General features: G+C 42.9%; 1 pseudogene across 1 annotated transcript; it reads left to right on the top strand.

The window, feature by feature from the left end:
• The first annotated feature begins 23,184 nt into the window (after nucleotides 1-23,184).
• LOC148146659 (NACHT, LRR and PYD domains-containing protein 3-like) lies at nucleotides 23,185-51,968 on the top strand (annotated as a pseudogene). Its single transcript, XR_015760522.1, has 7 exons — nucleotides 23,185-23,364; nucleotides 32,709-32,880; nucleotides 35,151-35,606; nucleotides 37,383-38,837; nucleotides 40,496-40,582; nucleotides 44,276-44,594; nucleotides 45,385-51,968. The product of XR_015760522.1 is annotated as an NACHT, LRR and PYD domains-containing protein 3-like (transcript).
• Nucleotides 51,969-72,089: the final 20,121 nt, after the last annotated feature.

The raw sequence follows: 72,089 nt of genomic DNA, 5'->3' as shown, positions 1-72,089 counted from the left end.
GAGGCAGCCGCAGTGTTCCCAGTTAGAAGTTGCATATCTACAGCCAGGATTCCATCAGCACATTTACATAGATCTGTTTATAACACCCACGGTTGGATGGGGTGGTGTAACAGGATGGTTCACTATTAACTACGCTCAGGAATACGTTGCTATCCCTGATTGACTGACGATTGACACACACGGGGACACACAGACAATGCAAGAGGCCATTCATCCCTTTGTGTCTGATCCTCTTGCCAGCCCAGAAGTTCAAGGGTAATCCAACTGCAAAGTCTTCCTGCATTTCCATGAGCTCCTGAGCACACCCTCCAACCACATTTTCCTCCAAAACTTTGACAAGAACCTATCGCCCTCCACCTTAAGGAACATTGAAGGCTGTGACAAATGTACAGCAGGTAAAAGGGAATGAGGTTACTGTCAGGTGTAGGGTCGGATGGAGAGAGGCTGGAGGAGCGATTCAAAGTGACGGACTGGCTGTGAGTGATGGGTTCAGCTGGAACTTCGGGTCTTCAGGGACTGCACTGTGGATTAGTGTTAAAGACCGGCAGGAGGAGGTGGAGGAACAGAAACAGTCCTTCCTGCACCATGATGATTATCAGAATCTCTCTGTTCAGCTCACAATAAATACTTACTTATAACAAGAGAAAGACTCCGCGTGCTGGTGATCCCCTCATCTGAATGGTTTATTGTTACATGCCCATTTGTTTTTGAGTCCACTTTCTGTCTGTTCCATTCACAGGGATATTGCTTTCTTTCTCGCTCTTCCTTTTTCTGTCTGTGTTTGTCTTTTTCTCTCTTTCTTTCTCGTGCTGTTCTCCCATCCCACAGCTTCTTGCTCAGTCTCTCTCTCTCTTTCTGTCTCACTCTTTGTGTCTCCCTGCCTGCCTCGCTCTGTCTCTGTCTCTCCCTACCTATCTGTCAATCTCGTTGTCTTCCTCTATGTCTATCCTTCTTTGTCTCTCTGCCTATCTCTTTCTGTATCTCTCAGTCTCTCTCGTGCACCATGATGATTATCTTTTTGTCACATTGGCCATGTCAGATAGTTGCTGTCTCAGTTTAATACATGCTCACTTGCACTGACCCAAATCCCTTCCTGATCCCTTCATTCACTAATCCTTCCTCAGGCAGTTGTTTTGCAAATTACAGTGTACAGATACAGCCAGCTATACCTTGACACATTACTACAATGAGGTCTGCTGGAATTTGATCGTCACCCTTTCCTCTGTCTGTGGCTGGGTAGGATGTGTGTTCATACGTTTCCCTTTCAGTGTGTGAGAGAATCTGTGTGCCGCTGTGTGGGGGGTGGGATTCATACTTTTGTGGGGATCTCACTCTCTGTGTTTATGTCTCTCGGTTTTTGTCGTTAGATATGTCTCTTGAGTGTGTCACATTCTGTGTGTGTTTATGCATCTGAGTTTGGTTTTCCATTTGTGTATGTTGGGAAGTATTTTGGTGACAAGACAATCGTGTGCTTATGTGTTTGGGAATGATATTCAACCTCAATTAGTGCTTCTGTGAAGATGAGTGTTTTTATGTGGGTGTATATTACAGGGCCTGTGTGAATGCGTATCTGTGTTTGTTTTGCCCATACGCATTTGTTGTGTTTGCGCCTCTGTGTGTGCTGTTTGTAGGGTTACAGTCCTATGACTTTGCGTGTGCGTGTTTGTGTGTGTGTTATTGGCAGCATGTCATGATGGTTCAATGACTCCATGTGTGAGCGTCTCTGAATATCATTGTATTATTGTGGGAGTGCGTCATATGTCTCTGTCTGGCTGTGTTCTTGTTTATGCAGGTGAGTGTGCTGTTCAAACTGTTGCATTCTGTGTGCGTGTCAATATCTTTCTGTGCCTCCAGCAGGATCCCACTGTGCCTCTTTTTGGGTGGTCTCTGTTTATTTCTGAGTGTCGCTCACTGTCCAGTAACTGTTTGAATGTGCCTTTGTATATGTAAACGACGTTTCTGTCAATTCTTGCAGGTTGGTGTGCAATATCTCTTACTTCAGTTCGTTTATATGTGTCCCTGGCGGTGTGGGTGTGAATCTGTGTCTGTGTGGAGATGTGTTCCCATACCTCAGTATGATTGTATTTATGAGAGTGCGGATATGTATGCATTTGATGTGTACATGGAAGTGCTCCGTTCTCTGTCAGTATGTCGATGCGTGTGTGTGTATGCGTGTGAATCTGTTCTGATATTGTGGTGTGTCTTTGTGTATGGATACATGTGCATTCTGTCCGTTCATGTGTGTTCATATATGTCTCGGTATGTCTGTTTTCATATGTGTGTGTGCGAGTGGGCGTGTCCCCTTCTGCCCTCTGGTTCTATTCCTGCGTGTGTTGTGAGGGTGTGGGAATGGTTCTCTAGTCTTTGTGCAGGTGTGTTCCCACATTTCAGTATGCTTGCGTTATTGTGCGTTCGTGCATGTTTGTGAGTTGCATGTGTATGTGTTTTTGTTTGTCAGTATCTTCCTATATCTCACTTTGGCTGTATTTCTGTTTGTGAAGTTGAGTTTCTGCGTTTATATGTGTGTGTGTGAGAGAGAGAGAGGGTGACAGAGAGAGAGAAAGAGAGACGGTGTTGGTGTGTTTCTCTATCCCTCTGGGTGTGGTTCTGTCTCTGACTGATCATGAGACTACCTCTCCTGAAAAGGGACAACTGAACCCTTTAGCAGGTCACAGTGCACAGATTGATGTCAATGGCATATTTTTGCAACTGGGGAAATATCTAAATATCATTTCTGTGCCTCCTGCACCCTAAGAGCTGAACTATTACTTCAGTTCAAGGAGCTAATTCTCATGAACGAAACAAAACAGCGGAATATTTAAAGAAGGGCAGAATTCCAATTGTTTCGTCCATGCTTGGACCAAGGATGCAATAGGTAGGATTTGTTTCTCAATTCTATTCTCCTGCCTTCTCCCCATAACCTTTGAATCACTTACCAATAAGGAGCCCGTATATCTCTAATTTTAATACATTTATTGTGGATCAGGGAAGACCCTCTCAAAACATTCAAAAATGGTAGCCCAGCCCCTATCTTTTGTACTTGTTTGGAGCAGGTGCAACATGGATATTCCAGGAGTGATGGAGCCAGTCATCATTCTTTGGTTTCAAATCAAACAGAATTTTCTGACAGAGTACCAAATGAAACACGAATAAAGGAGAACAGAATACAGATTAACTTCATTAATCCAAAAACCCAACAGACGATCCCAACTTAAATATTGCTTTAAGTTCCTGCAACAATCCCCATAAATACCACATTGCAAAACGGGTAAAATCAACCACATGGTATTACAGGAGATAAGTCAGAGAGAGATTCAACATGGAACAACTTCTGCCATGTAACTGTTCCTTTTACGAACTGTCTGAAAAACTGACTGCTTCCAAACACCAAACCAAACGAAACCAAACCAGAGAAAAGCTGAGCAAGAACAATTGTCCACTCCGCTTGCATTGTACATGCCTTTAAATTTGAAAGCCTTTTTCCTGAGGCAGTGTCTGTTAGCTATTAAGGATTTGGCCCGAGAACTCATCCAAACGAGACACCCCGGAACTGCTGCATTTACAAACACTCTGAGATATATAGAAAAAGGACAGCACAACCTTGGTAAAGAAGCAGCATTATCACACACTCAATGTCCTGGCGGCCAAAACCCTCTGTGACAATGATTTCCTGAGATTACCGACGGGAAGAAATTCATTCCCGTCTCAGATGCAAATTTCGTCCCTTTTCTCTGAGGCTGTGCCCTCAGGTCCTAGTCTCTCCTACATGTGGAAACAGCTTCCAAGCAGAAGCTTAAATGGGAGGAGCCTTCACAAAAGGAAATACAACGCTCGTCTAAGGTTGTGAATGACTGTCTCTGCAACTGTTTGGAACTGGTGGATTGGACTATGTTCAAGCAGTGAATGGAAAACCTGGATGAATGCACTGCCGTCATCATGGACATCATGGGTAAATGCAAGGAGGACTGTGTATTAAAGAAATAATTCCGAGTGTTCCCCAAGCATAAACCTTGAGTGAATCAGCAAATCTTCTCCCTAATGAAGGACAGAGTAGCAACATTCAAGTGGGAATAGCCAGACCTTTACAGGCAATCCAGATATCACCTCTGCGGGACCATCAGGGTTGCCACTGGGGGGTACCAGACCACATTAGAGGTCAAGCTCTACAAAACAGACTCCTGCCGCCTATGGCAATGCCTAATGAAAATTGCAGGATGAAAAATGAAGCAGAGTAAGCTAGCAAAGACACATCCCTCCTTAAGGCGCTCAAAGATTTCTCTGTTCCGTTTGATCTCAATGCCAGGGGCGCAGTGACGCCTGCCCCAACAGCCCCAGACACACCTGTTTAGTTGTTCATTGCTGAACATGTTAAAATGATCTTGCGGACAGTAATCCCAAGGAAAACGACAGGTCTGCATGGAGTCCCTGGCCATGCACTTAGATCCTGTACCAACTGGCAAAGATATTCACCGACACCTTCAACCTCTTCCTCCAACAAGATGACGTCCTCATCTTCTTCAAGAAGACCACCACCATCTTCTACCTAAGTAAGCACATGCAATGTCCCAATCTGCTTTGCCACGTATTTTTTTGCGCCATCTGCAAATTTGGCAGTAGTACCTTCACTTATTTTCTATAGGTAGTTTATATACACATTATTTCCTGTTTTATGTGTCTACTGTATTGTTATATGGAGCTGTTTGTGTCTCTTCAAATATTATTGTACATTAGAGCTGATGGAATATTATTGTGCATTGGAAATTAAATCTTGCTTTTGTTGGAGTTTATATCTATATATTGTTGTATATTATAACTGTCTATGTTTGTATGTAAACACTTTTGTGCATGCAGCTGTTCCTATGGATACATCAATACTTTACTAGTTCAGTAGTTTATCTTCTTCACATCATTAATACAGGGTCTGAACATGTGGGGGTGCTGCAGAGCTGCTCCAGCACTTTGAGACGGTCCTGCAATCCCAACGCTGGCCAGAGGGCTGGCAGCACAGATCAGCGGAGGTCACGTAATAACTGATAACAGTACAGAACATGTAGCCTGTGCGAATCCAACAGGAAAGGTATCATCACACTCAGCCACAATTAGAAGTGGGGCAGGGAGGACTGATGACCGGTATCACAACTTAATGCAGTTTACAGAATCCTGCCTGAGATCATCGCCAACGAGATCAGGTCTGCTGTGGGAGCAGTGATTGACCCCGACCAAACATGTGCTGTACTGGGCATGATGCTCTCGGAGAGCCTCGCGCTCCTTAGCGATATAATTGTCTGCGTGTGATATATTCAGTTTGGAAACCTGCCTTATCAGCCTGGACCAGGAGAAGGCCTTTGACAGGAAATTGCAACCAACACGTGGGACATACTCTCCAAAATTGGATTTGGGGATGACACCTGCAATTGGATTGGCCTGATGCGCATCAATTGCATTTCCTGTCCACTGAGAACTCCATGTATTTTTGCCCAGTTATGCGTCAATTCCTTGTTGTTCTCTTTACTTGGATTCAGGGCTCCGAGTTCCAAATTCAATTTCCTCATTCTCCATCTTATTAAACAATTTGAGCAGTTTATGACCATTTTTCCCAAATGCATTAATATTATTATGTAATGCTGTTTCACTTTGTTCGGAATTGTTTGAGAAAATGATAATAAATTACTGAATGTTTACTTCTGCTCTCTTGTGTCAATTCAATTTTGCGAGATGAAATAAATTAATCCTTCTACTTGTGCAATGTTACTTAAGTATTTAGGTGTTTGTAGACAGTACAAAATAATGATGGGCTCTTCTAATCTGATTCCACTTAAATGCCTCACGCACCATCACAAAAAGTGGTGAGATTTTGACAGTAACTATGTCATCTAATCCTCACATTATTGAACATCTCCTGAACATCACAAATTAGTGCTCCGGAGGAGCCCTGCCCCTGAATCTGTTCGGTATGTGAGGGAGTTGCTTTCTCCTGAAGACTCGTATACTGAAGCACACCATTATTGTGGATTCAGAGCTGTTTCTGTTGCTTTTCTCTTTCACTTACAGTCTTTCAACTTCACGTGGCCAGCATCATTTTCATCTTAACGGAGTTTGATCACAGATTCACAGACTCTGACTGATTTGATTAAATATTCCGCAACAACAGTACCCTGTTTCCCGAGATAGGTAGCAACTTCCATGCCGTTGACATCAAACCCATCTTTACAATCCCTACAGCCCAGAAATCACAGAAAAAGTTAAAACATCCAAAGCCCTTCCTCCTGCCACCACATATTTCCATTTGCACGTTCATCAGCTTAATCAGCTTCTCACTTTCTTGCCCGACTACATCAATCCTACTTTCAAGAACTCACCACTGTTCCTATCTGCACTGATTGTCATGAGGTCAGCCACCTGGACCTCATAGGATACGATTTCTCTGATTGGAGCTGTCAATCTGATCCAATCAGACAGATTTAGCTAACACAGCAGGGTGAATGTCAGGGATATTGTTATGCTGAGTGCCAGACTCATTGTGAGCTATTATTAAAGACTATGCATTTGTAAATAAACGGTGATTGCTAATTACTTTCTGTTGGTGCCAATGTGGGCCAGCACCGCTGTGTCCTCACTTTGCACAGCTCTCGCTCCCACTCTTGTTCCCATCCCACCTAATCCTCCCACAAAATGTCCTGGAGCTTTTCTGGGGTATTCTTGAACGGGTACACGATTGAGTCAACCTATCATTCTGAACTGTGTCGTCAGCACTGATGATCCTGAAGGGGTCCGTCAGTCAGCTGTTTTAGGTTTGTCCACTGACGAAATTTCATGTTAATGCAGCATCGAAATTGACTTCGTTAACAGGGAAAAGCAAGAAAGATGGAGGCTTTGGAGTCCATGTCCATTTGAGTGCAGCCAAGTATCAAGAGAATTAAAGCTGGGTAACAACGGTTCAATGGCGAGGGCGTGAAATCACACAAACCCAGGATTGTATTATTGAACTTTGGAAAGATCTGAGAGGAGTAAAACTTCCCAGAGAAAAATGGAAATTGGTGGCATGACTGCACAGAAAGGCTTATTGCTCTTTGTTCGAGATTTAGGAACGTCATCTTCAAATCTAAGAGTAGTCTGAAATCCTTTCAAGATTGAAATTAACGAACAATGCCTTAGTATTTTCCTAGCTTACGTTGCAGAGACTATTTATTTGTCACTCATACACTGAACCTGCACTTCCCCTTTTCAAGTGTCCTCCTTCTATGTTACTGTTTCACCTAAGCAAGTATTCTCCGGAAATAAAACACATGACCATATCATTTCAGTCATTGACACAGAGTATTAATAGCTTTGTATTGATTAATATTCCTTGTGGAACTCAAGAACTCAGTCCTGACAAGCTGAAACAGACATGTGTATTCACATTCTCTGTTTTCTGTCGTTTATCTTTCCTGACACGAAGTCCCGTTTCCTCAAGACTACTTGAGCTCGCTGACACTTTTGACACCAGCTTAAACAATACTGGTTTTTGACATTTCTACAGACTTTTCACTGCAAATTCCTCCCTGCGCTCAATTCTCCATTTCACTGCAAACGACTCCATCACTTTTTCTGTCAGCCGTTTTAGGTTTCTTCACTGAGCATGTCCAGTACACTGGGGGAATCGAGAAATATTAACTTTCATCTGCTGTTGTATAGCTTGCCTGTGACTAGGAGGCAGCGCAGAAACATTCCCAGAACAGTTTCAACTTCTCGGAGAGTTTGTATTGATTGAAGCTTGTGTCACCGTTAAGGATTTCTTCCAGTGAGTTATTTGACATGTTAAAGTTGTGTTTTAATTTGCGAAGTTATAGTGGAATGAGATGCTACTGTGCACTTCGAGAGATTCTATTGTGATGCTGGATTTATTGACACCTACAACACATCATCTCCATTAAGCAATTACCATCCCTTTAAGGAACAGCCATTGTTAATCAGGGAAAACATGCCGCAGTGTTCTGGAGAACAGTTCTCAGAGAGACAAGTAACAACTGAAATTTGATTACGAAATTGTCAAATTCAAGTGAAGTATGACATTGAAATCAAAGGAGATTCCAAAGTGGAACGGTTAGTGTTTGGTATCATGGATGCAATTTCCAATGTTTAATATTGACCGATTGAGATTGCATCATCCATTAGACCTCAGTTTGAAAAAATGTTCGGTCACAACTTGGGTCTAATTAACTATCATCACCTGTTTGCTCAAATTGTTCAATAATACAATTGAATGGTGCAGTAAGTTTACTGTCCCCCAGGCGACGCCATCAGATAAAAATGAAAGGCTTAGGGAATATATTGCCTCAGTGCTCAGCACGGAGAGATTTCCTACACAAAAGGATTCGCGCAGAAAATGTATCAAACAATTTTTCAGGCAAGGAAAATATGTTACGTGATCCTTCCAATTGTAACAATTCCGGGTAAGTGCCTTGCACCGTTGACTTTGTGTGAATCTTGTCTGAGGATAGCCTCCGGTTTCACTCTCCCGTTGACAATGATGTTGTGCCCATCTTCACACAGGTGTAGACAATAGGTGATTTAGATTCAGACCACAGGTTCCTTGCAGAATCCCCAGCATCGCAGACTCAGCAGGCATTGCTTGACAATTGCATTTCCCAGGAGATAATTCAGCTCCTCCTGGAACCTTCTGGTTCTCTCCATTTTAATCAGAGATTTCGGAGCATTTCAATGGAACTTTAGACACTTTGGAATAGTTAATTTGCAATAGTGTGATATAAACTGTGCAAATCCTGTGTAGCAAGTGCCAAATGACTTAGGGTGAATTTCGTTCTGGCTTTTTGAGTAATTAACTGGTGAACTTGTCAGTGTCTCTGAAGTTAATCGGTACATTAACAGCTGGAGTTTTGATCGTGGCATGTGTCTTAATGATGAAACAGACCTTTCTCAGTTCAGTTCTCGTTCTCCATCGTATAATTCCATGTTGTACAGTCCATCAACTCATATTGTTGTGATATGTTCACCAGAACTTGACCTGGTTAACTAAGCGTGCTCCCACAAATGTTTCAAAATTGATGAATGTTATTTATTTAATTCGCTTCTGGAAATGGGTATCTGTCCTAAACTGGCAATGGCATGGCTTTGTTGGTGTGTTAACGCTATTTTATACATTTGTGAATCTGTCCCTCTGAGAATCCCAAATGCATTGATTGCATTTGGGTCTTCTTTTCCAAGGAATGTTTGAAAATCAGCCTTCTGACCAAATTGTAGCACTGCGCGCTTGAAACTTGTAGATATTATATTTATTTGAATGTGCACTGTGGTGTTGTAAGGTCGGTTAGCTCAATTGGCTGGATAGCTACTTTGCAATGCAGCGTGATGCCAAAAGCGTGCGTCCATTTCTTGCACGGGTTGAGATTATCATTGAAGGATTCTCCTTCTTAATCTCTACCATTGGCTGAGGCACAAGACATTCAGATTGCACCACCACCAGTCATCCCTCTCTTACAGAGGGTAGTGCAAGAGTCTGTCCTAGTTTTCAAATGCATGTAGTACTCTATGTACTTTAATGTATTGCATTCTGTTCCCCTCCTTTCCAAAATAGAGTGAAGTTTACGCTCTGCTGAGACATGTCACAACTTTAGGGATGTTAACTTGAATGCACCCCACTTTTTCGACAGGTTTTGTTTCGAACTCTTTGAACAGCAGTATGGTGCAAGTGTTGGTTCCACGACCTTTTCATCACATACTTAAATGACTTGAATGTGAATATAGCAGCGATGTTTGCAAATTTGCAGATGACACCACTTTACCTGGCGTAGCGAACAGTAAAAAAGGTTACTTCAGTGTACAACAGCACCTTGATCAGCTGGGCAGTGGACCGAGAAGGTGAAGTTGAAGTTTAATTTAGATAAATGTAAGATGTTGAAATTTGGTCAGGCAAAGGAGGGCAGGACTTGTACATTTAATGGTCAGGACTGGGGATGTTGTGCCGAACAAAGAAGGATGAGTCGCAGGCAGACAGAATGGTGAAGATAGTGTATAGCAAGCTCACCTTCATTCGCACTGCATTGAGTGTAGGAGTTGGGACGTAATTCTCCTCACCTGCACAGGACATTAGTGAGGTGATTTATAGAGAGCTGCATTCAATTCTTATCTCCCTGCTAACTGAAAATGTTGCTAACTTGCAAAACTTCAGAAAAGATTGACAAGGCTGTGACCAGGATTGAAAGGTTTGAACTATGGTGAGAGGGTGAATAGACTGGAGCTTTTTTGTCTGGTGCAGTTGAGGCTGAGAGGTGACCTTATGGAGGTTTATAAATTCATGAAGTGCACGGATAGGGAGAAGAGCCAATGCTTGTTTATTCCCCATTGTAGGGGAGCCCAGATCTCGAGAACATCGGCTTAAGTTGATTGGGTAAATTATTAAAAGGAACACGAGGGGCAACGTTTCCATGCAGAGGGTGACCGGTTTATGGAAGAAGCTGCCATAGGAGTTGGTGAATGCAGGTACATAGAACATAGAACATAGAAAAATACAGCGCAGTACAGGCCCTTTGGCCCTCAATTTTGCGCCAATCCAAGCCCACCTAACCTACACTAGCCCACTATCCTCCATATGCCTATCCAATGCCCGCTTAAATGCCCATAATGAGGGAGAGTCCACCACTGCTACTGGCAGGCCATTCCATGAACTCACGACTCGCTGAGTAAAGAATCTACCCCTAACATCCGTCCTATACCTACCACCCCTTAATTTAAAGCTATGCCCCCTCGTAATAGCTGACTCCATACGTGGAAAAAGGTTCTCATGGTCAACCCTATCTAAACCTCTAATCATCTTGTACACCTCTATCAAGTCACCCCTAAACCTTCTTTTCTCCAATGAAATCAGCCCCAAGTGCCTCAGCCTTTCCTCATACGATCTTCCTACCATACCAGGCAACATCCTGGTAAACCTCCTCTGCATCCGTTCCAGTGCCTCCACATCCTTCCTATAGTATGGCGATCAAAACTGCACACAATACTCCAGATGCGGCCTCACCAGAGTCTTATACAACTGCAACATGACCTCAGGGCTCCGGAACTCAATTCCTCGACCAATAAAAGCCAGTACGCCATATGCCTTCTTCACCGCACTATTTACCTGGATGGCAACTTTCAGAGATACACTACCAAGGATCCGACCATTAGCCCAGCACCCCATCTTCTTGTTATTTTTACCAAAGTGAATCACCTCACACTTACCTACATTGAACTGCATTTGCCACCTTTCTGCCCCGCACTGCAACTTATCTATATCCCGCTGTAACCTGACACATCCTTCTTCACTGTCAACAACTCCACCGACTTTCGTATCATCCGCAAACTTGCTCACCCAACCTTCTAGCCCCTCCTCCAGGTCATTTATAAAAATGACAACAGCAATGGTCCCAAAACAGATCCTTTGTACGATTACAAAGACATCTATTTGGGCAGATGAATAGCGTATAGATGAAATGCTGACAAATGAACTTGCTCAATTTAGGATGCCTGGTCGCTTTGGAATGTCTGTTTCTGTGCTGTATGACCCCAATGACTATGACATTAGGTGCAGTCCTAAATGGATTGTGCAAGGAGAATGCGCTTTTGCAGACCACACTGGCAAAATGCTATGTTAGACATTGCTGGCTATGTTAGACTCCTGGCAACAGAGTTAATGTGAGACTGTGGACGGTGTTAGCGGGCAGAAAACTGAAAGTCAGCAAAACCGAGTCTTGGGATGAGACTCCAGTTTAATGATCCTCAGGTTGATTCATTACCTAATTGTCATGTGATGGAGGAAGAGATATTTCCCCCAGTCTCCACCATCCCATCTCTCTCCCTCAAATTCTGAGTTTGTTTTCTGTGTTGTAAGAAAGGTGCATTCTGTGATTTTAAGGACATCAAGGGGAATGGACAGAAAGTATGCACTGCTGTTGGGCATCTGCTACCACAATGTCAAATGGCAGTGCAGGTTTAAAGGACTGAATGGAGTACACCTTCTACGAATTCTGGAACCCTGGACAGTCAGAACTAAACTTAAGAAGCAGATTACTTCAAAGATTTACAGAATTAATGAAACATTTCAAGTAAAACCAAAAACAACTGCCGGTGAAAGCTGGCTGGACTGGTAGCATCTGTGGGGAGAAAGCATTGAGTCCAGCCATCTTTCTTCTGTTGAAGATGTCCTGAAGAGTGACGCTGAATGCTCAGCCAAGGACTTGTTAAATTTGTTAGTTACTCTCCATCAACTACCTTCCCAAGCAGTGCATTCCAGAAATTCACTATTTTCCAGTGAAAGCCAAAAGCTCAAATACTCTTGAAAACTCAGGCCTGTCACCTTACAACAATGCGCCCTTGTCATCTGTCAATTCGCTAAACGTCCCCTAACCGCCAACCCCACCCCCCAACCCCTCCGTTCAACTTGGAAGTATGTATTTTTAATGTCAAGCTCGGAGCTGTCATTTTTAGATTTGACCTCAGACCTGTCCGAACTAACCCATTTTGGTGCTAAGGTCATCCATTGCTTTCTGGACATATGTAGATAGTGTTGTATCAATAATTTCCGATCTGAACTTTACCCTATGTCTCTTTCAGTTACTTTCCTGTTGAGTTTGGCGCTCACACGCAGAAAGTGTGGGCTCTCTAAATCCGCAACTCATGCCAAATGGATGGCAATGTCAGGTTTACTGTTCATTCTCGTGCGCGTCATACTATTGCAACTCGATCATCTTTACTTCCCAAAATGTTGCCTGGACATTACCCCTGTGTGCTGTCTTTGTTCTGATACATGCAACCACAGACTGTTCTATCTGATTCACTGTCCTTTTCTCATTTGATCATTTTGTGGCCATTTGCTGCCTGAAAATGAAGAGGAAATGTTGGACAGAGAAAGCTTTGGCTGCGGTTTTGGCAGCCACTGGTATTCTGCTCTGTTCAAAAAACATTCCCTTCAATTTTCGGTATCAACCTGGGAGGCTAATTGACAATGTTCAATGGAACTGTTGAAGTAAGTAAATTTGTTTTACTGATTCCAGGTGGCTGAGGTTTTAACCCCTTTCATCCATTCGTGTTAATTCTGTTTATGAACACTCTGACTGTCAGGTACATTTCAGTGGTCAGTCGAGTCAGCAAGAGCCTGAGGGGTCAGAGGAAGGGAGAGAGTCACAAAGATGCAGAGATGGAGAGCCGGAGGAAGTCTGTGATTTCCCTCTTCACCATGTCCGTCAGCTTTGTAATTATGTGGGTCGTGTATGGTGCAAATTTCTTATATTACACCATGAACAGAACAACTGTAAACAAGTACAGACGTTCTCAGAAGAGTTTTCTGTTCGTCAGAGAACTTCTGAAGGATTTCAGCTGTAAATGAACACATTATTTTACGCAGCAACGTTGACGAATTTCAGAGCGAAGATCAGGAATGCTGTGCAACAATTGGTCACATAAATTCTTCATTTAATGAATCAGCAAAACAACCGAGAGAGCTCCAGATGCAGCCGCAGCATTCCCAGTGCAGGATTCCATCAGCTCAATGACATGGATCTGAGCATAACACCCAGCGGTGTATGGGTTGGGCAGGTAACAGGATGGGTCACCATTCACCACGCTGAGAAACACGCTAGTTTCCCTGATTTCGTTACAGATTTTCACTCACGGGGACACACAATCAATGAGCAGCAAGCAGTTGGCCATTCAGTCCTTTGATTCCGATCCTGCCACCATTCAAAGAGATCTGAGTATAATGTCAAACCCGCATTCACTTCTGCCCCAGAGGATCACCCACTCCTCCCTGTCCAAATGTTAACAATAATCTATCCATCTCTGCATTGAAATTATTGAAGGACATGCCAACGGGACAGCAGGTATGGAGGCAAGAGGAGACTGTCAGGAGCAGGGTAGTGTGGAAAGAGAATGCAGGGGTGATTGGCTGTGAGTGACGGGTTCAGCTGGAACATTGGGCCTTCATGAACTGCCATGTGGAAGAGTGTTAAAGACCTGCAGGAGGGGTCTCTGCATTCTCCTGCAGGAGAGGAGAGTGAGGGGCAGAAACAGGCCCTCCTGCACTATGATAATTGTCAGACTATCTCTGTACAACTCACAATAAAAACTTCATTACAGCAAGATAAAGACTCGTTGTGCTGTTGATCCTCCCATCTACATTTTAAATTATTTTCTGCTGTTCTGTTTATTTTTGGAAGAGTTGCTTGAGCCCAACTCTCTTTCTCTCTGTCATTGTCTCACACCCTGTATCCCTGTCCTTCTCTCTCTCTTTCTCTGTCTCTATTTCTTTACCTCAATATCTATCCCTATCGCTCAGTTTCTCGCTATCAGCCTCTTCCTCTGTCACTCTGACTGTCTTTCTATCTCACTTGGTCTTTGTTTCTCTTCTCTCTCCGTTTCTCTGTCTCAGTTTCTCTCGGTTTCTCTCTGTCTCTCCCACTTTGTCTCTCAGTCTAATTCTTTCTCTCTCTCTCTCTCTCTATTTGCATCCCCCCACCCGCCTCTCTCTCTCTCTGTCTCTCTCTCACTCTCTCTTCGTCTCTTTCTCTCATTGACTGAGTCAGATACTTGACTCCGTTTAGCACATGTTCACATACATTGGCTCAAATCCCTTCCTCATCTCTTCAGTCGCTGATTTAACTGCAGGAAGAGATTTTGGAAAACACAACATGCATGGACACAACCAGCAATACCTTGGGACAGTATTAATTACAGTTATGTAACGTTCTGTGTCCCTTCATCCGCGGCACTCTGATTCTCTCTCTCTCTCTCTCTCTCTCTCTCTCTCCTCCCCTCCCCTCCCCCATCGCTTTCTCTCTGCCTCTGTCCATCCCATTGCCCCCTCTCTCTCCCACTGTCTCAGTGAGGGAGGTTATCTGCGTGTCTTTCCTTTTGGGTGTGTGAGGGTCGTGTATGAGTTATTTCTTTGCCTTTGTGGGAATGTCACTGTGTGTATGAGTGTCCCCCTTTTTTTCCCCTTGGGCGTTTCCCTGTGCTCCTCTTTACAAGTGTGTTTCTGCATCTCTGTGTTGTTTTTGTTTGTGTGTGTGTGTACGTTTTTCTGTGATTAGCTACAGCAGTTTGGGTATGTTATTAAGTCTCTGTGCTACTGTGACTGTGAATGTTTTTATCTATGTGTCTGTTACTGTGCTTTGTTGTAATGTGTGTATACATATTTTGCACAGGTGCATCTCGTGTTTATGACTATGTAAATGTTCTTTGCATATTTTCGTACATCACTGTGTGAGGTTACATTCCTACAAAATGTGTGTCTGTACTCTCTACCTCTGTGTGTGTGTGTGTGTGTGTGTGTGTGTGTGTGTGTGCGCATATGTGTGTTACTGTGAGCATCTCATGATGGTTCTGTGACTCTGAGTCTTGGTGCATTTTCCTGGGGGTCTGCGTTTGTCACTGCCTGGTTGTGTTCCTGTTCAAGTAGATGAGTCTATTGCTAGCCTATTCCTTGTGTTCAGAACTTGCTGTGCCCCAGGAGTATCTCTCTGCCCCTCTGTGCGTGTGTCTCTGGATTTGTTTATAATTGTCTCTCTATGAATGCATCTAATTGTGTGTATAGTTCTGTAAGTGTAGGTGAGTGTGGTCATGTGAATGTATAGCGCTATTTCTGTATGTCCTTGCATTTTAGTGTGTAATGTCTCTCAGTATGACCTCATTTCCCTACATTACATGCCGGTGTCTATACATATATGTAATCCTATATCTAAGGACAGCTGTATTTCTCTGTATGCGGATGAACATGTCTTCTCATTGTGTGTAGAAGTATATTTCTATAACTCCCATTATGACTAGATTTCTATCTGCGTGTGTGAAGTTTTGGGTGTACTGTACCTTTAAAGGGAGCTGAAAGGCTGGCAATGACTTAGCAAGCGCACAGAGTACTGGAAAATTTAAAATGTAACATTTGGTCAAACATCTAGCTGCAGCTGTGTTGTTATGAGACAAAAGCAAATTCAAATTTCGCCAATCAGTTTAAACTATGCCTGAAGATATCCATCTCCAATCAAGTTTGAATTTACTATTTTGATCATTTTAAAACCAATGAAACAATCCGATTTTTCACCGTATAAATGTCAGGTATTTTGAACAGTTATCCAGAGCGGCAAAGAGTAGCAAGCCAACTACTACAGACTGCCAGCAGAACTGCTCTCTAAAGGTTACCTTTATCTATCAAAGATCTGTGAAGCAGAATCACTGAGAAGCAAAAAAAAAGACAGAAAAATCTGCAGTAGAAACTCGTCAAAGCTAACTGGCTTTGAAACGTCATTTTTTTTGTAAATCGTAATCGGGAGTTTTTATCAGGCTAGTATCGTACAAAGGGTGTTAAGAGATCGGTTCAAAAGAAAGGCATTGTATACAGTTGCTAGTTAATATTCACTGATAGACATAAAGAATAAAGTTGTTAACTGCTATTTTAAATAGCGATTTTTGGGATAGTTCTTTGCCTCTCCAATTTTAACAGATTAAAACAAGGGGTGAATCTTTCCTATGACGCTGGTTTAAATTAGCAGAGGCGTTTGCCCCATGTCGAAACAGTTTGGGGGCTCATGGGGGATTGGTGGAAGTACTGAAGCTGGGGGATGGAATGCAGTTTCCTGTAAGGTGTTCACAGAAAGGTTTCCCCTGTCTGGGAATTTTTATTACTCCTATCTTCCGTCAGCTGAACAGAGCTAACTTTGTGCAATTGTTTGATAAGTTAAAGCAGGACTGGCAGCAGTGGGAGGACCTACCAGTATCATGGCTATGCCGTATAGCTCAGATTAAAATGAATATTCTTCCTCGGTTACGATACCCTGTGAGGATGTTCCTGTTGTTGTTACCCAGACAGCTGCTGTGGAGGTTTACCAATTGGCGTGGATCCTTTATTTTGTGCTGTATGCGCCCCCTAATAAAGTTTAACAAGCTGCAACTTACACAGGATTTGGGGGTGCGGGGGTGGGTGGGGGGGGGGGGGGGGGGGGTGCGGGATGGACTTCGGAGATCTGAAGAGATACCAAATAGACACCGTGCTGCCCTATGTGGGTGACTGGGTGCCTAAGGACTCGAGTTCGATATGGCATGATGTTGAGGACTTGCAGGTGAGATGTCCCCTCATCAACTTACTGTTTATGGACAAGATGTGGATCTGTGGCTGAGTACTTTGAGAGCCCGATTATCGTAAATATAGTGAAAGCATGGTGAGGGCAATTTGTTTAAGAATTCACTGTTCACTCCATTAGTGGTAACCTCCGGATTTAGACCCGGGTCAATGGACTCCGGCTTTAGAGCATGGGAGGGTAAGGGAATCTCCTGTTTGGGAGATTTATTCACGGGAGATGCCTTGATGACTTTCAACCAATTAAGTCAGAAATAGGGAATTCCTAATAGGGAACTTTTCTGATACATACAGGTTAGGGATTACACACAGAAGAAGTCCCCACTCTTGGCTCAGCCCCATAGTTGGATATAGAGAGAAGAGTGCTCTGATGTGGGGGTGCTGTCTCGGGTAGTACCATATACCATTTGCCGAGAGGGAGTGTCCTGGGGGTGTCATATAGCTAGTCCTTTTCTTTCCAAAAGCTGTTTCACTCTGTGCTTGATTGTTTCTGCAGGGGCAATTAACCAGGTCGGGCTCCGCTCAGTCTGGTTTGGTACAGAGGTGAAAAGGATTTTGAGAGGCTTGTTGTTTACATGTAAACAGGAGACTTCGGGACAAAGCGGTCATGCTTTATAAGTGCCCTGTATGAAGAAAGGGGTGTGGTCAGCTATTTAGCTGAGCTGAGCTGAGCTGAGCAGTTTTAGTTGAGTCCTGAACTGGGAAGTTCAACAGGGAGCTATGTGCAAGCTCTCTCTCTCTCTCTCTCTCTCTTCTGCCCTTCAACATTAACCTGTAAGCATGTGTTCCATTTAATCTGGGTTTTAAAGGGACTTTGCTTATCGGACTGTTGCGTGTATTCAGAATAGCATAATTCAGTCTAGTTTCATTAGGTTGAGTTCTGTAGTGGTTCTTTATTCTGTTCTTTGTGTTTCATTGTGTAATTTTGTGAATATATTTTTTTTGTCTGTTTTAAAATCTAGTAGTCAACCTAGCGAACTTAATCCAGGAAATTTTCACTGTACACTTACCAAAACAAATTGCAATTAAGTTTTGGGTTGCCTGCTTAAGAATATTTTGAGCGCTCTGGCTAGTCCTTAACAGGGGATATGGAAAGACTACATGGTATCTGGAATCAGGAGTGAGGGGAAGAAATCGCATCTGAAACATGGGAGGATATGTGGGGGAATGTAACGAAAGTTTTAATATGCAATAAAGCACAAGTTATGCAATTGAAGATCCTTCACAGGGTCCAGGGAGGTTAGCAAAGTTTAAGAAAGGATCTTCTCCGAAATGTCCAAAATGTACAATTTTCATAGGCGCCCTCACACATTGCTTTTGGTCCTGCTAGACGATTCGCAGATATTGGGGTGCCATAATGAACAAGCTGAAGAAGATTCCAGGAATTGAAGTTAAGGAGAATCCGGTATCTCTTCTGTTGGGATTACCGATACTGCCCTCTCTAGGTGAGCACGGGGCGAGGATATTTAACATTCTTACACACTGTGTGAGGAAGAACATTCTAATGAACTGATATCAGAAAAACCTCCAGCTTTTGCAGGGTAGCGCAGACTTGTGATGGAGCATGTCCCCCAAGATAATCTGACAAGTATGGTGCACCATGGAGCAGAGCGATTTTATAAGATCTGACGGCCATTACATAGACATGGACCAAACGGTGGTACTACATAGGGCCTTTATATAGCCGCGGGAGTTGTATACGGTGGTCCGGGGACCCCGGGGGGAGGAAGCTTTTAAATTCGGGTATAATAAGTGTTGCTCCCGTGGAAGGGAGCTTTGGTGGAGGTGTGGCGAGTGGAGGAATGTAATGTAGTGTAATGTAATATATTTTAATTTTATTGGAATGTAATTTAATGCAATACTATTTCATTTAATTTGAGCTTATTTTAACTTAGGTTCAGTTAAGGAAATACGAGACGATTTTATCCCGAAGAATAGTAGATACTTTATTGTTAACATTGCTGTAACATAATAATGTATTATTTCTACTATTCTGTACCTCTGTACGTTTATAACAATTGTGTTGTAAAAGAGTAAACGTTTTTTCAATAAATATATGTATTATAAAGTCTCTCTGTAAACTGTCTGTATCCCTCTCCCAACTTGCCTTACCACCTATTTTTTCCCTTCTGAAAATCCGGCAACAGTACGTTTGCTTCTTTACTCAGTCATTCACTTTCACAGTATTGCATGTTTTATACAGTATGTATAACATGTATTGTGCATTATTGTATAGAGCTGTTTGTGCATAAATTTTGTTTTTGCATTGGAGCTGATCACGTTTACATGTAAATGTTATTATTCATTGGAACTCTCTGCGTTTATTAATAAATATTGTTGTGTACGGGAACCGTTCATGTTTATATTTAAATCCTGTTTTATTTTGGAAGTGTTTATGTTTGTATAAATATTGTTATATTTTGGAAGTGTTTGTATTTATGTGTTTTGTTCTGTAATGGCACAGTTCGTGCTTGTGAATATATATATATATATAGTTGTGCATTGGAGCTGTTCCAGTTGATATATAAATAAAAATGCGCGTTTAAGTTGTACCTGTCTCCTACTCATCAGCAACACTGGGTCTGACCATGTGGTGTGAATGCCGAGCTCCTACTGTGCTTTGGGATGTATCTGCAGACTCAGTGCCTGCCGGAGAGACAGCAACGTACAGCAGCATCAGTCAGATTTTGCAGTTAAGGGGAATACATAGGCAGAGACACCTGATCTCATTATATATTCAGGGAAGTATAATTGAAGAGCGCTGATATAGAGAGGGGGTTAAATACAGATAGAGAGGAGGTTGAAGATTGCAATAGGGAGAAAATTCAATACAGAATAATAGTGAGAGGATTAAATAAGCAATAATAAGGAGAGGGCTAAATAGAGACTAACAGGAAGATGATTAAATACAGGGGGAATAAGGACATGGTTAACTACAGCAGAAGAGGATGGGATTTAATATAAAGGTAATAGGGAGAGGCGCAAATGGAGAGTTACAGAAAGAAGATCGAATACAGTGGAGCAGGGAAAGGGTTAACTACAGACAAAAAGGAGAGGGTTAAATATAGAGGGAGGGGATTCAATAGAGAGTAATGGTAACACGGCTACTGAGAAAAAAGAGGGAGAAAGTCAAATACAGATGGAGGGACGGTTCAAGTTTATCACGGATGCGGTTTAAAGGATGTCAATGCCTCGGAAAGGCTCTGGGAGGAGGTTAGTCGTCAGGGGAACATCGCAATAGGCCTTTCAGCCCCTCAAGCCTGTTCTGCCATTTTAAGGGCTGGTCTGTAGCCTGACCCCATATTCCTGTCTATCAACCTTATCTCAGATTTGAATTTAACCAATGGTCCAGCATCCACTGCTGTTTGTGGAATAGACTTCCAAACATTCTTCACCCTTCCTGTGTGGACATTCTTCCTAATATCACCCCTGAATACTCTGGTTCTAATTCTCAGACTATGTCCTTTTGTTCTACAATTCCCAACTATTGGAAATATCTTATCTTTATCTCACTGTCTTCTAATTTCTATAGAACACGGGCCTAAATTGTGTAAATCTCTCCTCATACCTGAACCCCTAAAGTCCTGGTACCAATCTTGCAAATCTACATTGTACTTCTTCCAAGGCCAATACATCCATCCGTTGGTGTGTTCCCTGGATCTGCGTACGTACTCCAAGTGGAATCTAACAAAGATTTTGCACAGCTGCAGAATAACCTCTGTTGCCTTACATGGGACGAGAGGGTGGCTGGCAAGGCCAGCATTGGTTGGTCACCCCAGACGGCAGTTAACAGTCAACCACATTGCTCTGAGTCTGGAGTCACACATCAGTTAGCAGTTTCCTTCCCAAAAGACATCAGTGAAAATCTTCCTTGTTTTTCCTCCTGTAAATGCTGAGGTAAAATAATTAAACAACATGTTTGCCATTTCCCCATAGCCATTGACAATATCCCCTGTGAGCTTCATTTTCATATGATCTGATCTACTTTTTTATTTAGTGGGCCTTGTTTTACACTAATGAGATGCGGTTGACTACAAGACGTCATTTAAATTTCTGAAATTCAAAATGTACAACTTTACAAAACTGGCCTTTTTCTCTAATAACATGAGTTGCAGTTCTGAAATGTCTATAGCAGTTTAAAACTGCTTTGGGAGAAGATGATATTAAAATGTGTATACCACCCTGATTGCATCTCATCGAACTGGAGTTGGAGCTGTTCTTCCTACTCTGAAGGTTTCTGCTTCTTGGTCCCAATGTTCTCTGGAATGTGTGTGGGATCCCTCAGACTTAAATGGATGTTTTAGCTCGTTATCATGGTCATTTCTGAGTATGCAGGCTTAGCAGTAGTTTGATTTAACAACGTAATTAGCATATATTTAATGGAGTTTCTATTTCAGGAAGGGTGTTACACCAGACATTATTCGGTATTTTAATTTATTCCTTTAAATTGAGCCAACCGTTGGAGCTTATTTGTCTCAAGAACAATTCTACTGAAATTCTGGTATATACTTGCACACAAAGCCTTGTGGCAGTGTATCATCAAACCCCATTCAATATTAAATAAACGTTTGCATATCTCCCTGGCTTCATTTAATTTGCCAGTGAGCCCTGAAAGCTTCCTGACTTTGTATCTCCGATCCACTGTCTCATTAACACCAATTGAATGTAATCAATCAAAATAATTGGTTTGCGTATTTGGGCCTACTTGCTGCTGTTGCCAGGATTCCAATACTTGACCCACAATGCTGCCACCGCCGATGCCACAGATGCCGTGTTACTTCAGTGTCACCACCAAAAGGAAGAAAAGAACACGTCAAAAGAGAAAAGTAGAAAGAAGGATGCAATTGGCCTCGTGATTGAAAATAAACAAGTTCAGGGGCCCAAACGCTGCCTAACCTGCTGCCGCCGCCATCATTAAAAAAATTCACAAAGAATTTTCACAAGGAGACATAAATTTAAGGTGAAGGGTGGAAGGCATAGGGGAGATGTCAGGGGTGGGTTCTTTACCCAGAGAGTGGTGGGGGCATGGAATGCGCTGCCTGAGGGAGTGGTAGAGTCAGAATCTTTGGTGATCTTTAAGCGGCAATTGGATAGGTACATGGATGGGTGCTTAAGCTAGGACAAATGTTCGGCACAACATCGTGGGCCGAAGGGCCTGTTCTGTGCTGTATTGTTGTATGTTCTATGTTCTATGAAGGGGTCAAGGCAGATTGACGAGGGCTCGAGTGTTTCACCTCTGAAGTGATACTAGAGAGGCTTGGATTGTTTTAGATCAGAGAAGCTCAGGGGGACCTGGGTTGTTTTGGATCACAGAAGCTCAGGGGTACCTGACTGAGGTGTACAAAATTATGAGGGGTAGAGATAGCGCAGATAGAAATAAAACCTTTTCCTCTTTCAATTGAATGAATAACCAAGCGAATTCGATTAAAGTTACGGGGCAGAAGGTTTAGAGAAGTGAGAAAATTATTTTTCACCCAAAGCGTAGTTGGAATCTGAAACTGGCTGCCTATAAGGGTGGTAGAGGCAGAAATTCTTTTAACATTTATTAAATATTGAGATATGCACGTGTGATGCCAAGGGACACTAATGCCCATGGGCTAAGAGCTGGAAAATTGCACGAGAATAGGCAAGTGGTTGTTTTTGACACAATGGGCTGAAGGGCAGTTTTCTGTGCTGCAAATTTCCTTGACTCCAATTTCTAATTTCAAACTGAATTACTCTACTGAACGCCCTGCCTGTACTATGGACCATTCCTGTACCCTCCTCTGGTCTTCCTTCAAGCCACCCCAACATTGATTGCAATCCAAGTTTAAAACTGAAATCTCTCCAGAAAGAATTAGCCACTCAGCGCAGCAATGACAACATTCCCGGGTTAAAACACCCAGATAACGTGACGCTTAAAGTGATCCAATTGTCTACTGGTTGAACGGGACTAATTGGCGCTTGTGGAAACAAATCGGGGGAGACGCGCACTGAAACGTCACCCTAAGCATCGCGTGGGCTCGCCGTTCATCTGATTCTGCGCGAGCCACACCGCTCGCGAGAAAACAACAGGGATCTGTGAAGATTTGGAGGTGCCGGTGTTGGACTGGCGTGGACGAAGTTAAAACCAGTAAGGTGCGGATGTCCGCCAACGCACCCATGGTTGCGTGGGATGGTCAAAGGCCGGTTCTGGGACTGAGTGCGCGTGCGCTAAACCACTATCGAGCATGCGCAGTGACCAGAGAAGGAGAATTTCAGTGTTTTGTTCTTTGGTGACGGTGAGAAATTTACTTAATCTTCACAATTAGCGTGTCAGTGAATGGTTTATTGGATTAACAATGTGATGATTTATTGTATGAAAGTCCTATGTTTAACCCACGCACTGCGAAAGGAGGTCCGAGTGCGGCTTTGGAGCCAAATTATAAACATCCGAATTTATTACCCCTCCCCGCCTCTCCGAGATCAGACACTATGTGGCCCCCCCAGTGAGATCAGACAGTGAGTGACACCCCAGTGAGATCAGACAGTGAGTGACACCCCAGTGAGATCAGACAGTGTGTGACACCCCAGTGAGATCAGACAGTGAGTGACACCCCAGTGAGATCAGACAGTGTGTGACACCCCAGTGAGATCAGACAGTGTGTGACACCCCAGTGAGATCAGACAGTGTGTGACCCCTCAAGTGAGATCAGACAGTGTTGAGACCCCCCCCCCCCCCCCCAGTGGGATCCGACAGTGTGTGACCCACCAGTGAGATCAGACAGTGTTGAGACCCCCCCCCCCCAGTGAGATCAGACAGTGGGTAATCCCCCAGTGAAATCAGACTGTGTGTAACCCCCAGTATGTACCCCCTCCAGTGAGAGCAGACAGTATGTGACTCCTCCCAGTGTGATCAGACAGTGTGTAACCCCCAGTGAGATTGGCTGGTAACCCCTCCCCTCGTGTGATCAGAAAGTTTGTGACCCCCACAGTGTAATCAGACGGTGTGTGATGCCCACAGTGTGATCAGACAGTGTATGACTCCCCCAGTGAGATCAGTGTGTGACCCCTCCCCCAGTGAGATCAGATAGTGCGTGACCTCCCCAAGTGTGATCTGATAGTGTGTGATACCCCCAGTAAAATTAACCAGTATGTGACACCCCAGTGAGATCAGTGTCTTACCCGCCCATTCAGAAATAGAGTGTTGCTTTTAGCACCTCTGTAGTCATCGTGCATTTCAAGATGTCTGATCTGTTTGTGAGCTAGGCTTCGATATTAGGAATCTGCACTTTCTTTGTTCTAATGTTTTCCCTGTCTGTGATGAGTTTTGTTAGATGTTCAGGAATTATTATAAGTTGAATAAAAAGGATGCGTCGTTGGAAACTCTGGAATTTGTGTTTCAATGACAAAGTAGTCAACAGTTTGTGATGTAGGGGATGATCAGGGGATGGTGACACAGATAAGTCATGTTTGACAAATATGACCAATTTTGAAGTGTAGAAACAGGTAGATTGTACAGATTTGAAGACAGTGCTGATAATATGGTTCACACGTATATTCAGTTACTCAATATAAAAGGAATGATAACTGATTGGGTATAAAGTTTTATTTATGTTTGTGCTCACAGGTCCAGATTCCAAAATTACTAAGTTCTTGAGAGAGTATAAAAGCTACCAACTATTCCGGAAGGCGAAATTCTAGTAGGACAGATTTGAAGACGCGATTGAAGAGGGGGTGGATGGCCTCAGCTCATTGTTAACATTTGAGAGCATTTTCAGTGGAAAAGAACATTCAGTAAGTGGAAGGGACATAGAATAGTTCCAATTATATAACTACCACAAAACTGGCAGAATAGCAACAAAGGAAATGCTGGATGAAGAAAAAGACCAAAGTTTTCAAGCATCCCGATAGCCTCATGCTGTAATAATGTTGGAGTTACTAATCAATCACAATCATCACTTCATCCAGAAAAAACCCAGACCTGAAGTAAGAAAACACTAGTGACTCTGAACCAAATCTTCAAGGTCTGGGTGGTAACATATTGGCATGGATAGAAGCTTAGTTGGTCAACAGGGATCAATGCTTGGGTCTGTTATTGTTTGTGATATCTAAAGATAATGTAGATGAGAATGTTGGGGTATGATAAGTAAATTTGCAGATGATAAAACGAATGCCAGTTATTCAGAACAATGAAGAGCAAGGTGTTAGGTTCCATGAGGAGATATACAGCTTGATCAAATGCGCAGCTCAGTGGCAGATTGGAATGTAACACTGATCAAGGTGATGTGCTTTGGAAGAATTAAGAAGACTATAAAAGGAATGATAACTGTGAGTACTCTGTGAATGGAAAGAATCTTAAAATGTTCGTACACAGAAGAACGGAGGGCAGGTTGATCGGCTTGTTCAGAAGTCATATGAGAAACTTGACTTTATCAGTCAAGGAATAAATTCTCGGAGCAGGGAAACGCTATGGTTGGGCTATCGCTGGAGTACAGTCTGCCGTTCTGGTCACCACACTGTAGGAAGGATGTGATTGCACTAGAAGAGGAGTCCACCAGAATGTTGCCGAGTGCAGGAGATTTCAGTGATAAAGAGAACTTGGAGAAGCTCAGTTTTGTCTTTCCTTTAGAGCAGAGGGGAATCTGGTGGAGATGTTGAAGATTGTCAGGATTCTACAATAATAATCTCACAATGTGGAAACAGGCCTTTTGGCCCAAAAAGCCCACAGCGATCTTCCGAAGAGTGTACCACCCAGACTCATTCCCCATTATTTTGCTTTTATCCGCTGACTAATGGACCTAACCTATACATCCCTGAACTCTTTTGGAAATTTAGCATGGCCAATTCACCTAACCTGCACATCTTTGGAGTGTGGGAGGAAACCGGAGCACTCGCAAACACGGGGAGAACATGCAAACACCACACAGACTGTCGCCCAAGGTTGGAATCAAGCCCGGTTTCCTGGCGCTGTGGGGCAGCAGTACTAACCAGTGAGCCACCGTAACGCCTCCATTATGAGAGAACTTGAGGAAAGGTTTTTTCACTCAGAAGATGATGGGGCCTGTAACACATTGCTTGGAAGGGGGTTGAAGTGTGTAACCTTTGCAAAGGACTCTCATGAACATGTGAAATGTCATAACTTTCCGGGCTATGGTCCTAATGTGGGAAAGTGGGATTCAGGTAGTTGCTGGTGTGTGGTTTAGTGGTACAGATTATTTGGGCTGAAAGACCTCTTTTGTCGTTTATTATTCTTTGAACGAGAGAATAATGAGAGCGTAGGAATAATCAGAGGTAGAGTAGCTAAGTATGCTGATGAAATAAAAATGGGTAGGAAACTGAATTGTGGAGAGGACATGGGGAGCCTACAAAGAAATATAAGTAGGTTAAAAGAGTGAGCGAAGATGTGGTAAATGTATGATGTGGGAAAGTGTACAATTGCCTATTTTGGAAGGACGAATAAGGAAGTACACATTGTAAATGGTGAGACATTGACATGTAAACATGTTGGAAGCATTTCAGAGAAATGGACTGGTTGACAGAAAGGGTCTGTTCCTCTATTAGAATCATTGAGTTATGCAACTGTATGACATGGAAGCAGACAATTTAATCCAACTCGTCCATGCCGAACAGATATCATCACAGCACCACTTTCAAGTCTACCTCAGACAACTGTCTGTCTGGAGTTTGTGCATTCTCCATGTGTCTGCGTCGGTTTTCTCGAGGTGCACCAGTTTTCTCCCACAGTCCAAAGATATGAAGGTGAGGTGGATTGCCCATGCTAAGTTGTCCATAGAGTCCAAGAATATGCAGGATAGATGGATTAGCCATGGGAATTGCAGGGTTACGGAGTATATTGAGGGAGTGGATTTGTGTTTAATGTTGTTCAGAGGTCTGGTGTGGATTCGGTGGTACGAATGGCGTACTTCCACACTCGAGATTCTATGCCTTGTTAAGTATTGGTATAACCAATATCTTCAGCTTAGAAAAAAAAAATCCCTTCATCACTTCAATTAATTCTCCTCACCAACTTCAATCTGAAACTGCATTCAGCTTTAATATCTCTGTCTTCTCAGTTCTTGGACTGATCTTTTAATTATTTATCCTCTACACCACAAATATTGCTACTTTTCCCCCACAACATTATTCCAGTCTCTCTGATCTCAGTCCGTGAGCTGATGAATTACCCATCCATGCCTTCGACACACGAAGTGATAAGACTTTTTTTTACTCATTCACGGGATGAGGCATCGCCGGCTAAGCCATCATTTACTGCCCAGAGGGCAGTTCAGAATCAACGCATTGCTGTGGGTTTGGAGTCACATTTAGGCCAGACTAAGTAAGGATGACAGTTTCCTTCCCTGAAGGACATCAGTGAACCAGATAGGTTTTTCCAACAATCAAAAATAAAATCATGGTCATCATTAGACTCTTAATTCCAGGTTTTACTGAGTTTGAATGCCACCAGCCGCTGTGGTGGGATTCGATCCCGGGTCCCCAGAGCATTACCCACAGCTCTACATTAACAGTCTGGCGATATTACCACTTGCACAATGCCTCCCCAATAATTGCAGTGATACTGTGACAGACTTTTCTTTGAGCACATTAAACTTAAATTGTCCGAAGCTCTTTTGCATGAGCTCTATACCACCTGACTTCCACTCAGTTCTCATTCTTTTGCTAGTTTAACTTCAGTGCTCCTGGTGCTCAAATGGCTATCATTCAAATATCCTGCCTTCAGTTTAAGTCCATTCAAGGCCTCAATCCAGACTATTTCTGTGACCCTTCAGGATCATAGAGTCATAGAACATAGAACATTACAGCACAGAACAGGCCCTTCAGCCCACGATGTTGTGCCAATCATTGATCCTCATGTAAGGTAAACCTAATGAACGCACCCTCAAATTTCTGTGTCCATATGCATGTCCAGCAGTCTCTTAAACATCCCCAACGACGTCGCTTCCACAACTGCTGCTGGCAACGAATTCCATGCTCTCACAACTCTCTGCGTCAAGAACCCACCTCTGACATCCCATCTATACTTAACGCCAAACAGCTTAAAACTATGACCCCTCGTATTAACAATTTCCGCTCTGGGATAAAAAGTCTCTGGCTATCAACTCTATCTATGCCTCTCATTATCTTGTACACCTCAATTAGGTCCCCTGCCTTCCATCTTTTTTCCAATGAAAAACGTCGGAGCTCAGTCAACCTCTCTTCGTAAGATAAGCCCTCCATTCCAGGCAGCATCCTGGTAAATCTCCTCTGAACCCTCTCCAAAGCATCCACATTTTTCCTATAATAGGGCAACCAGAACTGGACACAGTATTCCAAGTGCGGTCTGACCAAAATTTTATAGAGCTCCAACATGATCTCACGGCTGTTAAACTCAATCCCCCTGTTAATGAAAGCCAAAACACCATAGGCTTTCCTAACAACCCTGTCCACTTGGGTGGCAATTTTAAGGGATCTATGTAACTGCACACCAAGATCCCGCTGTTCCTGCACACTGCCAAGAATCCTGTCTTTTATCCTGTAATCAACTTTCAAGTTCGACCTTCCAAAATGCATCACTTCGCATTTATCCAGGTTGAACTCCATCTGCCACCTCTCAGCCTATCTCTGCATTCTGTCAATGTCACGCTGCAGCCTACAACAGTCCTCTGTGGAGTCAACGACACCTCCAACCTTTGTGTCGTCTGCAAACTTGCTAACCCATTCTTCAATCTCCTCATCCGAACCATTAATAAAAATTACAAAGAGTACAGGCCAAAGAACAGAGCCCTTGGAACACCACTCACCACTGACTTCCAAGCAGAATACTTTCCTTCCACTAACTCGCTGTCTTCTGTCGACCAGCCAATTCCGTATCCAGACAGCTAAATATCCCTGTATCCCATTCCTCCTGACCTTCAGAACAAGTCGACCATGGGGAATCTGATCAAATGCCTTGCTGAAGTCCATATAAACCACATTCACCGCTGGACCTTCATCAACGTGTCCAGTAACGTCCTCAAAGAAATCAATAAGATTTGTGAGGCATGACGTGCCCCTCAAAAAGCCGTGCTGACTGCATTTAATCAAGCCATGCTCTTCCAGATGGTCACAAATGCTATCCTTCAGAATCGTTTCTAACACCTTGCAGAGGACAGATGTGAGACTGAATGGTCTGTAATTGCCGGGGATTTCCCTATTTTCTTTCTTGAAGAGAGGAATTACATTTGCCTCCCTTTAGATGTTTGGGTGTTTGGATGTTTGCATTTATTCAAAGTTGTTTTTGGTGACATTTGACAGGCAAGTGAATTAGAAAATGGATACAGACAGAAAAGTAAGTTTGCTAATGACACCAAAATTGGAGATGTCATGGACAGGGAAGAAGGTGACCTCATATTACAACGGAACCTTGATCATATGGGCCAATGGGCTGAGAAGTGGCAGATGAAGTTTAAATCAGACGAATGCGAGGTGCTGCGATTTGGGAATGCAAATCGTAGCAGGACTTATACACGTCATGGTAAGGTCCTAGGCAGCGTTGCTGAACAAAGGGACCTTGGAGTTCAGGTTCATAGCTCTTTGAAAGTAAGAGTCGCAGATAGATAGGATAGTGAAGAAGGCGTTTGGTATGCTTTCCTTTATTGGTCAGAGTATAGAGTAAAGGAGTTGAGAGGTCATGTTGCAGCTGGACAGGACATACAGAAAAGTGCTGCTGAGAACACAGTCACATCACCCATGATCTGAATGCGTGGTGGAGCGGTGAAAAAGTATCTAATGGCCCACACCTGCTGCTCAGTCCTGTGTTCCTATGTTCCATTCAAACCCTCACAGCTCCTGCAAGGAGCAGATGGAGACCACTTGGTCCAAATAGAGATCTACAGCACGGAAACAGATTCTTCGTCCAACTTGTTCATGCCAACCAGATATCCCAACCAAATCTAATCCAACTTGCCAGCACCTGGCCCATATCCCTCCAAACACGTTCTATTCACATATCCATCCAGCTGCCTTTTAAATGTAGTAAAAGGCTCCACCACTTCGTCTGGCAGCTCATTCCATACACATACCACCGTCTGAGTGAAAAAGTTGTCCCTAAGCTCTGTTATATATTTTTCGCCTCTCACCCTAAACCTATGCCCTATAGTTCTGGACTCCCCCACCCCAGGGAACAGACGTTGTCTACGTATCCTATCCATGCCCCTCATGATTTCATAAACCTCTATAAGGTCACTCCTCAGCCTCCAACTCTCCAGGGAAAACAGCCCTAGCTCATTCAACCTATCCCGATAACACTAATCCTCCAACCATGGCAAGATCCTTTTAAATGTTTTCTGAACTCTTTTAAGTTTCACTACATCTTTATGATAGGAAATAGACCAGAATTGTACACAATATTCCAACAGTGGCCGAACCAATGTCCTGTCCAGCTGCAACATGACCTCTCAACTCCTGTACTCTATACTCTGACCAATAAATGAAAGCATACCAAAGGCCTTCTTCACTATCCTATCTATCTGCGACTCCACTTTCAAGGAGCTATGAACCTGAACTCCCTGGTCCCTTTGTTCAGCAACGCTCCCTAGGACCTTACCATGACGTGTATAAGTCCTGCTAAGATTTGCTTTCACAAATCGCAGCACCTCGCATTCATCTGAATTAAACTCCATCTGCCACTTCTCAGCCCATTGGCCCATCTGATCAAGATTCCGTTGTAATATGAGGTCACCTTCTTCCCTGTCCATGACATCTCCAATTTTGGTGTCATTAGCAAACTTACTAACTATATCTCTTATGCTCACATCCAAATCATTTATATAAATGATGAAAAATGGTCGACCCAGCACCGATCCTTCTGGCACTCCACTGGTCAAAGTCCTCCAGTCTGAAAAACAACCCTTCACCACCACTCCCTGTCTTCTTCCTTTCAGCTCGTTCTCTAACCAAAAGGCGAGTTCTCCCTTTATTCCATGAGATCTTAACTTGCTCACCACTCTCCCTTGGGGAACCTTGTCAAACGCCTTACTGAAGTCCATATTGAACACATCTACTGCTCCGCCCTCATGAATCCTCTTCCACTTATCTTCTTCTGTGCTGTGACCTTTCCCCAGCAGGTTTCTTGAAATCTGTGTTCCCTCTAAGTCTATGTTCTTCTTCACGTCTCCCTACCTGTACCAGATCAGCAGTAACTGAGTTTGAATCAAGTTCAGAGTGATACTGAGACAGGGATGGTCATGCCTTTGAATGGGAAAGGATGGCAGCAAATCGGGTTCTTAATGCAGAAACTGATCACTTGATAATTCTGTGTCATGAACATCACTTCTCACTTGTCAACCCAATCCAGGGCTTCTGCACATGGTTGAACACAGTTGTTCTCAGGACACAGTGCTGAGATACTGTTACAGTCATTGACTGGAGCTGAAATAGTCGTTCTCGTAAACAATGACCGTGTGCCTTTGCACAAGATATGAGGCTAACAAGTGGAGAGTTTTGCAGAAAAACAATCGTTGACTTGACCCATGATTTTGAGTGATGAACAGATTAGGTTGGAGTGTTCTTCACTGTTTTGCCCTTGATCAGACTGGATCAATACGTTGCCCAGTAACTATCCTGAAAGGAACTCTGAGGTACAGTTAATGGAAAGGCCATGCTCGAGGACAAAATGGCGTATTTATGATCCCATCTTTCCAGAAGAGGTTTACAGTGTACTCACCATATTCACCATGGATCAGGAGAAAGTGAGGTCTGCAGATGCTGGAGATCAAAGTTGAAACTTTATTGCTGGAACAGCACAGCAGGTCAGGCAGCATCCAGGGAACAGGAGATTCGACGTTTCGGGCACAGGCCCTTCTTCAGGAATGAGCAGAGAGTGTTCAGCAGGAGAAGATAAAAGGTAGGGAGGAGGGACTTGGAGGAGGGGCGTTGGAAATGTGATAGGTGGAAAGAGGTCAAGGTGAGGGTGATAGGTCGGAGTAGGATGGAGGCGGAGAGGTCAAGAAGAAGACTGCAGGTCAGGAAGGCGGTGCCGGGCTGGAGGGATCCGGCTGAGACAAGGTGGGGGGAGGGGGGATGAAGAAACTGGTGAAGTCCAAGTTCACCCCCTGCGGTTGGAGGGTTCCCAGTCGGAAGATAAGACGCTCCTCCTCCGACCGTCAGGTTGTTGTGGTTTGGCGGTGGATGAGTCCAATGACCTGCATATCCTCGGTGGAGTGGGAGGGGGAGTTGAAATGCTGTGCTACAGGTTGGTTGGGTTGGTTCGTCCGGGTGGCCCAGAGGTGCTCTCTGAATCGCTCCGCAAGTAGGCGGCCTGTCTCCCCAATATAGAGGAGGCCACACCGGCTGCAGCGGATGCAGTAGATGATGTGGGTGGAGGTGCAGGTGAATCTGTGGCGGATATGGAATTCACCTGCACCTCCACCCACATCATTCCTGAAGAAGGGCCTGTGCCCGAAACGTCGAATCTCCTGTTCCCTGGATGCTGCCTGACCTGCTGTGCTGTTCCAGCAATAAAGTTTCACCATGGATCAGGATAAGTGACTACTTTCCAGGTTCAAAATAACTGGGGAATCCCATTGCTGAGTAGATTCCTTCCTTATCATGCACAATATTTATGTTTAACTCCAATACTCAGTCTATTAATCATTATTCTTTTCAGACAAACACTGAACCTCGTGGAAAAGGGAAATTGCACAGACAGTTCCAGACTTCTGCTAAATGTTGTGATGGAGGAAGGCTCTCAGACCCAAACGTGATGTGGATATCCTTTGTGAAAATGCACCACAGGATCCCAAAGTTGGATAAAATGCTGAAAGAAATAGAGGAACATGGTACAGTAGAGTCTCACACTATTTCTTCCAGTTTGAAACACTTCACATTTTGCCACAGATTAACACAGATCCGAATTAATGAAATCTAAATAATCTGAACAGTTCCTGATCTGTTTCATTATATGGATATGGTACGAAATATATCCGAAATACCCAGTGATCTGAAAGGTTCTTAACAATATGGAAATCTTAAATCATTATATTTCATTTCTGTGCATCAGTGTGTTGGACTTTAGCCATTTGTTTTATGATTCAAAATTTGAGAATTAATGTTCACAGCTGGGAAACATAATTCCAGTTGGTTTGGCAGTTCACCTATTTTGCATAAATTCAACTTCTAACTCATACGGTCTCTCTTGTATTCAGCAAATGTGTGGAAGTTGTATTATTTCGTCAAATGAACGTGCTGATCACTGTTAGGTATCAGTTTTACATGGAGGATCCTGGTACATTGTGAAACCCTGCATACACCTGGCTGGATCCTGATGCACTAAAAAGTGTATTTGAATACTCCTGAAATATTGCACTTTGAGTCTGACATATTTGGTTGTTGCCTGCTGATCGAGTGCAGAGATTAAAAACTAAGTGACTTTAAACACCTTGAGTCTGTAATATGGACGCAGGCCATTCAGCTCAGAAGTTGTGTGTCCGTCCTCTCTTCCCTGTATTTCCATAACCATTCTGTTTGTTTAGTCAGCTTTCATCCATGTTTCCTTCTTAACCAGTCCTTTGGTTGTGAACCTAATGTACTTAACCAAATTCAAAACCTCTCTGGAGTAAAGACGTTTCACCTGAATTACCTTCATAATTTATTGGTGACGATTTTCATTTCCATATAGATGCCTCCACTCTCCATATACTGTGTCAACCATCAATCATATTCATAATATGACATACTTTTATGATGTGAACCTTACCCTTATCTCTTCTGCGGTGGGATGAGTCCTGGCCTATTTAGTCTCCCTAGCTAAACACAACCTGCCACGCACAGGTATTTTGGAAAGTGGTGAATTGCCAAGCTCTCGTTACCTTCTTGAACTGCTGCACAATTGTGGGGCACAGAAAGGGAATACCAGGATTTAGATACAGCGACTGTGAATCAATTTGTGGTCGTAGTGTCTCATTTGGAATGAAAATTTCAAGTGATGTTGGTCCCATTCATCTGTTGCCCTAGACCTTTCAAATTGCAGGTTATGAATGTGCGGTCTAAGGACCAGGTGAATTGTGGCAATGCATCTTCGAGAAGTTGCACACTGCTGCCATTTTGTGTTCATGATGGATGGAGCGAATATTGAAGGTCATATAAGTGGTCCCCAATCCAGCAGGATACTTTGTTCTGGAAGGTGGCTGAGGATGACGTTTTGGTCTCCCTGTTATTGAAAGGATATTATTATAGCTGGAGAAGTTTCAGAAAAGTTTTAGCAGTATGTTGCCAGGTTTGGAAGATTTGATTTATAAAAAAAGGCTAGATAGGCTAGGGCTTTTTTCACTGGAGTGTGGGAGGGTGAGAGACGAACTTATAGAACTTAATAAAATAATGAGAGGTGTAGATAGGATGAATGGTAGTTGTCTTTTGCCTAGGATAGGATTTCAACATGAGGGGTCACATTTTTAAGGTGAGTGGAGAGAGATTTAAAAACGACATTTCGGACTTTTTTTTTATCCAGAGGGTGACACGCGTCTAGAATGAACTCCCTGAGGAAGTGATGAACATGGCTACAATTACAATGTTTAAAAACATTGTGATAAGTACATGAATACTAAGAGCTTGTGGGGATACGGGCTAGGGAAAGCAGGTGGCAATAGTTTCTTTCGGGATTATGTATGACATGGACTGGTTGGACAGAGGGGTCTGTTTCCGTACTGTATGACTCTTTGACTCTATAAATCCAAGAAAATGAGAACATTCCATTCACACAACTGAGCTTGTATGAAGGTGGCTGGAGATAGGAAGTGAGTTACTTGCGAGAATCTGTAAGATAATGTCTGTTATACGCTTCTGTATAAACCTTGCAGGGAATATGTCAGCTTTGTAGAAATCGCCATGAGCAAAACTAAAAGAATTTGAATTCATCCTTTATTTACAAGTGATGTGTTCATGGATGGCAGTTTAACTTCTACACAAATCTGCATTGAATCTGTGCACGTATTGCAGCATTTTGCTTTCAGGTTTGCATATAACTCAATTACACAAGTAATAGATTTCAATGTATAAAGTTGCATCAGTGTTAATTTATCTAAATTGGAGAACTGTTTTCTCTTTTTTGAAGATGTTCAACAGAAACGCAAGGAGACATTGCGGGTCCAAACTGAAAAACTGATAGTGAGCAGTAACCTAAAAAAGGAGAAGTTGAAGATTTTCCCACTGGTTGATCCATACACTGAGCTAACGATTATTTCTAACGTTCGAGGTCGGACACTTGTAGAAGACGAACCGTTTGCGCGAGTCCGGGACAATGGAAAGTGGAAAGAGAAACTTCTCCGAACAGAACAGGAAAAAAAAATAATTGATCAGTTGGCCTATCTCAAGATGAGACGTGAAGGTTCAATTGGGGCGATTGAGAGTTATAGGGTAGCCAGGAAGGACCTGAAGAGAGAGCTAAAAGCAGCAAGGAGGGGACATGAAAGGTCCTTAGTCGATAGGATTAGGGAAAACCCTAAGGCTTTCTATAGGTATGTTAGGAATAAAAGAATGACTAGGGTAGGAATAGGTCCAGTCAAGGATAGTAGGGGGAAGTTGCGTGTGGAGGCGGAAGAGATTGGGGAGACACTGAATGAATACTTTTCTTCAGTATTTACTCAGGAACAGGGCATTGTTGTCGATGAGAATACTGAGTCACAAATAAGTAGAATGGATGGCTTTGAGGTATGTAGAGAAGAGGTGTTGGAAATCCTGGAAAAGGTGAAAATAGATAAGTCCCCTGGGCCTGATGGCATTTATCCTAGGATTCTCTGGGAAGCAAGGGAGGAGATTGCAGAGCCATTGGCCTTGATTTTTATGTCCTCTTTGTCTACAGGAGTAGTCCCAGAAGACTGGAGGATAGCAAATGTGGTTCCCTTGTTCAAAAAGGGGAGTAGGGATAGCCCTAGTAACTATAGGCCGGTGAGTCTCACTTCTGTTGTGGGCAAAGTCTTAGAGAGAATTGTAAGGGATAGGATTTATGCACATCTGGATAGGAATAATGTGATCAAGGATAGTCAGCATGGTTTTGTGAAGGGCAAGTCGTGCCTCACAAACCTTATTGAATTCTTTGAAAAGGTGACGAAGGAAGTTGATGAGGGGAAAGCGGTAGATGTGGTATATATGGATTTTAGTAAGCCGTTTGATAAGGTTCCCCATGGTAGGCTACTGCAGAAAATACGGAGATATGGCATTGAGGGTGAGTTGGAGGTTTGGATTAGGAATTGGCTGGATGGAAGAAGACAGAGGGTAGTAGTTGATGGCAAAGTTTCTTCATGGAGTGCCGTCACTAGCGGTGTTCCGCAAGGATCTGTTTTGGGACCATTGCTGTTTGTCATTTTTATAAATGACCTGGAAGAGAGGTTAGAAGGTTGGGTGAGCAAGTTTGCGGATGATACGAAAGTCGGAGGAGTTGTTGACAGTGAGGAAGCATGTGGCAGGTTACAGCAGGATATAGAGAAGCTGCAGAGCTGGGCAGAAAGGTGGCAGATGGAATTCAATGTAGCTAAGTGCGAGGTGATTCACTTTGGGAAGAATAACAGAAAGATGGGGTACTGGGCTAATGGTCGGATACTTGGTAGTGTGGATGAGCAGAGGGATCTTGGTGTCCATGTACACAGATCTCTGAAAGTTGCCACCCAGGTAAATAGTGCGGTGAGGAAGGCATATGGCGTACTGGCTTTTATTGGTAGAGGAATTGAGTTCCGGAGTCCTGAGGTCATGATGCAGTTGTATAAGACTCTGGTACGGCCGCATCTGGAATATTGTGTGCAGTTTTGGTCGCCATACTATAGGAAGGATGTGGAGGCATTGGAACAGGTGCAGAGGAGGTTTACCAGGATGGTGCCTGGTATGGAAGGAAAATCGTATGAGGAAAGACTGAGGCACTTGGGGCTGTTTTCACTAGAGAAAAGAAGGTTTAGGGGTGACTTGATTGAGGTGTACAAGATGATTAGGGGGTTAGATAGGGTCGACAGTATGAACCTTTTCCCGCGTATTGAGTCGGGTATTACAAGGGGGCATAGCTTTAAATTAAGGGGGGGTAGATATAGGACTGATGTTAGGGGTAGGTTCTTCACTCAGCGAGTCGTTAGTTCATGGAATGCCCTGCCAGTAACAGTGGTGGACTCTCCCTCTTTATGGGCATTTAAGAGGGCATTGGATAGGTATATGGAGGATAGTGGGTTAGTGTAGTTTAGGTGGGCTTGGATCGGCGCAACATCGAGGGCCCAAGGGCCTGTACTGCGCTGTATTCTTCTATGTTCTATGTTCTATGTTCCAATGCAACATTTCTGGGGAAAGTCCGAACCTGGGATTTGAGCAATAATAAATGGAGTCCCAGGAATTGGAAAGGCAACAATGGTACAAAAGATGGTTTATGGCTTGGCCACTGGAAAAATGTACCCACGGTTGTAATTTGCATTCATTTTTAAATTCCAGGATTTGAAGGATCTTAATTGATGATTAAACATGAGGAATATGATATTGGTTCATTATCCTCACTTTAGGAAACTTCTGAGAGATCTCTGCAAATCCTAGAGGGATTGCTGTTTATATATGATGGTTTGGATGAATTCAAGGACAGTACTGATTTTTATTCTGCCAGTCGGAGAGATACAGAACCTCAGTTCATGTGCACTGATTACTGAATGCTGGTGTGAAGTGTCTGACGTTTTGTAAAGTTTAATCCAGCACAGGCTGCTCCCTGGATGTTCCATGGATGTTCAGTGCTAGTAACCAGCTGTCTCACTACATTGTATTTATTGGAAAATGCTGAGGTCAGTATCTGGGCTGAAATCCTGGGATATGTTGGTGATGAACGGAAGGAATGTTTCAGCAGGTTTTTTTTTTGAAGATCCGATAGTATCAGCAGCTTTTTTTCAAGATGTAGAGATGAATGAGATCCTGCACTCCATCTGCTGCAACCCTTGGTACTGCTGGACCCTCAGTCTATCACTGGGTCCATTCTTCACAAAAAAGGATAGGAAGCAGAAGCAGGTTCCAAAGACCATCCCCCAACTTTATTCCTTCTACATTTAAAACATTCTGAAAACCATGGCCATCAGATTGAAAACCCCGGTGAGGTGTTTCTGCAGCTTGGTGAGATGGCCTTTACTGGTGCCTGTGAGTAGAAAAAGATTGTGTTTAGAAATGGAGGTTTAATCCAGTACAATCTGCAACCTTCCCAGTTATTGCCTGGATTCTTGATTGATAGAGATTATTCTGCACGGATTGTGGGCTACACATTCCCACACATCGCCATCCAAGCATTTGTAGCGGCCCTTGCCGAATTCCTGACTCCTGATCGCAGGAACATTCAGAAATTGCTCACTGAATCACATAGAAAAGAAGATGGGTGATTTGCAATAATCATCCATTTTTTTTGTTGGTCTCTCCTCCCTGCAGTCAACTCGTCCTCTGGAAGAGTTTCTATATTCATTTCTTCGTCAGACAGCCTGTCAGGTCATTGATTGGGTGCAGGACATTTTTAAAGGACACACTGCAAACACTAAGACTATAACTAGTAAAAGGAACCTCCTGAATACATTGCACTACCTGTTTGAGTCTCAGAATAAATCACTTACACAGAACTCACTGAAAGTGTTTAAACATTTTCGTATCGTGACTTGCAACTGACCACAATAGACTGTGTCATCCTCTATTTTGTCATTGAATTCTGTGATTTATTAAAATAACTTGATCTTGAGAACTGCTACATTCAGTATGAAGGAATACAGAGATTGGGTCCCATATTTCACAAATGCCGAGAGCTGAGGTAACTATCTGTCTCTAATTTCGTCAAATTGTTGAGCAGTCATGTATTGTACCGTTTTCTCCATAAGGAAAGAAGACTAATAATTCAGTTGAACCAGAGAGAATCAATTTCAGCATAGAATTTGTTAATAATAAACATTTATGACAAATTTCATGAGGACTGAAGAATCTTAAAATGGATTCTTGTCAAACGGATGTGATTTTAGTGTATTTTCCTATTGAACTAATACAAGTCATTGTATTTTGATCAATAAGTCATCAGATTCATAACTGATAAGACTAGAAAGCCGAATGCAACACATCTCATGTTCTGAATTATATCTAATACAGCAGCAAGATCAATGCTGTTTTCCTGTTATCTACAAATTTCTCTTCAGTGTGGCTTAATCTCATTATAGATCAGCACCAAATGTTTATCTATTTAGTACAAAAGGAGACTTGAATACATTGCAGTGCATTCTATCTGGAAATGTTGAATTTTTTTGCCGAAATATTTCAGCAGCCATTCCTCAGTAATTCCTCCTTGGTATTTTTAACTTCGTGTCTCCTGAGACACTAAGAAATTTTAATGGTGATTCCTGTTATTCTGTTTTAATCATTGCTCTGCTCGCGTATTCCTAAGTCCTATTTATCTGCCTTTATCTATGTCCCAATTTTGTTCTTTTCTATTTTATCTTTTCACGATTCGTTTATATTTAAACTGATTTAATTTCCTTTTCTGCCTGTATTTATTAATTTTACATTTTCTCTGCCTCCCTATTTGCTCTTTCCAGGAGAACACAAACCTTATCCGGGTTCAGCTCGAGTCTGGAGCCTCAGTGTAGCTACTTTCTGTTCCACGACTGATGCCAGCGTCCTTTGAAGTGACACTATGTTATCCCACATTAGCGCTTTAGCCATGTGTTAATTTTTCGATCTAACTGCCTCAAAGCAAATTTGCATGAAGTCAGGGAGTTACTGAGAGATTATTAATTGTGAGGTCCCTGTTTAATTTAGCTTTTAACTGATATTTCTGCAGATGCCTCCCGTCTCCTTCACCCTGACATGATCTGCCATCATTGGATTATCCCACTTCCTTTCCATTTCCTCCTCAGATGCCATGAGACCTTCTTTAGCCTGATACTTCGTAAGTAGCATACCGTGCCAAAGTTTCATTTGTGGCTACAAAGAACGCTACCTATGTCCCTAATTAGGAAAACCTTCTCTATGGCTACATTCTATTCTGCTCTACTTTGTGTTTGACACCTGGTAGCATTGTCTGCATTGCAACTGTCGTTCCCACAGTCTTCCTCCTTGTCCTCAGACAACCAGTTCATCATACCTGTTGGCCAGGATCAATATCTGAGTGATTGGCTCCTCACTCTACTCAGTCCACATCATACATTTATTTTTGAAGCTGTGCTAACAACTCCAGTTTATGAAGATTATAAGCACTCTCGTGCTCTGTGATGAGTCACCAACCTGCTCTCCAGTAAGGTTCATCCTTGATTTTACCGGCATTCACTGGGGATTTGAGCAGAATAACTCTGGTTGCTAGTATCAAGAAAATCTGGTTGTTTTCTGGTGATTTTCAGTGTCCTTGTGTACATGCAAGTAGCAAAACAAATATTCAATCCAGCATTTCATTCACTTTGTTTCTCACTCTCTGTTTTGCTTTAGGCTGGGAAGCAACAAAGTGGGAGATTTAGGAGTGAAGCTATTGTCTGAGTTTCTGAAGAATCTGAACTGTAAAATACAGCAACTCAGGTGAGTATTCGGCTATGTGTGATTGTGTTTCTAATAGCTATTGGGAGGGAGAATATCCTGACGTCTTGACATTGTAAGTATCAATGTCATTGGTAGAAGGAGGAAAGAGGGTAAGCAACGAGAATACAAGGAGCTAGGCAGCAAATATTTTGTTAAAAAAACGCAAAGTTTATAATAGAATTCTCACTGATCCAAAAAACTGTAGAATGCTATCCAAGCCATATGGAAGTTGACATCAGATGCATAAAATTGAAAAAATGTAGAATATGTAGCTCAACAACTGGTGTTGGAAAAGTGGATTCTGGTTCATAGGGCACTGGGAAAGTGGGAGTAGTACAGTTGGAATGGCCTGTAACTGTACCATGCTGGGAACTATGTTCTTTCAAACTGAAGAACTTGGGAATGAGAGAGGCTTTTACACTCAATATTGGGTGCAAGGGATCCAAGGTCGTAAACTGTGGTATAAACAAGTTCATAAGAAAAATAATGAGATATGAAATGAGAGTCAGAGAATTGAAGAAAGAGACAGAGAGGCCAAAAGAAACTAACAATACATCAAACATGAAAATTAACATTACGAAGAAAACAAAGTGAAAAGTAAAAGCTCCATACCTGAATGTGGACACCTTTCAGAACAAAGTGAACAAATCCAGAGCACACAATGAAGGGAATGATTATGGCACAATGATTCTTGGAGGAAAGCGGTCACCTGTGGGAGTGGTCTACAGGCCCCCAAGGGGGACCACAGTGCAGGACAAGGTCGACTTGAAAAAAATATTGGGTGCTTGTGATAATGAAATGGCGATAATTGTTACTGATTGGAATCTACATAGAGACTGTACAAATCAATTTGGAAATAATAGCCTGCATGAGACGTTACGGATTACTTTGGAGAGAATTTCTTTGAGCTGCATGTTCCAGAACAATCAGGCTTCAGATTATGCGTTTATCATATTATGGGAATTGGGTGATGTGACAGGATTTGTGATACAGTCTCTGAAGAAAGACACTCCTATGTAGCAGCCATCGCAATATGATACAAATTCCCATCCCATTCAAAAGAGAGAGGGTTGCGTCTAAGACAAGTATTTTAACTTTAAATAAGGGTCACTGTGTGGGTATGAAAGCTAAGGTAACTGAAGTGAATGGCATAATCAGTTAGGTGATTGATCAATGGAGGTAGTGGTGACAGATATTTAAGAGATATTTCAGAATATTCACGATAAGTTTATTCTGACTGAAGCAAAAGGGAGAACATATCATCTGAGGTTAGCTAAAGAAACCAATCATTTTGAGGCAGTTGTGAAATGGATAGTAGGGCAGAGGATTGATCTGAAAGTAAAGAACGGCAGAGAATGACTAAAGGTTAATCAAGAGGAGGGAATTAGAATATGAGAAGAAGCAAGCTCGAAATCTGAAAGTCACAAAGCATGAGTTTGCACAGGTACTTAAAAACAAAATGTGTACATACAGTGAGTGTTATTCCTCTGGGGAGTAAGAATGTAGCAAAGAAATGACAGATGAACTGAACAAGTATTTTGCTTTTCTCTTCACTGCAGCAGATACAAAAAATCTTGAGTACTTGCTGTAAATCAGGAGGTGGGAGAGTGGGAGAAACAAAGTGAGATTGAAGTCACTCAGGAAGCTTTACTCAGTAACCTGATGAAATGACGGTCTGACAAGTCTCCGGCTCCACACGTACTTCATTGCATGGCCTGAAAGGCGATTGCTACTGAAGTCGTAGATGTATTGGCATGAATTCTCCAAAATTCCCCAGATTTAGGAGAGCTTCATTTGCCTTGAAAGGTGTAAATATAAACCCTCGATTCAAGAATGAAGGAAGGCAGGAAACGATAGATACATCAAACACTATTACAGTAAATTCGCAGATTACCATTATCCATAGCAGATGATAATTCTTTGATGAAGTCTGATATATTGGTTAAACATGGATTTCCTTGAAAGGCAGATTGTCTGAGGAACTCTGAAGTTTTGAGGGATCTTGGTGTTCCAGTAAGAGTTACAAAAAGTTTATGCAGCTGCAGCACCTTTCTTAAGGCGAAGAGAAACAATCCTTTATTACAAGTGGAAGTGAATGTGTAAGTAAGGATATGATGCTTTAGTTATACAAGACATGGGAAATCACATCTCACATACTGTGTGTAGTTCTGATCTCTGTTGTATAAACTTGTAATAATTGATCACTGGAGACTGAGTACAGAATTTTAGTCATTTTATTCAAGCGATGCATGGAGAGCATCTCTCATGAAACCAGAGTTGTTGTAGTATCGCGACAGACTTACCAGACCATAGGGGCAGCTCTCTTCATTAGAAGTAACCAACTGGTGGCGATTTAACTTGAGGACCACCAGAAATGAGCCAAGGGAACAGGTTGAGAAGGAAAGTCGTTCATGGTAACCTCAAAACTGTGATGGAAATTGAAGCCACGCTGTTCGCATCACATTGCTCTGACAACCAATAATCAACTAATTGAGGTAAACTAGTTCCCTTACACCTGAGTAAGACTCTGGAGAATACAGAAAACGTAAGCGCCTTTATACCAGAAGCATCTCATTATACTAATTCTAATCTTACTTCAAAAAAGCAAAAGAAAACAGATTCCGTTTCCAGGTCACGTGTTAATGATATTAGAGACTCCTTCACTCAGTCACAAATCATTTAGTCTGTGATGTTTTTCCCCATTCTTTATCAGTTTCTGTCATCTCCCTGTCTCTGAACCTCTTCCGGCCCGAAGGACTCCTTGGAATGATTTGATGGGACAAACTGTCATTTGTGAATTCCTGCTGACACTAAACTCTAGGATGCAACAGGTTCATTTGGCATAAGGCTCATTAATTGAAGCCTGATCTGTAATTTCACTGTACTCATCTCTATTGCATCCTTGCGTCTCAGTTCACTCTGACCTCAATCCCCTTAAATAGAAAAGGATGTAAATGCATTAGAGGCGGTTCAGAGGAGGTTTACAAGATAAATACTTTGAACGATTAGCTTGTCTTATGAAGATGCATGGACGGACTTAGCTTGTTTCCACTGGAGTTTAGACAAGTTCAGGGCGAATTGGTCAAAATATATAAAAGCCCTCAGAGTCTTGATAAGTTGGATCTGGAATGGATGGTGTTTCATGTGGGTCAGTTCAGAACAAGGGGGCACTGTTTTAAAATTAGGGGTTATCTTTTGAGGGGAATTTCTTCTTGAGGGCTATTTTAATTTGGAACGCTGTGTTCAGAAAGTTATGGAGGTAGGGTCATTGAATAATTTAAAGTCACAGGTAGATATTTCCCTTTGTGTAACAAGAATCTACGTTCCTAGTGAGAGATGAGAATGCAGAGCTCAAAGCACAAGCTGATTAGCCACAATCTTGTTAAAGTGTGAAGCAAGCCAAGGGAGCAAATGGTCTACTTCTGCTCCAGGTAGGTATGTCTATATGTGATATTGGAATTTTTGTTATTATAAGTAATAGTGTTAATACTAAACACTGTTTTCTTTCTCTTTTGTTCTCTGAAATTTGTGTGCAATCTCACTCTGGTTCTCTCACGTGCTCTCTCTCTTTCTCTCTCTGTCTCTCTCTCTCTCTCTCTCTCTCTACCACCACCCCGCCCCCGACTCTCTTATGCATGCCCTCTTTCTGTCTGGTTCCCACATGCATGTTGTCTCTCTCTGGCTCTCTTGCAGCCTCTGTCTTCTCTATGGCTCTCTCGTGCACACTGATTCTATGTCCATCTCTCTCTCGCTCCCTCATGCAGCCTCGGACAATGCAAGCACAATGTCTCTTTCCGTCTATCACTGTCTTTCTCCCTCCTCCTATCTCTCTGATCACCAGTCTCAACAATAACATACTCACAGGTTTATGTGCCGACGATCTCAGCTCCATTCGAAGTACAAACCGCTGACTGGATGTTGTGAATCTGAATGGTAATAAATTGGGAGATTCAGGAGTGACACTGCTGTCAGGAGCTCTGAGGAATCGGAACTTTAAAATACAGAAACTGGAGTAAGTACCCACATAGTTTAAATTGTTTTTCTAATAACTAGATGCTCAACACTTTATTGTTAACACAAACATGAATAAAACTGGGTATATCCTTTGATTCTTTTTCACATTTTCAATTCCCCAGTTTTTGTGAAAACTCTCTCAGAATCTTGTGCTGAGAGTCTCACATCCATATTCAATACAAACCAGTCACTGACAGAACTAAAACCTCGGAAATAATAAGCTGAAACATTTCGGAGTGAAATTACTGTCATTTGATCTGATGAATCCTCAATGCAAAATACAAAAGTTGTTGTAAGCACCAAACTCTGTGAGACTGTTTATGATTAAGTTGTTGTTTGGATAAGTAGTGACCAATTCTGGGGTTTTACTCTGATTCCTGTTACTTCATTCTCTCCCATCCGATATAAATATAAATAGTCTGCCAAAATCTTGTGTTCAACATCTCAGCTCTGCTCTCAATACAAACCAGTCTTTAATGGAACTGAACATGAATAATAACAATTTCGGAGATTCAGAGTTGAAACTTAAGTGTGCAGTTCTGGGGAACTCGGAATGTAAATACAGAAACTGCAGTATGTACAGATTCAGTGAGATTGTGTTTCTGTGAATTGATGTCACACTGTACATGGCTATTCCTATCAATAATTGCTTTAAATAGATGCTTTAAAATATCAGTATCTGCTGTACGATCGAAAATGCACACTCTTACTATCATCAATGTTAGTGATTTTTATTAAACAGTGGAGGTTTACTTTGATTTTTTCATTTCTGTTTCCATTCTGCATAGCTTGTATGACCGTTGCTCTCGTAGATTTTTGTGTTAAGGAGCTTTCCACTGCTGTCAATACAAATCAGCCATTGAAAGTTCTGAATCTGAGATCAAATTCCTTCACAGCCGAGTTCGTTCCCACTGCTCATATTGACCTGCAGAGGTTTGGAGTTGATTGGGTGAGTGTATGTTTTCACTGTTCTGGGTAATATTTGTCAATGATTATTGAACTATTATCTTCCTTCCTCTTCAAGCTGAAATAGACACACAAATAATACAGACCAGATCAACAAATTCGACAAAATGATGGAAAATGGAGGCATAAAGGAAAAAGATTCTATGTATCAAGAGTCCAGACCACAAAAGTCAATGCAGTAAATTTCTCAAATTATTGGGAAAAAACCACAAGAAATATCATGTTGTTATTGACTGCAGTGAAACAGTACATCGTCAACTGAGTAGTTGGTCAGTTGGATCTAGGGTATTGTACGAGTCTTAGATATAGACATTCGGAATACCACTAAATGTAAAGAGAAAATATTTCGAGAAGAATTTCCAAACTTTCTCCCATTTGCAACATGTTGAAGACCAGTGTGTTACAATTGCAAGCTGATGATCGAACTGATCCATGTAATTAAATCCTTTGTTTCTGTCACTCTGCAAACCCACAAAGGATTGAAAGTGGGAAGAGTGAAAGAAAGGCAAGTTGCCAGGGTAAAGAAGGGTCAACTGCCAATGCCTCACGATGAATTCTATGTGTCAGACAAGAAGGTGCTGAGACGGGAATGAAAATCAAAAGCTTGTATTTCTGTTGTAAAAAAAATGAGTATCTTTGTTGATGACGTTGTGGGGTAGCCCATGGAACTAACTGTGTCCACAAATGTAAGTCCAAAAGAGAATGCTCCAGGAAACTGCTGCTCAAATTATAATGTTAGTTACACCTGGGTGACTAAAGTAAACACTGCTGTTCTTCATTCAAATAGTACATTAAAATCCAAGGTGATAAACAAGAAAAGTAATGAAGAGTGCACATCTGCCTTGTTGGGCAAAGTGCATTAAAAGCATGAATTGTTGTCCGGAGCAGTGGTGGTAGAAGTTGTTCAGCAATTCTTAGGAGAAACAGTTGACTTATCAATACATTTGATTGGATTCGTTTGGTAATGAGTCACTGATATGGGATTTATGACCTTTAAATGTCTTAGTTTTGTGTCCATGAAATTTACAGCAGGAATCAGTCCCCACATATGTTGATTGAAACAGACATCATTAGATCTTACACGAGAGGGTGAGCAGAGGACATTCACCAAGATGTTATCTGGAATGCAGAATTTTAGCTATGAGACAGACTGGACAGCGTTGGCTTGTTTTCTTAGATCATAGGATCAAAACAACAGGAGTAGGGGCTTGTTCTGCCATTCAAGAAGATCATGGCTGACTTGTGGAGTAACTGTCTTTCGCCCATATCCCTTAATACCTTTGATAAACAAAAATGTATTTATCTTACATTTAAAGATAACAATTGATCTGACAGTTCCAAATACTTACTATTGTTTGTGCAGAGAAGTGCTTCCGAACATCTCTCCTGAATGATCTGGCCCTAATTCTCAGACTCCTTTTAGAATCTGCAACCAGTAGAATCTGCAACCAGTTTATCTGCCCTGTCTTTCCATGTCAAGGCTTTAATCAGATATCCCCTTAATCTTCCAGATTCTAGAGAAAACAGGCCAAATGTATATAATCTCTGGTCACATCTACACTCCAGGGGAAAGTTATCATTCTTCAAAGAAGGCTGGAGGGTTACATGATGGAAGTGAATAAGATTTTGATGGGCATGAATAGGGTACAGCGGTTTCCCTTTATTGAAGGGTCAATAGGAAGGAAAATTAATTTTAGGGTGAAAAACATGAAGTTTAGAAGGAATTGGAGGAAAATTGTTTTTACACAGAAGTTGGTGGATATCTGTAATGTGGTGCTTGGAAGCGGAGTGGAGATGGGAACCTATTAAAACGTGTTGGATGAACACTTGGAATAGCAAGGACGGTGAGAGTTTATCGTCAAGACTAACCAGATGATTCGGAGAAAGGAATTTTGTTTGAACTTCTTGCGATCAGAGATTCACCAGAGGAATTGGCCACATTCAGTCCATTTGAATTAGTTTTTGGGCAAAGGAGTGAGAGGACAGTTCAATTTAGTTCATGAGAAATTGGAAAGTTAGAATTCAGAGACCACATATTTGAACTGTGTTAGATTTTTGGGAATGACTTAATAGAGTGGGGGAGTTGCCTGGACAGCATTTCAAAGTATCACAGTGTGCAATGAAACAGGAATCATACAAGCAATCAAAAACTGGCAATTTTGCTGTCGAGATAAGTTGTTAATGTTACTTCCAGCGATAGTTGAACCTTTTAAAGCAAGGTTTAGTGGACCTGATCAAGTCAAGGAGGTTGAGTGAGGTGAACTATTGGATAAAGACTCCAGAGTCTTTCACAGAGTGTAACATGTGAATATGCTCAAAAGGTATTTTGACCGGGGAGGAAAGCAAATGGAGGCTGTGTTATTGATTACAACATGGAGTGAAGAACCAAGTTCAGATAATTCTGAATTGTAAATTCCTCATATTAAATTGAGCAATGGGGAAGTTGTAAAAAATTGGGATAAAGTATTGAGAAAAATGGAAATGACCAGAAGGAGTTATTGCTATCACATTGAGAGATATATAGAAATAAGCTGGAAAGTACAAACCGAATTATGCATCACTTAAATAGAGGAAATGCTCTTTAGATTATGAACATCCATATAAGCATAACCCTCAAAAATTGACACAGGTTTAAAATGTGATTGGAGATGTGCTCCAAGACGGCATAATCAAACTGAGTTAAAGGTGACTGGAGCTCACCCATAGTAATGGTGCCAAAACCAAATGGTACCCAACAGTTATATGTATTGTCACAAAGGTGGTGCATTTACAAAGACTGATGCATATCCGATTGCAGATTTGGATGACTGTGTTGAAAAAGTTAGACAAGCAAATAATATTTCGAAGTTAGATTTGCTCAGAGGATACTGGCGAGTACGTTTGTCCAAAAGAGTGAAAACAATTTCAGCTTTTGTATTGTCGAATATACTTTATCAGTTTAAAGTCATATCATTTGGTATGAAAAATGCGTCAGCCACATTTCATAGCTTAACCAGTAAGGTCATTTCTGTTATTACTCACTGTGTAGCATATAAAGATGACCTAGTAATTTTTAGGCACACATGGAAGCAACATTTGCAACATTTATCAGAATTGTTTGATCGACCTTAGGAGGGAGGCTTGATGATATACCGAACTAAAAGTAAAAATTTTCCAAACCCCAAGTCACCTTCCTGCGCCATGTTATTAGGCATGGACAAATGACCCGAAAGAATGTATTAACAGAGGTAATTGAGAGGTTTCCCAAACCATCAACAAAAAGAGCAGTACGACAATTCCTGGGATTGAATGGATTTTATCGGAAATTAGTACCAAATTTTAGCAGTGTGGATGCTCCACTCACTGAATTACTAAAGAATGGCAAGAAGTTTCAGCGCCTAGCAGACTGCTAGAAGGCATTTGACAGCCTGAAAGTTGTGTTAACCAATGCTCCAGTATTAGCCACACATAGTTGTACAAAGCTATTCAAGGTGGCTATCGATACGAGAGATCTGGATGTTCATACTGTGTTCTTACAGGAAGATGACGAGAAGATAGAAATATCTATCAGGTATTTCAGCAGGAAATTGAACATACATTAGCAGAAATAGTTGTGTGTTTCGAAGGAGACTTTGAGCTTGGTATTGGCTTTAAAATATTTCAATTTTTATGTTACAAGTAATGTGAATGAATCAATTTTATCCACTGATCATAAACCATTGAGGTTTAGAGACAAATTTAAAGACAAAAATTCCAGACGGTTCAGATGGAGCTTGTTGTTACAGGCATTCAATTTGAAAATTGTACACGTGACAGACCGGGAAAACGTGATTGCCAATGCAGTTTCGAGACTTGAATGAGATACAGAGGTGTTCGGTGCCAGGAGTAAAACTTAATGAAGCAATATAGTAGTACATGTTTGCACGTTTACTGTCAATGTAATGCATATGTTGTAATGTGCTAATAGTTGAAGATTGAATCTTTGGATTTGATTTTTTTTGTAAGGGGGAAGGTGTAATGATGTTGCTCCTTTTCTAAGGTTGTATTGTCCTTAGATTTTTTTTGTGTGGTTATAAATGAAGGTGCCCAGGTATCTAATTTGGGTGGGTTATTGGACCAACTTGATTCCTTACCTATAGTGCTTCACGAAAAACGATGTTAACTGTGTAAAAAGAAAACTTATACAATGAAAGAGGAGTGGCTAGTTCTCCCAGCTCAGCTTTGCTCTGGTCTGGTTTAGTGTGGTTTGGGTTTAGCAAGCAGTCAGTTTTTTAGACTGTTGGTAAAAGGAACAGTTACGTGGAAGAAGTTGTTCCATGCTGAATCTCTCTTTGACATCTCTCTTGTTTTCGATTTTACTTGTTTTGCCAAAGGGTGTGTCAAGAAGAAGAAGGCTTATGTTCGATGAAACACGAAGGCTCAGTAAGGGCGCTTAGGAGTTGCAAGATCGCTCTGAAGCACCTAAAGAGATAACTAAGAAGAGCCAGGAGAGGACATGAGAAGTCTTTGGCATATAGAATCAAGCAAAACCCTAAATCTTTCTATTGGTATATCAGGAATCAAAGAATGACAAGAGCAAGATTAAGGCCAATCAAGGACATTAGTAGAAAGTTGTGTCCAAGGAGATAGGAGAAGTGCAAAATCATTTTTATTTGTCATTATTCACACTGGAAACAGACAATTTTTTTGTGGAGAATACTTAAATAGAGGCTCCAAGACGAGATGGATTGAGATTGACAAGCAGGATTTATTAATAATTCTGGAAAGTGTGAAAATAGATAGTTCCACTGGGCCGAATGCGATTCTCTGGGAAGCCAGGGAGGAGATTGCAGAGCCTTTAGCTTTGATCTTTATGTCGGCATTGTCGACAGGAATAGTGCCAGAAGACTGGAGGACAGCAAATGTTAGGTTTCCTTTTACGTGAAGGGGAATAGAGGCAACCTTGGTAGTTATAGACCAGTGAGACTTACTTCGGTTGTGGATAAAGTGTTGGCAAAGGTGAAAAGAGAGAGGATTTATAATCGTCTAGAAAGGAATAAGTTCATTGGTGATAGTCAACCAGTTTTGTGATGTATATATCATGCCTCACAATCCTTATTGAGTTCTTTAAGAAGATGAAAAAAAAGGTGGATGAGGGGTGAGCAGTTGATGTGGTGTATATGGATTTCAGTGAGACGGTTGATAAAGTTCCCCACTGTACACTATTGCAAAAATTCCAGAGGCATGGCATCGAGAGTGATTAGCGGTTTGGATCAGACACTGGCTAGCTGAAAGAAGAGGGCGGTGGTCGATAGGAAATAATTATCCTGGAGTTCAGTTACTGGTGGCGCACCACAAGCATCTATTTTGGGTCACTGCCGTTTGGTATTTTTATAAATGATCTGGATGTGGGCGGAGAAGGATGGTTCATAAATTTGCAGATGACACAGAGGATCGGAGTTGTGGATCGTTCCGAAGGATGTCGCAGGTTCTAAAGGCATCGAGGTAAGCTGCAGACCTGGGCTGAGAAGTGGCAAATGGAGTTTAATGTAGAAAGGTGTGAGGTGATTCACTTTGGAAAGAGCAACAGAAATGAAGATTACTGCGCTAATGGTAAGTGTAGATGAGCAGAGAGATCTCAGTATCCATGTATATAGATCCCTGAAAGTTACCACCTAGGTTGATAGGGTGGATATGCATGCTTATGGCGTGTTAGCTTTTCTTGGTAGAGGTATTGCGTTTTGGAGCCTCGAGGTCATGTTACAGCTGAACAAAACTTTATGCAGCCATACGAAGCGAATTGCATACAGTTCTAGTCACTACATTATAGGAAAGATGTTGAAGCTTTGGAAAGGGTTCAGAGGCAATTTACTAGGATGTTACCTAATATGGAGAGAAGGTCATATGAGGAAAGGCTGAGGAGCTTGAGGTTGTCTTCATTCGAGAGGAAAAGTTTGAGAGGTGAATTAACTGAGACATATTAGATAATGAGAGGGTTAATTAGGGTGGACAGTGGGATCTTCGGATGGTGATGGCTAAGGCGAGGGGACATAGCTTTAAATTGAGAGGTGATAGATATAGGACAGATGTCAGACATATTTTCTTTACCCAGCGAGTTGTAGGGGCGTGGACCGCCCCGCCAACAACAGTAGTCGACTCGCCAACTTTAGAGGCACTCAAGCAGACATTGGTTAAACATATGGATGAAAATAGGGTAGTGTAGGATAGATAGGTTTCACATTGGTTCCACAGGTCGGCCCACATAGAGGGCTGAACAGCCTGTACTCCGCTGCAATGTTCTAAGTTTGTGGGGATTGTTGCAGGAATTTGGAGCAGTCGTTAAGTTGGGACAGTCTGTTGGCTTTTTGGGTAGATTATGTTAATCTGTATTCTGTTCTCTTTTATTTGTGTTTCATTTGGTACTATAAATAAATTCTGTTTTATTTAAAACCAAGGGTTCTTGCTCAGTTGCGTCACTCTGGAATACCGACTCTACACCTGCTCAAAACAAGTAGAAAAGTTAGAGTCAGGGCTAACATCTTGAAATGTTTTGAGAGCATCTGGCCTGGTCCATAACCGGTAGAGATTGTTGGGTCTCTGACTGATAAATGGATCAAAAATTATGGAGAGAAGGCAGGAAAATACAATTAAGAAACAGATCCTTCATGATCAAATGGCTCATGAGCTGAATGGTCCAACTGTGCTCCTACATTGTATGGCGTTATAAACCAATATGTAACATTATTTATATAAGGACACAAACAGTTCCAATGTTGCATATTGGTTCAAATATGGACGGAAAAACTGGAATCCTGCCTTTCCTTGCATATTCCCCTGTCTTGTTTCATTCATTAGGCTTAGACCTTTGAACTGAAGTAACAGTTCAGCTATCAGTCCGCAGGAGGTACCGATACTGATATTTAGATATTTGCCACGTAACCAGAAATATGCCATTGAGAGGAATCTGTGCACTGTGACCTGCTGAAGGGCTCACTTGTCCTTTTTCAGGAGAGAGTGTCTCATGATCAGACAGAGACAGAAACACACCGAGAGGGACACAGAAACACACCCACAACCTCACACACACAAACGCACAGAACCACACCCACATACAGAAATGCAGTCAACATGCGCGTTCACAGACACACACACACACACACACACACAGAGAAATGTGGGAACACATCTACACAAAGACTACCGAAACATTTCCACACGATCACAATACACACAAGAGTACAATCAGATGCATAAGGGGGGCACACCTACTCTCACATTCGCACACGTGCACACACATAGTAAAACAGACCTACGGGAACACACCCATGTAAAGACAGAATGCATACGCGTCCACACACAAAAAGCAATCACCTCACATAGAAATACATCTCCACAAGAATCACAGCCATACCCTCACACGCATGTAGACACGAACTCAGAATCAGAGACATTACACACCAACTTGCAAGAACTGAGAGAAAATTCAGACAGAGTTACTGAATCTCAACCCCAATAAGATACAGACTGAAAGCGACCGTCAGAAACAAACAGAGAGACATCCACAGAGCTATCCTGCTGGGAGCACAGAAAGATCTTGACACATTGACAGACAGCCAAATGGAGCCTGAACAAACAACTCACCTGCATTAACAAGAGAATAGCCAGGCAGAGATAAATCCCGCACTCCCACAATAATGCACTGACGCACACACTCACAGAACCATGCCGGCAGTAACCACACAAACAGCATATCAACAGACACAAACACAACAGATACCCATGTGCAAAACACGAACAGATGCATAATCACACAAGCACCATACATACACCGATATAAAACACTCTCCTTCACTGAAACACTCTCACACAGACTGAATAACGTTCCCAAATGCATAAACACTTGAATGTGTAGTGACTGAGATACCTACCAATGTGCACAAAGGGAAACCTACACTCAGATGCATAAGCACAGTCATAATGTGTCGCACTCAGGGACTTATCCAACGTCAAAAACCGAGGGGGACACACACAGATTGACATCCTCACAAAGGCAGTGAAGCTCCCCCACACAGAGACTTAGACACCCTCACATAACAAAAGGGAAATGCATGAACACACATCCCACACACCCACAGGAATAGGAAAGGGAGATGATCAAATATCAGGAGACATACTTCCAGGAAAATGTCAAGTTATTGCTGGTTGTAATTGTGCAGTGAATAACGGGTTCACGAAGGGATTTGATTCAAGTGATAGTACAACTGGGCATGTACGAAACTGAAATGACAAGTGTCTGACATGGTCAACGAGAGAAAAATATGCAGGGAATGCGAGGGAGAGACAGAATGAGCTATACAGAGAAAATACAGAAGGATAGGCATACAGGGAGACAGAGAGACAGGTAGAGAGAGAGAATGACACAGACAGGGAGAGGCACAGATTGAGACAGGGAGAGGCACAGATTGAGACAGGGAAAGAGAAAGAGACTGATTGAGAAGCTGAGAGATGAGGGAGAGCGCAAGAGGATGAGAGGAACAGAGACAAAGACAGACAGAAAGAAGCAGAAAGAGAGAGTGTAATCTCCTTATGATTGGAGAAGACAGGAGATGGACTCATTAACATTGTTTCGAAAACAAACATGCATTTAACAATAACCAGTTTAGATGAAGGGATCACCAGCACCTGGGGCCGTTCTCTTGTTGTAACAAAGTGTTTATTGTGACCTAAACAGAGAGATTCTGACAATCAGCATGATGTAGGGAGAACAATTTCTCCTCTTCGCCTCCTCCGCTACAGGGGAAATGCAGAGACACCTCCTGCCGGTCTTTAACACTCATCCACCGGGTAGTCTGTGAAGACCCAATGTTCCAGTTGAACCCATCACTCACAGCTATTCCGTCATTTCGAATCACTCCTCCAGCCTTTTTCTAACCTACCCTGCACGTGCCAGCTACTTCTTGTCCCTTTATCTGATGTCCATTTTTCACGGCCATCAATATTGTTGACGGTGGAGATGCACAGATTGTTGTTAAAATTTGGACAATAGCGGGTATGGTGATCAGTTGTACAAGGGACTATTACAGTTGGATGGGCTGAGATCTTATGGGCTGGCAGAAGGACCAGACTTGAAGGGCTGAACTGTCTACTGCTGCTCGTTGTCTGTTTGTCCCCGTGTGTCACAATCCGTCAGTCAATCAAGGATAGCAACGTGTTCCTGAGCATGGTGAATGGTGATCCATCCTGTTCCCCCTTCCCCATCGCCCCTGGGTGTTATACTCAGATCCATGTAATTGTGCTGATGGAATTGGGCCGTATATATGCAATTCCTGCGCTGGAAACACTGCGGCTGCCTCTGGAGCTCTCTTATTTGTTTTGCTGAGTCATTAAGACAATAATTTACGTAACCAGTTGGTGCACTGCATTCTTGAATTTCGCTCTGAACTTGGGCAGAGTTGCTGCATAAAATAATGTGTTCATGCTGCAGCTGAAATCCTTCAGCATTTTTCTGAAATATGTAAAGATGAGAGAATTGTTCTTCCAAAGATGAGTTCTTTTAATGTTATTAGTATAAGATGTTCGTACATGGCGCTTATCATAGACGTATGAAGCTGATGGATATGGTGAAGACGGAAATCACTGATTTCCTCCTGCTCTGCGTCTCTGCGTCTTTGTGAATTTCTCCATCCTTCTGACTCCTCAGGCTCTTGTGGAAATGACTGGCCCCTAAAATTTACCTAACCGTGTGAGTATTCATCAACAGAATTAAGATGGATGGAAACCACTTAAACCCCAGCCACTTGGAAGCTGTAAAATAACTTGACTTTGTTTGACAGTGCCTTTGAACATTACCAATTATCCTCACAGGATCCCATCAAAAATAGAAGGGAATGCGTTTTGAACAGAGCAGAGTGCCAGTTGCGGCAAGAGCCACAGCCAAGGCTTTCTCTGTCCAAATTTTGTTTTAATTTTCAGGCAGCAAATAGCCACAAAACGATCAAAGGTGGAAAGGACAGTGAACCAGGCGGAACAGTCTGTGGCTGCACGAGCCAGGACAAAGACAGCACTGCATATACCGGTGAGATTCAGGAAAATCCTAGGAAAGTAAACATATATGAGTTGCCACAGTATGATCTTCCTCGGAATGAACAGTAGGTGCGACGTTGCCATAGCCAACATGCAGAGTGCTGTGCATTTAAAGAGGCCACATTGCACGTTTGAGAACAAGAATCACCAAGAAATTAACTAAGAGACAGGAGGTAAAATGCAAAACAGAAATTAATGACCAAAAGTTCTCCACGTCGACCCTTCATCTAAAGGTGATCCCTTCATTTAAAAATGTTAGCGCCTAACTGGGTCAGATGGGAGGGTTCAGATGTCGGGTTTAAACAGGACAGCTCCAATGGCCTGACCCATTTCGAAGCTGCTCAGTCCTGGGTTTGACGAAGTGTGGGCAGGCAATCAACAGATGGCAGAGGGACATAATTTTTTAGGTGAAAGGGAAGAGTTTTAGAGGGTATCTGAGGAGGAGGTTTTCACCCAGAGAGTGGTCGGTGTCTGGTAATTCAATGCCTGGGTGGGTAATAGAAGCAGGAAACTTCACAAACTTAAAAAAAAACTAGCAGAATGAACACTTGAAGCTTCATAGTATTTACGACTACGAGTATAGTGCGAGAAGCTGGGACGAGTTGTAAATTTCTTGTAGAGTAGACAGCACAAACTGGATGGAATGAAGTACGTCTTCTGTATCGTCAGATTCTAGGATTTTAAGAATTACACTTGGATGGCAGGTTGGTAAGTCAAGCATTGTAATGAAATAAATAGAAGTGCTTTGAATGCTGAAAACATGATAGAGAATCATAAATAACTGGCAAAACCCAACAGGTATGGCAGCATCTGGGGAGAGAAACAGAGATAATGGACTCAATCTTCAACAGAACATCTTCATCTGAACATGGGTCACTGAATGCAAAGCATCATCTCAGGTTTCTCCCCGCACAAGACCCTATCATTGCAACCAAAAGACAGGGATTTATTTCTGAAAGGGAATTGAGATTTAAAATGATGATATTCATCTACTATGCAGCTTTTTTTAGACTGCTCATCGCATACCAGGCACAGTTAGAGTCATATAGATATATAGAATTCAAACAGTCGCTTGAGACCAAATCGTCCAGGCCGAGCTTATATCCTTAATTAATCTCATTTCATATGCCCCCATTTCCTTCTCAGCCCTTTCCATTCAATTAGCTATTCAGCTATATTTTAAATGTTGTAATTGCAACAGCCTCCATCACTCCCTCTGACAGTTCATTCCATACATACACCACACTCTGCATGAAATAGTTGACTTGGATCCCTTTGAAATGTTCCCCCTTTCATCCTAAATCTATTCCCTCTCGTTATGGACTCTCCCACCCCTGGGAAAATACCTTGTTTATTCACCCTGTGCGTGCCCCTCATGACTTTATAAACCTCCATAAGCTCACCCCTTAACTTCTGATGCTCCCAACAAACCTGTCCCAGCGTATTCAGCCTGTCCATATAGCTCCAACCCTCCTCTCCTGGTAACATCCTGGCAATTATTTCAACCCTTTCAAGTTTCACATCCTCCCTTTTCGAGGGAGACCTGAAATACACACAATATTTAAAAGGTGGCCTAACTAGAGTCCTGCTCAGCCAAATGACCTCCCAATTCCTTCATGCAATGCTCTGACCAATAAAGGAGAGTACACAAAATGTCCCCATTACTTTCTTCTGGACCAGTGGTGCTGGAAGAGCACAGCAATTCAGGCAGCATCCGACGAACAGCAAAATCGACGTTTCGGGCAAAAGCCCTTCATCAGGAATAAAGGCAGAGCGCCTGAAGGTCATCTGCTGATATTTCCGCAACCTCCAAAAAGACCCCACCACCAGGAATATATTTCCCTACCCACCCCTTTCCGCCTTCCGCAAAGACCATTCCCTCCGTGACTACGTCGTCAGGTCCACGCCCCCCATGACTCACCCTCCCATCCTGGCACTTTCCCCTGTCACCGCAGGAACTGTAAAACCTGTGCCCACACCTCCTCCCTCACCTCTATCCAAGGCCCTAAAGGAGCCTTCCACATCCATCAAAGTTTTACTTGCACATCCACTAATATCATTTATTGTATCCGTTGCTCCCGATGCGGTCTCCTCTACATTGGGGAAACTGGGCGCCTCCTAGCAGAGCGCTTTAGAGAACATCTCCGAGTCACCCGCACCAATCAACCAAACCACCCCGTGGCCCAACATTTCAACTCCCCCTCCCACTCTGCCGAGGACATGGAGGTCCTGGGCCTCCTTCACCGCCGCTCCCTCACCACCAGACGCCTGGAGGAAGAACGCCTCATCTTCCGCCTCGGAACACTTCAACCCCAGGGCATCAATGTGGACTTCAACAGCTTCCTCATTTCCCCTTCCCCCAACTCATCCTAGTTTCAAACTTCCAGCTCCGCACTGTCCCCTTGACTTGTCCGGAATTGTCCGACCTGCCTAGCTCCTTTTCCACCTATCCACTCCACCCTCTCCTCCCTGATCTATCACCTTCATCTCCTCCCCCACTCACCTATTGTACTCTATGCTACTGTCTCCCCACCCCCACCCTCCTCGTGCTTATCTCTCCCCGCTTCAGGCTCTCTGCCGTTATTCCTGATGAATAGCTTTTGCCCGAAACGTCGATTTTGCTGCTCGCCGGATGCTGCCTGAATTGCTGTGCTCTTCCAGCACCACTGATCCATAATCTGGTTTCCAGCATCTGCAGTCATTGATTTTACCTCGTTGATTTTAACCCTACTGCGAATCCTCTTGCAAGAATGCCTGCCTTGAAGAAGTTTTCCTCCTCTCTCGACAAGAATCTCAGGGAGTCCCTCTCCCGCTGCAACTCCCAGGTCATTTCCTCTGCCCTGAAGCTCTTCAACCATGTCGTGAAACAAACTCGGTACCACAGCCACATTTGCTTCCTCAGTGCATGCCTCTGCAACCAACTCATCCCACACGGACTCCGGACCACCTTTAAACCAGCAGAGTTCGGATCCGAACAGGACAAACAGTACAGACTACAGATTCAAAAACACCAGCAACAGTTCTCCTTCAAGATCCTCTGCTCCACACTTGCAGCAATGCAACGGCACCTAAACTCTCTACAGTCTGCCCTGCCTCAGCTGAGGGCCACACTCTCTCAGAATTGCAAAGAACACACTCTGTACTACATCCTCAGGAGAATTCATACTCTCAACAAACAGTATTTCAATTGCATCTCAAACATCAAAAACTGTAAGTACAACAAACCTTTATCCACCCACCTCCATAACCAGTGCTCCTCAAACATTCCAGAAGATTCCCCTGGCCTCGGACACGCCATTAGCCATGCGGCTGATGCAGCTACCACCCCCACGCTGATTGATTATGTCACTTCCGCCCCCATCATGGCCACTCCCATAGCCACTTCCGGCCCATCGCCAATGCCACACGCTCAGTGACTTCCGCCACTCCTACTGCCATGACTGTCACCACTTCCGACCCCACCAGCGCCACTCACCTGCATTCTGTTGACACGCCCTCCACAGACCCCACTGTCACTATCCCCACCCCCCAGAACCCCCAGGGGAACACTACCCCTGCTCATGCCTCCACCCCCATTCCCCCCACCATCACACCCATTCCAGGTACTGGCTCCGACCCCACTCCCAGCTCCACAACCACACCAGATCCCAGCTCCCAGCCCTGCCCGGTTTTCAGCATCCCTCCAGACCTCCCACTCACTGAGGACGAACGATCAGTCCTCAGCAAAGGACTCACCTTTATCCCCCTCCGTCCACGCATCAATGAATTTAATACACGACGTGACATCGAACACTTCTTCCGTCGCCTCCGCCTCCGAGCTTACTTTCACAATCAGGACTCCCGCCCAACTTCCGAGGACCCCTTCGCCCACCTCTAACACACTGCATCCACGTGGACACCCCGAGCTGGCCTATTACCTGCCCTCAACCTCTTCATTTCCAACTGCCGCCGGGACATTAACCGCCTCAACCTGTCGACCCCCCTCCCCCACTCCAACCTCTCACCCTCACAACGCGCAGCCCTCCAATCCCTCTGCTCTAATCCCAACCTCACCATCAAGCCATCGGATAAAGGGGGCGCAGTGGTAGTCTGGCGCACTGACCTCTACACCGCTGAAGCCAAACGCCAACTCGAGGACACCTCTTCCTACTGCCCCCTCGACCATGCCCCCCCCCCACCACCAAACCATCATCTCCCAGACCATAGAGGAACTCATCACCTCAGGAGATCTCCCACCCACAGCTTGCAACCTCATAGTCCGGGAACCCCGCACTGCCCGGTTCTACCTCCTTCTACAAGCCTGACCACCCTGGCCGACCCATTGTCTCAGCATGCTCCTGCCCCAATGAACTCATCTCTACCTACCTCGACACTGTCCTATCCTCCCTAGTCCAGGAACTCCCCACATACGTTCGAGACACCACCCACGCCCTCCACCTCCTCCAAGACTTCCGTTTCCCCGGCCCCCAAAGCCTCATCTTCACCATGGATATCCAATCCCTCTACACCTCCATCCGCCATGACCAGGGCCTCCAAGCCCTCCGTTTGTTTCTCTCCAGACGTCCCCAACAATACCCTTCCACCGACACTCACATTCCTTTGGCCGAACTGGTCCTCACCCTTCACAATTTCTCCTTTGAATCCTCCCACTTCCTCCAGACCAAAGGGGCAGCCATGGGCACACGTATGGGCCCCAGCTATGCCTGTCTCTTTGTTGGCTACGTAGAACACTTGATCTTCTGTAATTACACCGGCACCACTCCCCACCTCTTCCTCCGCTACATTGATGCATTGGCGCCACCTAGTGCTCCCGCGAGGAGGTTGAGCAATTCATCAACTTCACCAACACATTCCACTTTGACCTTAAATTTACCTGGACCATCTCTGACACCACCCTCCCTTTCCTGGACCTCTTCATCTCCATTAGTGACGACCGACTTGACACTGACATTATTTACAAACCCACCGACTCCCACAGCTACCTGGATTACACCTCTTCCCACCCTATCTCTTGCAAAAATGCCATCCCGTATTCCCAATTCCTCCGCCTCAGCCGTATCTGCTCCCAGGAGGACCAGTTCCACCATAGAACACATCAGATGGCCTCCTTCTTTAGAGACTGCAATTTGCCTTCCCACATGGTTAAAGATGCCCTCCAATGCATCTCATCCACATCCCGCACCTCCCCACCTCCCCCCTCCAACCGCAACAAGGACAGAACGCTACTGGTGCTCACCTTCCACCCTACAAACCTCCGCATAAACCAAATCATCCGCCGACATTTCCGCCACCTCCAAAAAGACCCCACCACCAGGGATACATTTCCCTACCCACCCCTTTCCCCTTTCTGCAAAGATCGTTCCCTCCGTGACTACCTGGTCAGGTCCACGCCCCCCTACGACCCACCCTCCCATCCTGGCACTTTCCCCTGTCACCGCAGGAACTGTAAAACCTGTGCCCACACCTCCTCCCTCACCTCTATCCAAGGCCCTAAAGGAGCCTTCCACATCCAAAGTTTTACCTGCACATCCACTAATATCATTTATTGTATCCGTTGCTCCCGATGCGGTCTCCTCTACATTGGGGAGACTGGGCGCCTCCTAGCAGAGCGCTTTAGGGAACATCTCCGAGACACCCGCACCAATCAACCAAACCACCCCGTGGCCCAACATTTCAACTCCCCCTCCCACTCTGCCGAGGACATGGAGGTCCTGGGCCTCCTTCACCGCCGCTCCCTCACCACCAGACGCCTGGAGGAAGAACGCCTCATCTTCCGCCTCGGAACACTTCAACCCCAGGGCATCAATGTGGACTTCAACAGCTTCCTCATTTCCCCTTCCCCCAACTCATCCTAGTTTCAAACTTCCAGCTCCGCACTGTCCCCTATCCACTCCACCCTCTCCTCCATGATCTATCACATTCATCTCCTCCCTCACTCACCTATTGTACTCTATGCTACTTTCTCCCCACCTCCACCCTCCTCTAGCTTATCTCTCCACGCTTCAGGCTCTCTGCCTTTATTTCTGATGAAGGGCTTTTTGCCCGAAACGTCGATTTTGCTGCTCGTCGGATGCTGCCTGAATTGCTGTGCTCTTCCAGCACCACTGATCCATAATCTGGTTTCCAGCATCTGCAGTCATTGTTTTTACGCCTTTACTATCTTGTCTACCTGAAATTCAATTTTGAAGGATCTATGAATCTGCACTCCAAGGTCTCTTTGTTTAGCAACACTCCCCACTACCTGACCATTAATTGTATATATACTGTCCTTTCCAAATTGCAGCACATCACTTATTTAAAGTAAACTCTATCTGCCACTCCTCGGCCCATTGGCCCATCTGATCGAGATCCCATTGTACTCTGAGGTAACTTTCTTCACTGTCGACTGCAACTCCAATTTTAGTGTCATCTGCAAACTGACTATACCTCCTATGTTCACATTCAAGGAATTTATATAAATGATGACAGATGATTGCGGTTGTCCTGGGTAAATCATCTCAGCTCCGGGAGATTTCTGCAGGAGTCCCCTAGGGTCATGTCCTCGGCACAGCAATCTTCAGCTACTTCAATAATGACCTTCCCTCTGTCATTAGGTCAGAAGTGGTGACGTTGGCAGATTATTGCTCAGTGCTCAGCACCATTTGCAACTCTTGAGATACTGAAGCATTCCGTGCTCAAATGCAACAAGCACTGGACAATATCTAGGCCGGACAAAGGCCGGACGAAGCCCATCACCAATAAGAGACACGCTAACTACCGACCCTTGACATTCAATGGTATTACCATCACTGATTTCCCCTAATGTCAAGATCCTTGACCAGAAACTCAACTGGACCCACCACATAAATACAGTGCCTGCAGGAGCAGGTCAGAGACTAGGGGTACTGCGGTGAGTAACTCATCTCCTGACAACCCAAAGTCCATTCACCATCTACAAGGCACAAGTCAGGAGTGTGATGGAATTCTCCCAAATTTGCCTGGATGGGTGAAGCTCCAACAACCCCCAAGAAGCTTGACGCCATCCAATAGAAAACAACTGACTTGATTGGCACCACATCTACAAACATCTGATCCCTCCACCACCAGCGCTCAGCAGGAGAAATGTGTGCTCCCTACAAAATGCACTTCAGAAATTCACCAAAGACCCTTAGACAGCACCTTTCATACCCATGATCACTTCCAACTGGAAGGAGAAGAGCAGCAGGTTCTTGGGAACACCATCACCTGCATGTTCCCCTCCAAACCACTCGCCACCCTGACTTGGAAATATGCGGCAGTTCCTTCACAGTCCTTGGCTCAAATTCCTGGAATTCACACTCTACCGATATTGTGGGTTAACCCACAGCAAGTGGAACGCAGCGATACAAGAAGGTAGCTCAATGCCACCTTCTCAGTGACAAATAGGGATGGGATATCAATGCTGGCTAGCTGGCGATGCCCAAGTCCCACAAATGAGAAAGTTTAAAAAAAGTAGATCCAGCACTGATCAATGTGGCACAACACTGGTTACAGGCCTCCAGGCTGTAAAGCAATCCTCCATCACCACATTCTGTCTTTTACCTTTGAGCCAATTCTGCATCCAAATGGCTAGTTCTTCCTGTCCTCAATATGATCTAAACTTGCTAATCAGTCTACCTTGAGGAATCTTGTCTTACACTTTTCTGGAGTCCATGTGGATCACGTCCACCATTCTGCCCTCATCAATTCTCTTTGTTAGGTTTTCAAAAAAAAAACTCAATCAAGTTCATGAGACACGATTTCACATGCACAAATCCATGTTGACTATCCCTAATCAGTCCTTGCCTTTCCAAATACATGTAAATCCTATCCCTCAGGAGTCCCTAAAACAACTTGCCCACCACTGATGGCAGGCTCACCTGTCTTTAATTCCCTAACCTGTTCTTACCATCTTTCTTAAGTTGGCACCACGTTAGCCAACCTCCAGTCTTCCAGCATCTTACCTTTGACTATTGATGAAACAAATGTCTCAGCAAGGAGCACAACGATCACTTTCCTAGCTTCTCAGAGTTCGAGGGTACACCTGATCAGGTCCTGGTGATTTATCCAACTTTATGCATTTTAAGGCATCTAGCACCTCCTCCTCTGCATTATGGATATATTATCAAGCTGCCACCATCTATTTTCCCACATTCTGTATCAACTATGTCGTTCTCCACAGTAAACAATGATTCACAATGCTTATTTAGTATTACACCCATCTCCTGCCACTCGACACATAGGCTGCCTTGCTGAACTTTGCCAGGTCCTATTCTCTCCTTTGTTACACTTTTGTCCTTAATGACTTTATGAAATCCCTTTGAATTCTCCATAACCCTATTTGCTAAAGCTATCTCAGGTCCCCTTTTTGCCCTACTGATTTCCCTCTTAAGTATACTCCTGCTGGTTCTATATTCTTCTAAGCATTTACTCGATCTCTGTTGTCGAAATCTGACGTGTGCTTCCTTCTTTTTCTTAACCAAAACCTATACCTACCAGCCTTGCCTTTCACCCTAATTTGAACATACCTTTTCGAGACTCAATTTTGAAGGCTTCGAATTTTTCAGCTGTCCCTTTACCTGAGAACATCCTCCCCCGACCTACTTCTGAAAGTTCTTACCTAATGCAGTCAAAATTGGCCTTCCTCCAGTTTTAGAACTTGACCTAATAGATCCAAGTTGCAATGTTCTAGTTTTAATTCGTTTGCAACCTGACTTACCCCTCGTTGCTTTGCAGCATATGTGTTTGAGCTGGGGATAGCCACAGGAGCCACCTGCACTACCTCCCTCCCTCTTCTACCTTTCCTAGAGGTAACCTAACTGCACCTGTGATTTTTCTTTCTTCCCATAGCTGCCATCCGTCACACCATCGAGCTCCTATAAATTCCTCATTGTCTCGAACTGCTGCTCCAACCAACCATTATGATCTGATAGGATTCACAACCAAACACACTTAGCTGTAGACATAATTAGTGGTAATTTCCCACATACCACAGTCAGTGCACATCATTCTACTAAGGCTCATATTTGCACCTTAATAATCTCTAGACCCTGAAAATAGCTGAGTATTACTGTTCTAAAAATAAACACTGTTCCGGGATAGCTTAGTTTCTATGTTTTATATTTAAATCAAGAGACATATCGCCAGAAACATACAATCAAAGAAAGCGCACCCTACTTATTACTGTATATTTACAAAAAAAGACGTTTGTAAGGTTAGACTTAAAAACCATGTTCTGATCTGCTCCTTGCTGTGAGCTCTCCCACACAGGTTCCTCGAAGGTCAGCTGTGATGTTTGCTCTTTGTTAATTTTTCTCAAGTGCACTCCGATGCCCAGAAGTGAATGAACTCAAACAGCAAAGGCAGTAGCTGTGCATATTCACTGCTGTGTCAGACGGCAGTGTATGTTTCTTTTTCTCTCTGTCTCTGACCATGTGGTCTCCACCTGAGTTTCCCTTCCTCCATTTTAAAGAAATGTTGTTCCGATATTTTCCCCCGAAGATTCACAACAATGCAACAGATTGTAAAATTAATTACTGTTCCTGGAGTTCGAGGAAATCAGCTCCAACACCTAAAATAGCTCAGAAAAGGAGCACCTGTGACAGTCACATTTATTTTCTATCATCCATCTAGGATTACCCACAATTATCTGGTCACAAAATTACGAAACTACAAGTTGTTACATTTGAGAAGATGTATTTATTCGATGGAGAATGCTAACAGTGTTGGGAAAGTTTTGTTTCGTCATTAAAGTCACAATCCACAATCTAAGCCCTCTTTGTGATGATAAACTGAGGAACCCTTAACTCAAAGAACCTCTCTTATCATGGTTTGGAAAGTCAACACTCCCTTGTCATATTTAGCCAATGTTCTAATTTTACTTGTGCATTGAGTCAGCAAAGAATCCAAAATTCAAATAGGGAAATGTAACTTTTTTTTTACTGCATTCTCTACATTGTCTGACTCAAATAGTTTTCGAATGCGCTTGTTGATTTTTCATGAATAAACTACATAATTCAAAACACAGCAGTTCACTACTTAAGTTATTGGACATGACTTGGCGATGCCGGTGTTGGACTAGGGTGCATAAAGTTAATCAATCACACAACACCAGGTTATAGACCAACAGGTTTACGTGGAAGCACACCAGCCTTCGGAGCGCCGCTCCTTCATCAGGTGGTTGTAGAGGACACAATTGAAAGACACAGAATTTATAGCAAAAGGTTACTTTTAGATTAGATTACATTACAGTGTGGAAACAGGCCCTTCGGCCCAACAAGTCCACACCGACCCGCCGAAGCGAAACCCACCCATACCCCTACATTTACCCCTTACCTAACACTACTGGCAATTTAGCATGGCCAATTCACCTGACCCTGCACATCTTTTGGACTGTGGGAGGAAACCGGAGCACCCGGAGGAAACCCACGCAGACACGGGGAGAATGTACAAACTCCACACAGTCAGTCGCCTGAGGCGGGAATTGAACCCGGGTCTCAGGCGCTGTGAGGCAGCAGTGCTAACCACTGTGCCACCGTGCCGCCCACAGTATGATGTAATTGAAATTATACTTTGAATAATACCTTTATTGTTTGTTGAGGCTTTCATCTGTTCGAATACCACGATTGTTTCACTTCTTTCATATGTTAATCACAAAATCGTTTTTTTAAAGTTGCATTCTTAGTTTAACTGTAACAATTGGTGTTAGCTATAGAATATGTTGAGGGTGTTAGTACTCTGGGTTCTCTGTCTGTGGCATAATGTTTAGACTGATTGCAAACGAAAAAGAGTGCTGACAGAGTCTTACATTAATTCATGCAGCTTTTGAACAAAGTCCATTGTAATTCTGCAAGTCCAATTTCATCCCACAAACATATATGTGTATGTGTGCATGTGGGACTTTGTGTGTGTCTGTCTGTCTGGGTTGGGGGGGTTAAGTTTGAGAGAGAGTGTATATGTATGTATGTATATGTGAGTGTACAGTGCCTTAAGTCTGTGAGGGGGTGCATGTGTGAGTGTGGGAGTGTGTGTGTCTCTATAGGAGTGTGTGTATGCGTCTGGGGTGGGGCTGTGAGTGTGTGTGAGAGAGTGTATATGTGTGTGCGTGAGTGTTGAGTGATCTAAGTCTTTGAGACGATGCATGTGTGAGTGTGGGAGATGTGTGTCTATAAGGGTGTGTGTGAGTGTCTGTGTGTGTGTGTGTGTGTGTGTGTGTGCACATGTGTGTCCATGCATGTGTGTGTACGCGTGTGTATAGGAGTCCTGTGTTTGTGTATAGTGCAATGGTGGTCACATGTAGTGCGACAATTATTGGATACAGTTGCCGCAATCTATGTACATGCAACTATAATATAATAATAATCTGACTCTGTTGTGCTCTGGTCATGTCAGGAGCAACTAATATTTAAACTGATCATCTGAATACACCTCAGTTCATAAACAGTACAAGACTTCATAATCCTTCTTTAAAAGAACAACACTTTATATTATAACGAGAGTAACTGAACAAGGTAAGCAATTTTAACCTAATTCATACATTTTTATGGTCTATTCTTCGTTAAAAGTATCCCTTCCTATGAAAACTTACTTTGTGCATTGCAAAAGTTTTGAATCTGCAAACATTCCTTCAGGGAACCACTGGAAGGTTGCCACAGCCCTCTGGAATTCACTTTAACACTCTACAGTGTTCCAATGATACTTTAGAATTGTTGGAAAAGAACAACACAGAAACAGGTCATTCAGCCCACTAAATGAACTCACTTTAGCACTCCTCAGTCTTTCTATAATCACATATAATTGCAGGAAAGTTAGGGAACAGAAAGCAGTTATTCACGTCTGCATCAATTGAATAACCTAGCTCCCATTCTGATTGCACTTTCCAGCACCTGTTCCACAGGTTTGAAAGTTACTTCATTTCAGGTGCAGTACCAGGTTCCATTTAAATGTGCTGTGCGTTGCCACCTGAAACACAAACCAAAATGGGAAGTGAATTCCAGGCACGCCATGAATGGAAGGGTTAGCCCTCATGTCCACTGAAATCCTTCCATCATTTTTTTCTCACTCTCTGTCTCCTAATAAATATGTCCCGTGTTCGGGTGACAAGACTTCATGCAAGACCATGAATACTTTGGAAACTTCAACAACATTATCACTCATTATGGTCTGTTCCACAGAAAATGACCTTATCCATCTTTCCTCATTGATGCAGTAATTTTCACACACTGGCAGCATTCTTGTAAATCCCTTTTATTCTCTCCTCAGAGAAACGCTGTCCTTACTATGAGGTGATGACCTGTACTGTGCACAAAACGCAGCTGCGAGCCACCCAGTGTCTCATGCAGTTCCCGTATTATAAGTCAGGCAAGGGTGAGGGAAATGTTCTGAGTTATATCTGGTACAGAGAGAGTAGTAAATTTGGGAGGGCTAATATGGAATTTCATCTTTTGAATGTCTGATCAGTGTCTGAGACATATAATGGATCTCGAAGGGTATAGTTGGGGCGTCGTCCGATTGAGTGTGGGGTTAGTTTATCGGTTCCACAGGTGTTTGACTATGTGTTTAATAGCCTCACGTCTACTCAGATACTAGGTGATTAATTACAGAATAAGCCAGAACCCAGACAGAAATCCAGCTTGATGGATGATTATCGTTCTTTTGATTTAACAAAGTGTTCTCATGCTGAGCTATAAACACACAAAGCTGCAAATATTGCTTCCACAACAAAACAGAAGTTTATTACAAATGAAATGATTATAAAATTAAATAAGTCACATCAGGTACTTTTAAAGCTGATTCAAAGGCAATGAACACACAGTAAATGCATACTCTCGTCAATCTCAAAACAATGTATAAACGAAAAGCAAGAAAATGGCTTTTACATGTTACACCACTTCCAGAGTCATTCCAAAGAAAACACCCCTTGCATAATATTCACACCAGATTCACTGGCGTGCCAAGCATTTCGATAATGACCTATATCTGACACTGTTAAACTGAAAGCGCAGTAAACTTCTTCCAGGAGCTACCATACAACTTAGTGTCAATGTACTCAGGTTTAAGTTTTCTCTTCAGAACTTTTTTTTAAAATCAGAACACTTCTATGTGGGATCAGTACGAAATTTTCCTTCCAAGTTAGTACAACTGACTGTCTCTCTTATTCCCTTCTCATCAGCATAGATCTATACATCCACTCTGTACCAGGTCTTACAAGGACGAAAGAAATGACAAAAGTGAAGCTACAAGTTTCTCAGTTAAGGGTTTTTCCTCTCTCTGAGTTTACAACTCTCCAACAAATCTTTGAGGCTCCGTTAATACCATGCTGGATTGCAAACTATCAAAAGTAAACAAAAGTTCATTTTTGCACAAAACCATTCAGCCTATAGCCTGATTTCAAAAGCAGTTTAAAAAAAAAACAAATTGCTGTGGTTACAGAAATGCCGACAGGTTCATTATTAACTTCAGAAGTGCAGCGATCCCCGCCACTTATTCACACAAAAACCAGAATCAAACTCGTTTATATCTTTCCAAATTGACTACCGTATATACACTCGTATAGGTCGAATTTTTTAAGACTATTTTTTAAAGTTGACTTTAAAGAATCAACTAATGCGCGGGCACAAATTTTGAAGTCGAAAAATTCATGCTGCAGTTACAAGTACCGTATTATTAGCAAACGTCGATTTGATCGCACAACTGATCCTGTGTATAGAAGAAAAATGCATTGAATTACGGTAATAGTAATTACCAGCGAAAAGCAAGAGACCAGTATGAAAATTTAACATGTCGAAGACTGATTGAAATCCTGCAAAATCGCGCTGTTCAATGTCGTCATGGTCTGATATAATGGCACACTTAAAACGAAACATTCATGAAACATTAACTGTGTAAGCGTCTTGTACTTTCCAGTCAAATTATTGTATTTCCCTCCCATTTACTCTCATGTTATGAACCTCAACAACATTAACACACTTGTCAAACAATTATAGATATACCAGCCTGTGGCTAAGATATCTCACTTTTATTCAGATATAATGGCACAATTAAAATGATTGACTTTTTAATTATGTTAACTTTTGGATGTACAGTGAACAAAGTGCAATAAGTACCAATAGACTTAGTACCGGTCTGAATGAATGAACGAATCAAATCGTGCTACTAAACCAAATGCAGTAAGTAGAGTTATGAATGAATTGATGAATGAATGCAATATAATAAACAAAGAGTGATGAGTAGAGTTACGGGATATGATTGAATGAATACGATTTTGTTTGAGTTGGTTCATGAGAACATGCAGTTTCCTTTGCAAGAGGTTTACAATGCAATATGAAAGGGTCTAATTATGCATATGATATGTGGAAAATACAACAGTTTTTTGGAAAAACTAAGGGGTCGACTTATACATGAGGTCAACGTATTCATGACATATACACGAGTATATTCCTTAATTCCATCAAAACTCACTGTAGTCTCCAATTGAAATGGAGAATTCTGGAAGGTTCCCAGAAGAGATGAATAATTACGCAATGGAAAGTTTAAATTCCCAGGCAATTCATTCGCAACCTGCAATGTTAGGTATTCCACAAGGTGCCTGTAGTCTGAGACTAAATCACTGATCAGTTGCCCCTGTGTGACGGTGGCCTCTACATGCCCTTGTATCATTGTCAATTTCAGAGTGAAACCGCAGGTAACTCTCAGACAAATTCATTTGTGCAAGGAACTTACCAGGAATTGTTACAATCAGGAGCGTAGTGTAAAACTTTTTCTCCATCTGATGTAATAAAGAATGCATTTTCTGAGTGAGTCTCTATGTGTATGTGCAGGCTATCTCTCCACACGAAATGATGCGGTGGTATCATCCCAAAGTTTTCATTCATACCGATTGACATCTCCTTTGGAGCTCTCGAGTTATAACTTGGTTCAATTCATTCACTTAAGAATTTCAACAAACAGGTGACAACAGCGAGTTAACTCCCATGTGACAAAGTAATTTTAGAAGTGGGGCTCATTTGGTAATGTAAATAGAAAACCTTAGAAAACATTGTGTAAAATCATAAAATCCTTGCCGTGTGGAAGAAGGCCAATCAATCCATCGAGACGCCCCTGATGAAGGGCTCCTGCCCGAAACGTCGATTTTTCTGCTCCTCGGATTCTGCTTCACCTGCTATGCTTTTTCAGCACCACTCTAATCTTAACTCTGATCTCCAGCATCTGCAGTCCTCACTTTCGCCCAATCAGTCCATCGAGTCCACTCCAACACTGGAAAGGGCATTTCACCCAAACCTAACCATTGTTCCTGTGAGGCAGCAAAGGTCCTGTATTGGAGCTGTCCTATTTATATATCAATACTGTATTACTTCATGTTGAAGTTACGCCTGTCTCCAGAATATTAGCAATGCTGTTTCTGGCTTTCGGGAGCTGCTGCAGAGCTCCTCCAGCACTTTGGGATGGATCCGCAGTCCCAGGGCTGACCAGACTGCGGATGGCAGCACAGAGCAGTAGCGGTCACGTGTTGGGGTGTGGGGAATGATTCAGCCGGGACACCTGGACACCAATTAGGCAGAGACACCTGGTCTCTGGTTATTGTGAGGCGGAACACACATTCTGGAAGTGGGTAGACAATAAGTGTAGAGCCCTAGGAGATGAAGGATGGTTAAATATAGACAGGGAGACGGTTGTAATGGGAGAGAATTCAACAGAGAATAATGGGCAGAGTATTAAAGGGACAAGAGCAGATGGTTATTTCGAGAGTAATAGGTAGAGAGGTGAATCCAGGAGAGCAGGGGAGAATTAAAGACAGAAAGGGGAGGATTTAATGGAAACTAATAGGGAGAAAATTGCATCAAGAGTAAGGGGAAGAGTGTTGATGACATGGGCACGGGGAGATGTTTAATACAAGGGAAGCTGCAGGAATTGTAATGAGGTCAACCAGATTAATGTCATTCAATATGATTTCTCTGATTGTTGGTGTTAAGCTGGTACAATCAGAAAGTCCTGGCAGACAGATATAAACTGGAGTATCCAGAATTCTGCTCACTCTAGGAACCAGCTTTCTGCTCTCTGGGTCAGTGTCACGTACTGTGCAAGTGTAAATGCAGTGTGACTTGATGATGGTTTACCAGCGTTTGTGGAAGGTGACAGGATTACATACAGAGTAATAGCGATGATTTTGAGTACATGGGAGTAACGTGAGCATTTTATTAAGGGGACAGAGAGGGTAATTAGTACAGAGGAATAGAGAAAGATATGAATAGAGACGAATGATTAGTCGGTTGAATACAGAACGGCTGGGAGACATAAAATACAGAGGAAAGGAGGGAGTTAAATACAGCGTGGAGTGGATAATTGGAGAGGAGTTATGAGATGCCGAATTCAACAGCAATATGGAGAAAGTTGAATAAATGGATAGTGCTAAATACTGTCATGTGTGCGGTTTATAAACAGTGGATTGAATAGACAGTAATCATGACAAGCTTGAATACATGGAAGACAG

This window comes from Chiloscyllium plagiosum, unplaced genomic scaffold, assembly GCF_037043375.1.
Source record: "Chiloscyllium plagiosum isolate Xiang-an unplaced genomic scaffold, Cpla_swu_hap1 HiC_scaffold_20, whole genome shotgun sequence".
NCBI lineage: Eukaryota > Metazoa > Chordata > Chondrichthyes > Orectolobiformes > Hemiscylliidae > Chiloscyllium > Chiloscyllium plagiosum.
Note: the sequence above shows the minus strand (reverse complement) of the source record. Positions and strands in the feature narration are given on the sequence as shown.